The sequence below is a fragment of the Chelonia mydas genome, chromosome 10 (assembly GCF_015237465.2).
Source record: "Chelonia mydas isolate rCheMyd1 chromosome 10, rCheMyd1.pri.v2, whole genome shotgun sequence".
Lineage (NCBI taxonomy): Eukaryota > Metazoa > Chordata > Testudines > Cheloniidae > Chelonia > Chelonia mydas.
Genome location: NC_051250.2, coordinates 22,584,812 through 22,646,746, shown reverse-complemented (window position 1 = coordinate 22,646,746; position 61,935 = coordinate 22,584,812). Strand labels below are relative to the sequence as shown.

At 41.8% G+C, this 61,935-nt stretch overlaps 2 long non-coding RNA genes across 5 annotated transcripts; one reads left to right on the top strand and one right to left on the bottom strand.

Moving 5' to 3' along the window:
* Positions 1–6,014: 6,014 nt before the first annotated feature.
* LOC122461962 lies at positions 6,015–16,356 on the top strand. The gene is made up of 4 exons (XR_006284262.1): positions 6,015–7,899; positions 9,598–9,658; positions 14,243–14,313; positions 15,432–16,356. It is a non-coding gene; the product is annotated as an uncharacterized LOC122461962 (long non-coding RNA).
* Positions 12,343–60,976, bottom strand: LOC119567271. 4 transcript variants are annotated; one of them, XR_006284259.1, is made up of 6 exons: positions 60,631–60,976; positions 29,561–29,676; positions 28,919–29,040; positions 25,966–26,012; positions 25,391–25,472; positions 12,343–14,272 (listed from the first exon to the last, which is right to left on the bottom strand). It is a non-coding gene; the product is annotated as an uncharacterized LOC119567271 (long non-coding RNA). The 4 variants fall into 4 exon arrangements; XR_005227218.2 differs by lacking the exon at positions 29,561–29,676 and having other exon boundaries at positions 60,631–60,975; XR_006284260.1 differs by lacking the exons at positions 29,561–29,676; positions 60,631–60,976 and adding an exon at positions 41,267–41,656.
* Positions 60,977–61,935: the final 959 nt, after the last annotated feature.

The following is a 61,935-nucleotide window of genomic DNA, read 5'->3' as shown; positions in this document are numbered from 1 at the left end:
ATTGCATGCTCCTCATCTGGATAGTCCTGAACGAAAAAAAACTCTTGTGAACTTGGCATTCACATTCACATGTTCTCAGAGCTTTACAAAAATCTTCAGCATTCTTCAGTGATCAAGGAGAGACACAACGTCTTATCTCCCTACCAATGCTAGGCAACAGTAACAGACCACAGATGTTGCATTACATCAGTGTTTACAGTAGATAAAGCCTAAAATAGATATGTACATCTCAAATCTGCCACTTTCCTCTTTACACTACACTCGCATTTTCCCTGGTGCTCTACAAGTCTAGTTCCAGTAGAACTATCAGCCCTGAAGCTGTTAAACCTTCTCAGGGTTATTTTGAAGATGGGCAGCTCTGATACTACATTTTAAAAAGTTCTCATTTTTTATCAAATTGTTTATCCAGCAAAACAAAAAATTACTTGTATTAGCATTAAATCATAGGCCTTGCTAGTATCAAAACCCTGCTGGAAAATATATATGATACAGTTCATTCCCTAAGTTTTTCAGATTAATAAAATTGTAATTTAAAATTAGTCACAGTTGCAAAGTGTTGCTGTCAGAGTCTCTACATGTTGTTGGACAGAGCTTTATGGATGCTGGGGAACTTTAAAATTCGCTTCCTGATCCTAGACTTTGCTCCACAATACTATGAGCTGGGTGAATAATTTAAAAATGCTCTGTGAATGTTCACTTGAAATATTAAATTAATTCACTGTAGTCGTGTCTATGCCCCATTGAATATTTGCACAAGGCGAACAGTCCAATTTACTAGCACAACATCCACAGAAAGGGAATTTCAAACCAAGCTTCAATATGTTGGAAATGCGTGCACATTCATTGAATTATGGAACAAATGCCATGAGACTCACCTGACCAATCACAATTAAGCAACATAGCTCAAATTTGGAGAAAGTGACAAATCCATTGAGAATTTTTGAATAAATACAAATATAAAGGAAATCACACACTGTGTGCAGAAACAGGCTAAATTCAGATCAGCTTATTGCAATTCTCTTCCTCAGGTCTTCCGTTAATATATTCCTTTTATGTTCTTGGTCCAATAACAGTGTGGCATGAGCTTTCTATCTACACCAAAATCTCTGGATAGTTGAAACAATAACACATCTTCCTACAAGTATTTATAATCAGGACCCTGTCTATTCATATTCCCTCCCCTCTCTCATCATACTGTGTAGTGGGAGAAGAAACTAGTCATTGAACAATATCAAAGGCTTGTAGAAAAAGTGAAATTTATGTGCACCACCATTTTATTCACTCAAGGGGAATTTTTACATTCAGGCTGGACATATACAGAAAGAACCCTATTCCATTAGTGGAATATTTTTTTACCTTACTGTCTTTCCAATTCAGCTTTCAGTAGTAGTTCACCATTTGAATGTACATTTGTAATGTCCAGTCTCCTGGAATGAATGTGAATTTAGGGATTTCTCCACAATCATTAACATCAGCATATTTATTTGTCTCTTGCATTCAAACTTCTGAGCAAATCAGAGGTTGTTTATAAACAGAGCTTCTAGTTAGTATTTCTAGTTAGTCATTGGACTGTCAAGATCTTGACAGCTTCACCATCAAGATCTTGACAGTCCAAAGACTAACTAGAAATATTTTTTGCTCCTAATTATTGCAAATATAGCATTCATTCCCATATTCAAGCACTGTCCTCAGTTGCACCTATTCAGTACCCATTGCTGGGGTTGCATACTTGTAACTGAGGGCAGAATTTGAACCAGCTTGCTCCCACAGAAATCAATGATAAAGTGGCCACTCACTTCGGTGGCAGCAGAACTGGGGCACTAGATTAGACTCCTCATCTTCACTATTCATGGGAGATGTGGGTGAGGAAGAGGCACTGCTAATGCTAGCTACCAATATTCCAGTGATGGCATTCCTACAGGAAGAGGAGGGTCTTAAGATTTCTTTTTCAGCTATCAAAGCTACCAGCTGCTTTATTGTGGAGGAAGCTGTGGACATCTCCGCTTCTTCCCCAGTTTCATTAATTTCAAATCTCAGCCATAACTTTGCTCAAGTAAAGAGAATAGGATTTAGCCAGTGCTAGCCCAGCTGGCTCATGACACCACCCACTGACTTTGTGCATTTTTCTGTAAGCAAGCTGTCAGAAAAATAAAGGGAAGGGTAAACACCTTTAAATCCCTCCTGGCCAGAGGAAAAACCCTTTCACCTATAAAGGGTTAAGAAGCTAAGATAACCTCGCTGGCACCTGACCAAAATGACCAATGCGGAGACAAGATACTTTCGAAGCTGGAAGGGTGGGGGGAAACAAAGGGTTCTCTCTCTCTGTGTGTTGTTTTTGCTGGGACCAGAGCAGGAATGCAGGTCAGAACTCCTGTAAAGGGTTAATAAGCAATCTAGTTAGATATGCGTTAGATTCTGTTTTGTTTAAATGACTGATAAATAAGTTGTGCTGAATGGAATGTATATTCCTGTTTTTTTGTCTTTTTGTAACTTAAGGTTTTGCCGAGAGGGATTCTCTATGTTTTGAATCTGATTACCCTGTAAAGTATTTACCATCCTGATTTTACAGAGGTGATTCTTTTACTTTTTCTTTAATTAAAATTCTTCTTTTAAGAACCTGATTGCTTTTTCATTGTTCTTAAGATCCAAGGGTCTGGGTCTGTGTTCACCTATGCAAATTGGTGAGGATTTTTATCAAGACTTCCCCAGGAAAGGGGGTGTAGGGCTTGGGGGGATTTTGCGGGGAAAGACGTTTCCAAGTGGGCTCTTTCCCTGTTATATATTTGTTAGACGCTTGGTAGTGGCAGCAATAAAGTCCAGGGACAAACGGTAAAATAGTTTGTACCTTGGGGAAGTTTTAACCTAAGCTGGTAAAAATAGGCTTAGGGGGGTTTTCATGCAGGTCCCCACATCTGTACCCTAGAGTTCAGAGTGCGGAAGGAACCTTGACACAAGCACTTGCAGGATCTGGCCCAAGTGTTCACTGTTGTGATGCTATAATGAAGTAGATTAGTGAGGAGCATGGTGCTGGAGTCAGCCTTCCTCACAAATCCCCCTCAAAGCTCTCCCACCACGTAACATGCTCCCCTAACACCTCTCTGTCTGGAGGAATTAAATTCCACTCTACCCTTCTCTCAATATTTTCTCACTGGCTGACTGCCATGCTCAAATTCTCAAGCTTCTTACCAACGCCTGCAGAAATTGATAGCATCCCTCTTCACATCTCCCTCTTTTCATTCCAGTTTAATTTTGACTAAATATTTTTAGTGCCTGTCAGAAAGAAAACTTGACTCAGACATTAAAACCACCAAAAAAGCAGTACAAGATGCTAATTTAATCCTAGATGTATAATCAAAATTTTTCAGATACAAATGCTATTAAACTGCAGCTGCTAATGTTGCCAGTTTCACATACTTTCAAAACTACTTGAGCAGTTCTGTAATGATTAAGCAGACAGCCAGGCACAGACCCATGATATATCCTTAACTACACTAATGAACAGTACATTTGCCTTCTGTCAACCTCTCCAGTGCAGGAGTTGCAAACTGAACCTTATACACTAGTGAGGACCTATGTAGCCCAGGGAGATTAAACCTAGGTGAGTGTTGGTTCTATTTGCAAGGCATCTCTCTCCTGAGTTCTCTGCGTTGGCTTTAAATTATAACCCAGAGTTTACAGGAATTTCACAGACAAAAGCTGTCCCAGGGATGAGCTGAATTAGCACATTCTCCAGGTATCCTGAGCACACACCCTAACCAAACAGCACCACCTGCCTTGAACAGCTGTACTTCTCTTCCAAGTAGACTTTTCATCACTAGGGGACTACCTCAGGCTGGCATACCCCAGTCAAATATCTTGATTTAACAGAACTCGGCTATTGGAACAAGACTCCTGCACATTCTATACCGGGGTCTCAAACACGTGGGTTATTTTATGCGGCCCACCAGCTCCCCGCGCCCCCCCCAGCATTTACCTAGAGCGGCTCCGGCAGGCCCCATTCCCAGCCAATGGGAGCTGCGGGGGGCGGTGCCTGGAAGCGCGGCCAGGGCAACACATAGACCCCTGTGCCCCCTCCCCCCTACACACAGAGGTTCCAGCCAGTTCCCGGAGCGGCGCAGGGGCGGGGCTAGCAGGAGGAGAGCTTGCCCTGCCCCTGGTGCGCGCCGGGCTGGAGCCCGCCCCCCGAATCCTTCCTGCACCCCAACCCCCTGCCGCACTCCACACCCCTCCTGCACACCGACACCCTGCCCTGAGCCCCCTGCTGCACCCCTCCTGCACCCCGACCCCCTGCCCTGAGCCCCCTGCCACACCCCAAACCCTCCTGCACCCCAACCACCTGCTGTACCCCACACCTCTTCTGCACCCCAACCCCCTGCCTGAGCCCCCTGCTGCACCCCTCCTGCACCCCAATTCCCTGCTCTGAGCCCCATGCTGCACCCTGCACCCCTCCTGCACCCCCTGGGGGCGGAATTGGGGTGGGGATTTTGGGGAAGGAGTTAGAATGGGGGCAGGGAAGAGGTGGGGCGAGGTGGGGCAGGGGCAGGGCCTCATGGAATGGGTGGGGTGGGGGTGGGGCCAGGGCAGCGGGTGGGTAGGGTGAGTGATGCAGCCCTCAGGCCAGTGTACTAATCCTCATGTGGCCCTCGTGGTCATTTGAATTTGAGACCCCGATGTAGAGTATCTGCATTCGCTTGATCTCAAAACTCAGTGATATTTATGAGGTACAAGTCCACTCAAACCCAATTAAAGATTCCCATTGCTGCAAACCAGAATAACCATGTTTGCATAGTTCTAATCACCATAGACTCCAGGTCTTGCTATGACCACCTAACAATTGCACATAGATGTTACTATATATAGTGATATTCACTTGAGGATCTCTAAATGCTTTATGCACTTAGGAACTTCCAAATACCACTGTGGATGTGCATATCACATTTTAAATATGAGGGACAGGGAGGTTGAGACTTGCTCATCATCAGGCATCCACACTCCAAGTCCTCAGTTCTAGCCAATAGGCCGGTTTTGTTCAATATCTTCATAAATGATCTGGAGGATGGTGTGGATTGCACTCTCAGCAAATTTGCAGATGATACTAAACTGGGAGGAGTGGTAGATATGCTGGAGGGCAGGGATAGGATACAGAGGGACCTAGACAAATTGGAGGATTCGGCCAAAAGAAACCTGATGCGGTTCAATAAGGATAAGTGCAGGGTCCTGCACTTAGGACGGAAGAACCCAATGCACAGCTACAGACTAGGGACCGAATGGCTAGGCAGCAGTTCTGCGGAAAAGGACCTAGGGGTTACAGTGGACGAGAAGCTGGATATGAGTCAGCAGTGTGCCCTTGTTGCCAAGAAGGCCAATGGCATTTTGGGATGTATAAGTAGGGGCATAGCGAGCAGATCGAGGGACGTGATCGTTCCCCTCTATTCGACATTGGTGAGGCCTCATCTGGAGTACTGTGTCCAGTTTTGGGCCCCACACTACAAGAAGGATGTGGATAAATTGGAGAGAGTCCAGCGAAGGGCAACAAAAATGATTAGGGGTCTGGAACACATGACTTATGAGGAGAGGCTGAGGGAACTGGGATTGTTTAGTCTGCAGAAGAGAAGAATGAGGGGGGATTTGATAGCTGCTTTCAACTACCTGAGAGGTGGTTCCAGAGAGGATGGTTCTAGACTATTCTCAGTGGTAGAAGAGGACAGGACAAGGAGTAATGGTCTCAAGTTGCAGTGGGGGAGGTTTAGGTTGGATATTAGGAAAAACTTTTTCACTAGGAGGGTGGTGAAACACTGGAATGCGTTACCTAGGGAGGTGGTAGAATCTCCTTCCTTGGAAGTTTTTAAGGTCAGGCTTGACAAAGCCTTGGCTGGGATGATTTGATTGGGGATTGGTCCTGCTTTGAGCAGGGGGTTGGACTAGATGACCTCCTGAGGTCCCTTCCAACCCTCATATTCTATGATTCTATGATTCTAGTGCCTACATGCCTTTAAAAGATAAACAACGGGGCAAACTCATTACATGTTAGAGCATTTTTGAAACAGCCCATACAGTTAGTGGCTCATGTTCTCAAAGATTTTCTGCAAAAGCAATCTAAATGAATTTACTCTTGTTCTTTAATATATCTTCCTGCAAAATGATTTTTCTACCGACTTAGGATATCTCACCATGCTGGTGAGGCAAGTTACACAAGTCTTTTTATGGAACCTGAAAAGTAATTAACTATTGCTCTGCTCTGAAACTGAGATTAAACAGCACTCCAACAGTAGACAGTGGTGCTGGAAATCAATTCCCTGTCTGACTAATTAGCAACAAGTCCACAGGCAGGGGCAGATTTCGAGTGAAGAAATGGGAATTAACTGTCTCTCTCTTACATTAATATGCAATGAACAGTGTCTGCTAGACAAATTGGCTGTACTACCACAGTTCATAGATTGTAGATGTCTTTTTTTTTTTTTTTTTTTTTTTACTTGACCAGGATCCTTGGAAAGGATTTGGAGTAGAAAATATTCAGTTTTATTAACTTCTAAAAGTTTGGGCAGAATTTTGCAGAGTTCCGCACCGAGAGGGAGACTCTTCCCTTTGTGAAATCTTCTGTGGGTGACATTCAGATAATCTTTTAAGAATTAGTCCCTCCCCCTCCAACCTAGCAGTTCTTTAATCAGTGACCCCGTCTTGCAATCTCTTCAATAAGATTAATGACAGTACATTGCTAGTCAACAGCATAGTTGACACAGAGGATTGTGTGCATACACAACATATATTTCCTGCTGATGGGGGGTCCTCTATGTCCAATGGATTTACAAAGGGACTTCCGAAAATTCCCTAAAACTTTCTTCTTAAGCCCCTCACATGAAGGCCCATGGACTTATAGCTGAACAATGTTTGTCTCTGACATGGATTCTGACAGCTTCTGTATAGAACTTGGGCCCAATGGTAAAGCCCTCCCACCCAGGAGTGAAGTCCCTTTGAAGATCACACTCTGGGCAATATTTCCACCCAAAAAGCTCTCCTCTTTTTTTTATTTTTTATTTTTTTGGAAAGCAGATCTTAAGAGGATACAGCCTTTCATTTTCATTTGACAGACTCTGCTGCCATGTTCAAGTTTAGACAGCTGGATCTGAAGTAGATGCTGTTTTCCTACTGTCTCTCTTGATGGGGACACTAATTTGTTGGCTTTAGGATTTAAACACTCCCCTCACATGTTTAGCTGGTTTCTATGCATGCCCACATCTTCTGTTCTATGTATTTCTAGGAAATATAGTAAACTGATTCAAAAGCAACAAAGGTCTTCAGATGAATTATTTTCTTTTTAAAGTAGTTTCTTCAGCCTGGATATGGTTAAAGTCCATAACTGCACACAACCCAGGATATCTGTATTACACTGTGTGATCTGCTGGGTTGATCATGAGCTTGGGTTAGAGATTTGGCTCTTATGCTTAGGCGGTGTGTGGCCTTGAGCAAATCACTCTACCCCTCTGGGTCTGAGTTTCTCCACCTGTAAATTGGGGTTAATACCTTGCAGGGAGGTGTTGGGAGGATTAAGGTCTGGGAAGTACTCTGAACATGTAAAGTGCAAGATAGGTAGTGTCTTTATTAAGTGTTGCCTGAGGCAGCCCTACACTTTGTCTCCACAACCTTCCTTGCTGTGCTGCAAAGTTTCATTTTCTTTGTTTACTATGGTTAATGCTCTCTGGAAACTCATTCCCCTTGCTGCACCACCTGATGCTTATATGCTTAAAACAGCACCCAAAGACCATTGAAATATCAGTTGTTCCCCGGAGCTTAGGAGTCTTTGCTTTGAACCAGTTAATCACTCAAGAGCCTCTGCATCTGATTGAACTTCAGGTTGGAGCAAAGGGGAAATCTGCTCTTCAGGGCAATATACAATCAGAGGTAAATCCTGCCTCTCTCTTGCAGAGGCATGACTGTGGCAGAAGGGATGTGTGTATGGGGACATGTCACAGGGTTATGCACCCTCTGGGTGTGGCAGAGCTCAGCTCTCCAAGGGCTCCCTGCTGTGCCAGCCACTAGGCTGCAGAGCTACTTCCCTGACACACTGCAGCTTAGGGAGAGGGAGGGAATCCTACATTTTCCTCCCTAGGGAGCACTCCAATACCCAATTCAGATGCTGCTGTTGGGCCCTGGGAAGAGCATTTTGCCTAATTCAGTTGGTTCTGTAGAGGTCTAGCTAGGAATGTTCTTTTCACTTGTACCACATTAAGTTCAGATCACAGCCTTATGTCTGTCTGATGGAAAGCAGTACATGGGAGCAGTTTTTAAATCTTGGACTTCAGATCAGATTCTGCTTCTCACTATATTCCATAGAATATTATGTCACACACGCTTATTGCAGGATTTATTTCTTTGAGCCCTGCAATAAGCATGTGTGACCTATTTTACCTCTAGGCAAGCTGCCTGAATTATCAGACAGATCATCTCTTGACTGCTACGTTCTACTTACATTTGAATCTACTGATTATTTGAAGACTGTTAAACAGAGTGTTGTGCATAGCAATAAATTAAAAGATAATGGAACATATTTTAGCATTGTTGAAATGAAATGGAAATACGATACAGATGAGATGGTGTAGTACTTTTTTGCCTAAGTATATTGTGCCAAGTGTACTGTCCTGTCAGTAGTGTGTGAAGACATGGACCTAAACACTGATTAAAAAACAAGCGTAGCTACAGGATTGAACATAGAATCAACCAACTCTGAAGGATGAGAATTCTAAACTGAGCCTGTAATGTAGTCAGAATTACTTTAAACCTCTACCAAAGTTAGAGACTTGGAAATTTGCTTTACCAGCAGAGACTCTTGGCAGAGAGAGTGCAGTGAACATATCCAGACCTTTTGGGTAGATATTTAAGGCTAGTTAGAAGGCCTAGTCCTGTTGCTCATTCACTTGAGCAGTCCTCCTGAACTCATCAGGACTGCTCAGATGTACCAAGGCTGCAGGCTCAACCCCAGAGTGTGCACTGCCAAGTGAACCTCTTGTTCAGTATTTTGGTTTGATTGATAAATTTCCAAACTTCAGAACATCTTGGTTTTTGATATTCGAGTAGCAGCTAGACACTACGTCCCCAATTTAGCAAAGCACTTAAGCTCATGCTTAAATTCCATTGGACTCAATGGGACTTAAGCATGTGCAAGAGTCACATGAGGGCCAAAGTCATCAAACCAACATGTCTAATGTTAGGATCCTAAAGTCTTAGGTTTTTTTTAAAAAAAGCTTCAAAGCACTAACTTTAGTGGGATCTGTGGTTCTTCAGCACTTCTAAAAAATAGACCAACTTTATTTAGGTGCTTTAAACTCTGGATTTAGAAGTCCAACCTACAGTACTTAAGATTGGAAGTTTTGGCCTAGATCTCTCTCAAATTTTTGTGAACAAAAATGCTGCTTACGCTTGTAGGAACAGTGTATATTCTTGGCTACGTATTGTAGATTTATACCACTTTACTGGCCACAGATTGTAGGGCATTTTATTTTTCATGTTATTTTTACACATTCCTACTTGCAAAGTGTTTTGAAGACATAAAGCTGATAAAGAACAAGGGGTTTTCGGATTTTTTGTTTTGTTTTTTTACAGAGCCCAGTGCAGAAGCCCCTAGGGGGAAACTCTCATTGACCTCGGTGGGAGTTTTGCACAAGTAAGAACTTCACAAGTTGGTCGTACATATATGTTGAGACTGGGTACTTGTGGCGCTCTAAATAACTGGCCTTAATTAGATTAGTCTAGACATGAGTCTAGTACCAAGCCCTATGCTCTGATATACCTAGACTTTACTGTGGTGTAAGCCATGGAGCCATAAAATCATGTTAGAAAGAGAGGAATCTAAGCAAGGAGGCAGTAGGACTAGCCTCCTCTAGGTCATGATATAGATTGAGTTCTCACCAGTTCAGTCTCAATCTTTGTAGAAAATGCAAGGAAGTGCACACAGCTGTTTTTCAGACTGAAGAGAGTATTAGACTTGTACTTGAAATGACGCCTTTGTCATCCCACTGGAAATGAGCTTCCCTGCACTTCCAGTCAATTTCAACCTGTGTCATGATCAGAGTGTGGCAGGCAAATAAGACAGGCACAAGAGGGAATAAAAAATAAAGAACATTGGGTAGAAGTACATTCTGCTACTGAAACCTGTTCAGATGTTTAATGGAAGTGGTCTTTTGCATGATTATAATTAATGCATAGACTGAGTATATAGAACAGAATTGGAAAATACTGGATTTTCAAGATGAAAATGATATTACTTGTTAATTACTCTACTTTCCCTGGGACCAAATTCTGCATTATGAAGCAGGAGCAAGTGCATATTGCTCCAGCAAAAACTGTCCAGACACAGTGGAAGGAGGGAAACAACTATCCCACATACCTAACCTTCGCAGCCTGCTGGGATTGCCGTTCTACAAAGTGTTGGGGGGAGGAAGTGGTACTACAGAGCAGTAACTTTACAGCCTTGTCTATATTAGGTTACAGGTCCTAATTTCCCTATCAGTGCAAACAGTTCTTATGTATTTTTCTGACCATTTAGTCTGGTCAGGGTTACAATAGGCTGAGTGCTATCTACTCTACAGCTTCTGTTATTACTACCACAGTTAAAGCTGTACTGCTAACAAGCTGTAGGTTCCACTGAGATGAGATATTCTGATTGAATGTGTTACACTCCCAAAAGCGCTGTTGAAGCTTTCTTCTTCCTACTCTTTGATTGAACACACCCATCCCCACCACCTTTAAATGATGATCAGTTTAGTGTTACTCTTAAATTGGCTTTGGAAAAGTGTCTGAAGACCCATAATCATTTAATGGAGTTTCAACCCTATTGTTTTCTCTTCATTAGTGAGTCACATAATTAATTCTTGAGGAAATCACATGAGCCCTAATGGGAGTTCATTATTCATATTTTGTAGCTTTTCACATACTAATTTCAGTAGGTTAACTTTGATACGGCAAATAGTGAATCTCGCTGGCGAACCTCTTGTAAGCTGAGTATCCCTTGTTGAAAAATGTGCTCATGTCATTAGACCATAAAATTGGGATATCATTTCTGGGACATAGTATGTTAGCAGCTATGAAAGATACGATGGATTAACTTCAGCTTCTTTGGTTCAGGAAGATGATAAACACTCTGTCCTGCACCAACATAGTCCACTGTACTCAAGGACAAGTCAATCCTGGGGCTGTCAGTTTGGGCAGCCAAGGGAATACATTTGATTATCATAGAATTGTAGAACTGGAAGGGACCTCAAGAGGTCTTCTAGTTCAGTCCCCTGCACTCAACCTGCACTAGACCATCCCTGACAGGTGTTTGTTTAACCGGCTCTTAAAAATCTCCAATTATGGAGATTCCACAACCTCCCTAGGCAATTTATTCTGGTGCTTCACCATCCTGACAGTTAGGAAGTTTTTTGTAATGTCCAACCAAAACCACCCTTTCCACAAATTAAGCCCATTGCTTCTTGTCCTATCCTCAGAGGTTAATTAGAACAATTTTTCTCCTTCCACCTTGTACTTGAAAACTGTTATGTCCCCCCTCAGTCTTCTCTTCTCCAGACTAAACAAACCCAATTTTTTCAACCTTCCCTCATAGGTCAAAGCGTTTTCTAGCCCTTTAATCATTTTTGTTGCTCTTCTCTGGACTCTTTCTAATTCGTCCACATCTTTCCTGAAACGTGGCGCCCACAACTGGACAAAATATTCCAGTTGTATCTTGCTTACAACACTCCAGCTAATACATCCCAGAATGGTGTTTGCTGTTTTTGCAACAGTATTACACTGTTGACTCTTATTTAGCTTGTGATCCATTATGACCCCCAGATCCCTTTCCACAGTACTCCTTCCTAGGCATTTTCCATTTTGTATGTATGCAACTGATTGTTCCTTAATTGTACCTGCCCACCTGGCTGCTGTGAATGGACTCAGCTGTTGGGTCCCTGGGTGTTATCCTCCTCCAGAGCCTGAACGTATCCCAGCCACTGCTACAGGCTTGGGATAGCTGGGCACTGTCTCAAGATACAGACCTTCAAACTAGCACCCTCTGAGAGCTGGAACCCATTATCCAACTGCCTAACACTCGTTTCAGTACTGGCTCTTCAGACTCCCCATAGCTTAAACACACCCTCTCACAGAACTCCACTGCAAGGCATGATCCTGCTGGGTTAGTGTTTAACTCTCTCAGGAGGCATGTGGTAAGTATAAAGCATCTAACACACACAGACACTTTGCACACTTTCTAATAGTATTGCTCTTTTACTTAGCATTGGGTGGTCCAAACTTTTTAGTGATATTGGCTCCATGCATAGTTTGGCTGCACCTTCATGGGCCACATACAGAAACAAAATGGCATCCTCCAGGCTTGGTTTCTGCCTGAAGGTGAATTCTTTTAAAAACGCTGAACAAAAGCAATGAAGCCATTTTTCAGTAGATGGTGAGTGAAAATGGCATTTATTATTAACAACTGTGCACCCTTATTTTGAATAGCTCTAGCACTGAAACATGGGGGTAGAAATTCAGCATTTGGCAGGGGGTCATTCTTCACTGGGGGAGTAAGTAGTGCCTGAACATTCTGGTAATGACTGGTTTTGCTTTTTCCAAGAACTTTGCCCACTGAAAAATTGGAAAAGCGGAAGATGAACTCCTTTGGAAACTTTCTCCAAAAAGAGTAGGATTAAGTGATTAAGATCTCACCCCAACAAACTATACAGTGTTCATTCCAGAAAAGCAGAATTGATCATAATCGGGCAGTCAAAAAACACAGCAAGCGAAAGTGGCTGTTTTTCATTTTGTCCCTAGCAATGAATCAGTTGTCACCTGACACAGCTTTATATAAATAAAAGCTTTCAGCTATTTCTACTGTCCACTATTGTTAAAATGACTTAAAGAAAGTTTGGGATTTATAATGGATGAAAGGGATATATAGGAGAGTTCACTGGGCTGTGTTGTAACATTGACTGGAAAGCAACTTTGAACAAATGACGTAAACATTCACGTCAGGTCCTCAGCATAGCCACATAACGGATAGTAAATGCCCTATTGACTATATTGTCACAACCTGCTGACATTAACATTTCATGTTTTTTACTATGCTTCCCACAAAGGTCATTTATAACATTACAGCAACAGCTGGGATAGAACCCAGATCTTGCACCAAAAGCATATATTCCTACCACTTGAGTTACAGGAGAATCATCATTAGCTGTTAGTAATACATGGTCTGACACCTGAGTGCTGAGTCCATGCAGTGGAGGGCTGTAAAACCAGTGCTCAAATCCTGCTGGAACACTCTGAGATGCTGTTCCGGCAACATTGGGTTTTTTTAAGCCAGAATGGCATCTTGCAGCCCGTCGAGTACTTGCGTTCCAGCACTTCTTGAAAGCTGCATTCAACCCCTTAGCAAAACACAAACTAGCCATTTCAACATAACAATATTTTTTCATTTGTAGTACATAACACCTTCCATCTAACAGTATCACAGTGAACTTACATTAATTAAGCTTCAAAAAGACTGTGTAAAATAAGCAAGTAGATGTGCAGATGACATTTGTGACAACTTATGTGTCTTCATTTGCATCCACTTTTATACCAATTTCTGCTTATGCTAGAACCAGTGTTAGGCCATGTCAGTTCATGTTAGATTAGTTTGGCAACCTATCACCTGCATAATCAGCCAAAAGGGGCACAAAATAAAGTGAAATTGGTGTGACATTCTGGTTAAGAAATGAACAAACATGGAGCATAATTCCTGAACTAGTCCTGAAGCCTGAACTAGTTAAGTGATAGTTATACCTTTTTCCTTTCACAAAACATGGATTAAAACAAACATGGGGATAAAATATTAATCTTGCATGTATTAAATTAATCAAATGACCCATCTCCCCTCTAGTCAAAGTTATACATTTATCTTATATTTCAGTTCCAGTCAGTGACTGGTCCTCACTTAGGAATCAAAATTCAGGGTACAAGCCACAGTTCAGCTAAATTTAGCAACTACATAACATTTTACCATAGACTTATCAACTGTTCACAATATATTGGGATGAATATGTCACTTACTTTTGTGCATCTTTGTTGAAGGAATGTAGAATATGGATGTTTATTCCAAGAATTACAAAGTTTCCTTCTTCTTTTGATATAAGAAAGTTGTCATTAATGCAATAATAGGAGTTATGAAAGAATGCTACCAGGTCTTTTTGTAACTGCACAAAAAGTTTGTTTGTTTTTCCAACATCTTCCTCAGGGCAACAGGTTAGCCAGAACCTTGCGTCACCTAGGATAAGAGGCACTGCAATCAAAGCTCTCTCTCATGGGGTAAAAATTTCAGTCATGTTAAACTGTTCCAAATTACATGTTATGATTTTATATTTGAATTGTTTACCACTGAAAGCTGTACTAAGGCAGGCCATTAGGATTTCAGATTGGTTTAAGATTAACAGTCAGAAAGTAAAGACATCAGCTATTATTAACCTAAGCAACTGGACTGAGGCTTTCATTTCATTCTGCATCTGAAAAAGAAAGCTTGAACTAGAACATTAATCAAATTCTTGGTATTAATGGAGTTAGAACATGACAGTCTCTGAGACAGACCGCAAAGTTTGCGGTGTTTAACTCCTGCTGTGAGATATGGTCTTACTTCAGAGCAGCATCAACGTGCTGCCATGTGTTCTCCCAGAAGGAGATTTTTCGGGAGTGGGGTGGGGAGTTTTTTGTTTGAGTTTACTCAGCTTCAAAAAAGGCAGTTTTTAAAAACCTGTGTTGAGCTAGATTTTCCACAGATTGGAACATAGATATTAAGAGTGATCTGCTGAACCATTTAGAATCTGCTAAAATGTACTAAATTCCACCTGATATTTCAAAGGTTTCCTTTCCCCAGAACACAAGACTCAAATGTCTCTTCCTCCTCCTCAATTTTTTTTTCCATGTTGACTCCCTATATTTGGCTGACGCCTGAAAAAACATAGAGGATATTGAGAAACTTGCTATAAACTCTGTTCCAGAAGATCAACAAGGAATCCCTGGTAAACTTAATCCTTTCATCCTATTCCAATGCAAAGGGATTAGATATCCTTTTCAAGTCATTTTCACAGTGGTCAGTATAAAAATGTTTCCCCAGCTCAAAGTTCTATGCTTTGTGATCCAACCCAATAATTGCGAATACAGACTAACACGGCTGCTACTCTGAAACCCAATAATTGTTTTGCATGAACAGGATATACTAGCTCACAAACCCAAGAGAGAGATACAAATCCAGATAGGCAAGTATGACAAGTTCTGTATGCAGTCAAACTTAAAGGCCTGATAAACATTGCAAAGCCTCCTTGAACTGAGTTTTCAAAGTCAGCCTAACCCATGAGTCACACCTATGTTCTCACAGCAAGTGGAGATTTTTTCTGTGTCAAACCTGCTATCACTCATACTTTTTCCTACAGATTACGAGAGCTCCATTACAGGCTCACCATCATCTGCATCAACAACCTCCACTACAACAGCATCAGCATCCATGACTATTCCAAGAATTTTGTGGACAACCAGGCAGTTAAAGTTATAAAGTAGCTTTGATGTCTGTGCCCGATTTCTCAGGTTTATTAGGGAAGCACACCAGCCACTAAATCCATCTTGATTACATTAAGGGATATCTTTCTCCTCAGAAGATTCTTGGTTCTTATCCAGTTCAGCACTAGAGCCACTAACCCTGCCTAGCAGCTAACTGAAGTTGATATGGGGAAGCACTGAACTGTTTTCAAATGGTCTGTTTATCATGGGTATTTTAAATACAAATGTAAAACTGATCACAGGATACTTATTCCATGTAGTTGTATTAAAGGTATATAAGTTGTATTAAAGGTATATAATTTTCTGAATAATGACTTTGTTAAACAAGCTTAAGAAGAGAACACTTGTACAGTATATGGAAAGCTATTTGCACTGGGTACAGCATTATTACAAACATTTCACTTGTTTTAAAAGTAGTAAGCACTTACACTACATTTCATGGGCCAGATTTTTCTGCTGGCATAACTCCATTGAAATCAACAGCTGCAAAGTGTTTGGCTATGTATGTTCAAGTTTGGCTATATATGTTATGGAGATTAACCCTCACCACCCGTTTGGGAGTTATGTTGAGCATTATCTCTATTATACAGCTGAAGTAACCACACAAATAGGTTTGATATTATTTGGTCAAACATGGCAGAGGACTCAGGAAATCAGAAACTATCCACTCCCAACCTGGCCTCTTAGCACTAAATTTTTGGGTGCTTAACCATTTGATCAGTATGTGTTTGCTCATCTTGAATTGAATTACTTATATTTTAACCCATGAAATAAGTGTCTAAATAAAACGTATTGAATGAGGGAGGACTAAGCATTTTAATGACTGTTAAGTTGATTTGACCATCCCATTTATCAGGTTGCTGGGCATTGGGGCTGGGCTGTTAACAGATTACATGCTTCATGCTTTTCATTTTGCAAGGTTCCCCAGTGCATCACACCATTAACTGTACACATTATAGAAATCAACTTCAGTAACAAATGGCAATTTGCACAGTTCAAGGTTTATATCCCTTAATGCAAATGACTACTGCAGATCTGTTCAGTACTGTAGTTGTCACCCAAAAGGAAAAAAAAGCTTTAGCTCTGTTTGGACTAAGCATGTTACACGTTGGTAGAGTTTTGTATAATTCATATGGAAGATCATCCTTCTGCAACATACCCATTTAATTTCTGCCAAACAAGGATATTATTCTTGGAAGTTTAGCCATTCCTCTGTTTCCATGCTTGATACGTTAAGGAACTGCTGTAAAGATTGGCAAACAATTCCCTAGTTCATGGGCTTTCTGGCTGCATGATCTGTCCTGTGCTGAGGAGGCAGCTATTGCTGTTCCTACAACTCTGAAATATCTCCTTCAGTATTTGTGGAAGTGCGGGGGGGGAGAATGTCGCACATGCATGGAGGGCAAAAAGCTTTCAGAGAGCCAACAACTTGGTGTCTGGAGCTCCAGCATATTTAGACGTTTTTATTTCCTGCATTTTGTAGTGTAACATGGCTTGTGCTGTAGTACAGAGAAGTGAAAAAAGAACTAGATGACAAATGAATGCTCTGTAGTTGTTGTGGTGTCGGTCCCAGGATATTAAAGGAACAAGGTGGGTGAGGTAATATCCTTTATCTTTTCAAGAAGAGCTCTTTGTGGCTCGAAAGCTTGTCTCTCTCACCAAGAGAAGTTGGTCCAATAAAAGATATTACCTTACCCACCTTGTCTCTCAAATAAATGCTTAAAGCACGAGAGAAGAGCAAAGGATCAAACTGGTAACTAGGCAGGTAACACTAAGTTGCATAGAGGGTGAAGTGCAAACAGGAGGAGAACATGTGCTTTAAGGTTAATACAGGGTTTGGGCAAGTTATGGTGGATTGTACTGAACTAGTTATTCAACTACAAGTAGTGCACAGAAAAGCATTTTATTGGAAAGTCAGATTTTTACCGTAGCTCTCTTAAGCTTTTTAAATGTATGCTAAGTGGCTCTATGCAATTCAGAACAGGGACATTAGAAAAGGATGGGAGAAAACTAGTTACAATTCAAAAGAAAAATGCTGTAGTCAGGCCAAGATATTAAGAGAAAACTATTTTAGGCAATAACATTGAAAGCAATTGTTTCCACCCAATTTGAAATCATGTTTTCTAAATGCAGCTAATGCCGAGCATACATATTTCCTTCAAAGGCAAACACTGAACACAGCTCAGCATGTTTATCTGCAAAACAGTCAAAAGCAGTGAATAACTAAGTGTCTTTGCCATCAGTACAAGATGGCTGAACTGTCACTGGTTAAACACAGCTGCTGCTTTACTATGGCTATAGTGAGAATTTAGAATATTTAGGTATTATTTGGGGGGAAAAGAATAGGAAACATCCATTGCACAATCTGATATTTACAATATCGGATTTGTTATCCCATCAGTGTGTATACACATGGACCCATTCAATTATAGGGGATACATATGCTCAACAGGAGAGTACTTATTAGTTAAAATATATTCAAGATAGCTGTGAAAAATGTTGGAGAGAGAATCTGCCAAGATGATCTGATCTGCTGCTGCATTCCAACAAGGGATTATCCATGCTAGCAATGCGATGCTGAAAAGCTGGTAATTCTAGGCTGGGAGAGCAAATGTTGTTCTGCTCAAGATGGAACAAGCACTTCCATCATTCTCTGTGAGAAAACATTGTATCTGTTTCCCAACACATTAAAGTTAAATGCCTCTCAAGGATCAAAATAAGACAACATTAGTTTTATTAAGATAAAGCCAAAGGGAGTTATGCTGGTTTATGCCAGGTGAGGATCTTGCTGATGGTTTAAATTTACCTGCTTTAAGATGATTCACATAGTAGAATCTGCCCTCTCCCAGAGGATGATGTAATGCTATTCCCATCTTGAAGCAACATAAAACCCAATATTCATTATCCCACCCGCAATTACCAGCCTGTCAACAATGCTTTGCTTGTGTTAACAATCCCTTATTTGAATGCAAGACAAGATCAGATCTTGTTTTTGTTAGAAAATTAGCCATCTTTCACAACTAGGTTGAATGTGCAACTTCAGTGGAACTACACAGAGGGTCTGGCCCCAAAAGTGCAAGGCTAGTTCTGCTTATAGACAAAAATTGGCATCAAAATACTTAGCAAAGCGTTTCATATATAGCAATTCATAATTAACAGGTAAGCATGGGAATCTACAGCTCTGACAAAATTGCCCGCTAAGATGAGTAAATATTGCAGTATTTGCGCTTTATGAATGAAAACCTAACTATCACAGCTCTAGTCAAAATCCTTGCTAATATCAGTCAGGTCATGACAGCAATGCACACCAAAATGATTTAATACCTACCCAACAAATGTTGTTTGAAATCTAAAACTAATTAAACATGGCTTTGCACACTGATTTGGGATGGTTAGATCTGAGATCATGGATCGCGTAATTTTCCCAGACTGTGACTGCTGCTCAGAACAGATGTACACTGGGGCAGTTCTGGATGCAGTGCTCTAGTAAAGCAGAATCTTATCCATATGTAAGGCAATATATTGTAATATTGGTTGCAGTCTGACTAGAGCTAAATCTAGGAGGGCCTCTATAATAAAAAAGCACCTATCTGTAAGTTTTGCATAATGTTTCAGACAGCTATACAAAGCATATGCCCACTGACCATCTTCAGGGTACTTTAAATATCTCAGGCTCATGGTTTGCAATTCAAAGTGCAATCTTGGAAGCATCTTGCAATGAACACCCTTGTTATGCTAGAAGCCCTTCAGGGGGTCTTATGTTCTGTAAACGTAACTGGTTAGAGAGTGAATCATACTTAAGGGCCTGTGTACACCTTTTAAAAAATCCAGACTTAATTTAATTTAAAATGAAATTTTAAGCTATGTTGACAGAATGAGAATGAAATGCAAATAGTTTTCTAAGTGATCCATGTCTTTGGTTATTTGGAACGTCTAGACAGAAGTTACATAGAACTAAGCCAGGGGTTCTCAAACCTCATTGCTCTACAACCTCCTTCTGACAACAAAAATTACTACACAACCCCGGGGGAGGGACCAAAGCCTGAGCCTGCCCAAGCCCAAAGGCTTCAGCCCCGGGCAGGGGGCCTGTAACCTGACCCCCACTCCCTAGGGCTGAACTCTTGGGCTTCAGCTTCAGCCCTTGGCTGTTGGGCTCGGGCATTTGCTTCAGCCCCAGGTCCCAGCAAGTCTAATGCGCACCCTGGCAACCCCATTAGAACAGGGTCGCGACCCACTTTGGGGTCCCGACCCACAGTTTGAGAATCGCTGCGCTAAGCATATAATAGTTTCAATTTTCCTTCAACATCTGGAAAAAATAGACCTCATAAATGAACCTTCAATAGGCTTAGCAGAACCTTTGTGACCTTTAGGGTATGTGTACACTACAGTGGCCACAGCAGCACAGCTATGGCTTTGCAGCTGACACTTCCTACATCAACAGAAGGGGTAGGTAATCCACCTCTCTCAGAGGCAGTAGCTAGGTTGATGGAAGAATTCTTTCATCAACCTACTGTGTCTACAATGGAGTTTTGGCTGACTTAATTATGTCATACAGAGCGCAAAATTTTTCACAGCCCTGAGCAATGTAGCTAGGTCAATCTAATTTTTAGGTATAGACCAGGCTTAGTTACAAAATTAGAAAGTTGCTTATAAGAGTTACTTTTCCTCAGTCACATCATATATTTCAACTAACAAGTTAAGGCATCATCCCTTAAGGTCCTGAACTGATTTGATAATAAATGGAACTCAAAATTGAAATTATTTTTATAGCAGGAAAACAAAACTGTGATAAACACCAGAAATGTATTCCAGTATTTTAGTTTAAAGGCTTATAGGCTCCTACATAACAGAATAAAAATGGATGGTAGATAATATATATAGATTCTAGGATCTTAACCTGCGAGGTGCTGCGCTTTCTTAATTCTATTTAATATCAGTGGGAGTTAAGGTGCTGTGCACCCTCACAGCATTGGGCCCTTATTTATCAAGATCCACTTAATATAAAATGTAAGCCCATTCTGTTAACTAGGATATTTTAAGCAGTGGGTGAGGAGGAGGAAGAGGAGAGTGAAAATAGGTTTATTATCGTGGTCTTTGAAAGGCTAAAGTGACACACAACAGCCCTGAAAACGTTCTGTATCTGAAATTGAGAAAATTAAAACTTTTGCTTCTTGGCACCTATAATTTAGGTAAGTGTTTCTAAGGAGAGCACCTGCTGCTTTTTTCTTTCCCCACAGTATTTTAAGATGTACATTAGTCTGGAAAATTGTGCAGTTCATAGCAAAGCCATATATCCTTTACACTCATAGAGGCCAGTTGGGATTTGGGCTGGGGAGTTCCATGGGGTTCATGAGAAGGGAAGAAAAGGCGGGTCTCTCTTTCCTGACACAGAGGGGCAACATATATGCAGTGGATTCTATGTTCTGTGTTACAGTGGAGGGCAACTGTACCTGTATTCCTGCTCTGTGGTCCACCAAGCGCACCCACTTAAAGCTTTTCCAGTTCCCAGTCATCATCTCTCTTGGGCAGAGATCTGCATCTCTCTTTCTCCTGACCTGAATTTTTCCAGGCTGCACAATTCCCTGCCTACACTGTGATATTTCCAACAAGACAGACTGCCTAAACAGGCCAGCATCTACACTTTGCTTCCTCTCCAGAGACTATTTCCAACGTAATTGTTACAAGTTGCCAAACAGCTTTTTCTAAGCAAGCACATTTATTCAAAGGGGAAAGCGTTACCAATGAAATATTAAAAACCATAAAAGAACCCACACGCATGCTAATGAACTTGCCAGAGGCCACACCAACTCCAGCCTTGGGCTCTGGTAGGTGTCAGACCTTCAAAACCCGCAACAGGGTTTTCCCCATGCTTACAAATTCATTACTGTCTCAGATTCAGAACCAGAACCCAGACTGGGCAGTTCCGCTGTTTTCTGATACATCTCAGTCCTTTGTTCTCATCTTTGGGCACAGGTAATCGAGGATAATGACCCACTCCTCAGGATATAGCTTCCAAAAGCTGGTTTTTGCATAACCAGAGGAGGGGAAATTTGCACCTCCCACTAGGAAATCCATTTAACACTTATTGTCTCAAAAATCCATTGTGGTCTGGCACATTTTCAATATAGTCCTTCAAACTCCCAGGCCTCAAATTACACACACATCCCCGAGAGGTTACATACCATCCCAGCCTACAATAATACATAAACTATTACCATAAGGTTTTTCCAAAGATACTGCAGGAAATTACCATATCTGCGACACACTGTACACGGACGTCATCAAGATGGCGAAAGTGGTCAGTCTGCCTACTCATAGACCCATTGGCAATACCTCACATCTACCCCCCACCTCTCCCCGCAGTTTAGGCAAGTGCTATTGCTAGTTCTGCTGATCAGAATGTGTAGGAGTTTAAATCTGGGGGAAGTGCTTGTCAGCTGTGGTACAGTATTTTAGATGCTGGGCTTATCACAAGTAAGGACTGTTCCCTGCCCAAATGTGTCAGACTACAGATTGTTCTTAGGTGTAGCTGCTCCCTACACAAGCAAATAAAATATTATATGGTGGGAAAACACCAAAATCTATTGGGACTATTTGCACAGGTAAGGATTACTTAGAGGTCTATGTGTTGGAGGATCAGGCTCCATCCTGCTAGGACCTGATCCAGATAGAATGAACCTTTATAACTGAAGGACTACAGAAGCTACAGAGGTTATGTTAAGTAACTCCTCTCTAGCAGCTGCAGAATTAGACTATCTGCCTAAAATTTTTATACAACTATTTGCACTCTGAATTAAAACTTGAACATGAAAATACTGGGGGAGGATGAAAGCCAATTAATTTACAAGATTTAATTCACAAGTCAGTAATTCAGGAATTGCACAGTTTTAGCTGGAAGATGGGATTATAAGTTTTCTTCTCCTATAAAACTGTTAACGGAATTTCAAAGCTGTGCTTGAATCCACACTAGTTATTATTGGTTAATCTCCAATAATGTATAAGTTTCCAAAGGCCTATGAATCACTGTAAGAGTGGGTTAATTAAAAATCTCTCTCCATTGATTTAAGTGTGTGCAGTGTACTGGTACAAAACAAGAAGTTTTCACTTACAGTCTGTGTGTGTGTGTGTGTGTGTGTGTGTGTGTGTGTGTGTGTGTGTGTGTGTGAGAGAGAGAAAGTGTGTGTGTGTGTGTGTGTGTGTGTGTGTGTGTGTGTGTGTGTGTGTGTGTGTATATATATACATTATATAAAATATAATAAATATGAATGTTACTGGTTTGATGGTCTGTTTGGTTGCACACCATCTATTTAACATTCTCTCTCTATATATGTTCTCTTATAAAGTCTCTCTTTGTGTGTGTGTGTGTATTTATATATATAAATGTTAAACAGATGGTGTGCAACCAAACAGACCATCGAACCAGTAACATTCATATTTCACATCAAAGCCAGTCCAGCAACCCTTACTCATGAGTAGTCAAGCAAAACAGGAAGTGACATGATTTTTTCCCTCCCCTGTTAAATCTTTTTAATATAATGGTTTAAAAACAAATTTAATGATGTAATCTACAGGGGAATAAACATTTTTAAATCCTAAATCCACTCCACTGAAATTCACACCTATAACCTTCACATACATATGACAGTTACCACCAGTGCAAGCAGGCCTGTAATAATGAAAAGATCAATATAATGCTTTTATGTTTTTATTTCCAGAGATTTGACCTACTTTAGGATTGCTCACAAATAACAGTCAAAAATGATTGTTGATGTCAGTGAGGTTTTGAATTTTCTCCCTTACAATAAATAACTTAGAGCAAACAGCAAGAAAAACAGCAATTTTACATCCAAAAGAGTATGCTCCAAAGGCTAAAGCAGAGCACTAAATCAGGACTCCTGAAGCCTATTCCTGACTCACATGACTTGCTAGGTGACCTTAGGCAAGTCACGTAACTCGGTTTACCCTATAACAGCATGCTCTTTTATAACTACTATAAAGCCAGCATTTCATTTTAAAGATAGATAGATAGATCGATAGAGCTAATATGTGCTATCCACATCAGGCAGCAGACAAAACATTATTTAGAAGTGTCTTTAGAAAAGCCAGTTTGTATTTGCTTTATAGTAGCTATGCAATTTGATTGACAAGTCAACAGCACCAGAATAATACTTTGCACTTAAACAGCACCTTTCATCTGAGAATTTCAAAATTATTTTAGTGTGATCTCAGACACCGTATTGTATATGCCTGGAAAGCACCATGCACATTTTTACACTGTAGAGATAAACACGTTAGTTAATGAAATCTCAAAACACCCCCATAGCGGGTGGGCTCAGGTCGGGAAACAGGGTTAAGTGACTTGCCTAGGGTCACATAGCGAGTCAGGCATAGGATCCAGGAGTCCTGCCAGCCTTTGGTGCACACTATGATGTATGTAATGTAGCTGTTTATTTGTTTGAAGTTATACACTGTAAAGGAACACATTCAAAATTTCATTGCATATCAAAAGCCATTTTTGACAGTTATTTGTGAACGATCCTAAATTAGGTCACATTTTCCTGGAATTAAAAAAAAAGGTCATTTGATTGGCTAGTGTGCAATAAAAGTACTTTTAAAACACACCACTCAAATGAAGAGAAGTGACCTAGTTTAGAATTTATTTTAGGCCCTAAGATAGGATTTGTGATGCTCTAGCAACGGAATGCTAAGGGCAGCTGTACTTCATCTCCGTTAATATTGCCGTGCCTGTTCAGCTGAACTCAAGCATTATACAGTCTCAAAAGGTCATGACTCACAGATCCAAAACCGAACTCTAGAGTGTAAAACTAAGAGGGTGGTGGAGGGAATCTGTTAGACCCAAAACATTTTCAGTCTAACTCACAGTGACATTTAGCCATATCACTATCACCAAGTGCATACACCGAAAGGAAAAATGGTATTGGGGTTGTGGCACTAGTCTGGGACTTAGATCCGGATTTAGTTCCTTGCTCCACCACAGACTTCCTCGCACAACCCTGGGCGGGTCACAGTGTCTGTTGTGCCTCAGTTCCCCATCAGTCAAACGTACTCCCTTAATGTTGTTTATATAGACAAAGCCCCAGGTTTTCCAAAATGGCTCTCTTCAGCACTAACTGACTTAGGAGACCAAGTCTCATTTTCAAAAGTCATTTAGACACTTAGGTGCCTAAGTCAACTAGACATTGCAATGTCAAGCAGAGCAATGCCTCAATACCTTAAAAAATCTTGACCAAAGCTCTTTGGGACAGGGGACAGTTCCTGCGAGTTTACACAGTGCCTAGCACAATGCGAGCCCTATCTCTCTTGGGACCTCTAGTTTTATTGCAATATAAGTATTGATGTTCATCTCCAACTTTTGAAAATGTATTACAACTCAACCACACTAAGATACACAACAGTTGTCCATTCCATTACATTCCTGGAAATGTCAACCCATACATTTTTAGCCCTTCCATTAATTATTACTACAATTAAGGTTTCTACATATGTAAAGGTTTAGACTGGGATTTTCTAAGGATTTTAAGGGAATTAGTGGCCCTAAACATGATTCAAAACACCCAGCCTTAGCTGCTATGGACAGAGTATTCTAAGAAGCCCTCTTAAATGAGGACAAATCCATCCATAGTGTAAAGTTGATGAATTAGTGAAGCTACACCAAGGATTAATTTTTTTTCTCATTTAACTGAATTCACAAGTAACCTTTTAAAAAGAGGATAGATGTGAAGTGTTGGATACTCCTGTTGGTTCACACAAAGCAATTACTGAACCACACAAAATTCAAAGCTTCTGTTTGATTTGGATAAGAACAGACACTTACTAGATTTCAAGTATTTCCTCCTTCTGGTGAGTGCAGAAATACAGGGATCATTGCTTCTTTTGGTAGTTTGTCCCTTCCATTTCTTCTCAGCAGGCACGTAGATGCCACCATGAAAACAGGAGAAAGTTAGCTGAAGTGTTAACCAGACTTTTGAACCTCCATACAACTTTCAACTCAGTTCTGGGCAAAGGTCTGAGGTAGGTTAAATTTTTTTTTCTAAACTAGCTCATCTAGCCCCAATCTTAAGAATACTTTCTATTCCTAAAGCAAATGCCAGCCTCAGAATGCCTTACACAATAGAGTAACACCTCACACCACCACTTTTTGAGATAGGAAAACTGTGGCACAAAGCAATATTGACTTGACAAAGGTCACAGGAATCAATGGGGAAACCAGGAATAGAGCCCAATGCTCGAGTCCCAACACCATCCTTCCCTCTCCAAGATTCTGCACCTTGTATAATTTCTGACACGAACCCTGCTGATAGCCACCTGTGAGTTGCAAAACTTCTTGCTTTTCCTTAGGCAAAGTAGCTGTACCTGAACTCCGATTTTTTTTTTAATACTAATTTTTACCTTTGCTTGAGCTTCAGGGGGAGAAAAATCCCTCAGAGTAGTGAAATCTACAAAGGAGAAATAAAAAAATTCAGATGTGAAGGCAACAATTACATGTGATAAGGACTATTTGAGGGTACTTCTTTTAAAAAGAGAAGGATAGAATAGTTTTGTGGAAAGGAGCATATTTTTTATTATTATTATTAATTTTCCATTCTACTTTTCACCAGAAACTTTGATCATGATAAATAAAATCCAGTAGGCTCAGCACAAAATAAGGCATCCAGGAATATAAAATCCAGAGGAAAAAATTTTAGCTTGAAAGAGAATTTTCTATTTGTTGCAGGATAGTGCTTGTTTTTTGTTAGAAGTAGCTTATTTTGATACTTGTAAAATCAATTGGCCTGCACTATTGTTTATAAACCTGATAGGTTTCTTCTTCCCTCTCCAGTCCATGGTGTGCACCACAGCACTTTAAGGCTAGATTGTGACTTTAGATAGATCCTCTGTGCTCCACTCTAGGAGCAGTGGCTAGGCAACATGATAAACACCTCTGTCGAAATTCTTTCTCCAGTATTTTCTTGCTCAGAGAAGAATGGAGTAGTTATTTGTTCCTGGTCCATTATCAGTGGCGAGTTACCACACACACACACGCTACTGTGACACTTTGCACCTCATTCACCATAGTGATATGATTATGCTAGGATTATGATGCATCTTGTACAACATATGTCATGTGAGGTGTCAATGGAAAAGTTTGGTTTGCTGAATCTGATTATCCTATTTGTATGCATGTATCATTTTTGTATCTGGAGTTATGAATATTAACTATGCGTCTGCATTTCAAATGTGCTCCTGGGTAACTCCCACAAGTTAATTTACATCCAGTCTAGCCAGCACATTGTGAATGGACTATTCAAGGTAATGGCCCATCAGCTAAAACAATGGGCCATGGGAACAGCTTATTCTCACCTAATGATCTTTCCTGTGAATGTTCTAGCCAAAATATGGGTAATGGCCCCTCCCATGACTCACTGAAGCAGGCAAGGGCATGTGATACTGGACTCCAACTTCTGCCTGTATTTTTTCACAAACTGTGCTGGGGACTTTGCTTGGAACAATGAAGTTTCCTCCACATGGAAGAAGCTGTAAAAGGGAGAAGTGACTTCACCACTTGGCTTCACTCCCCTTACAACTCAACACCTGGAAACACCTTAGGAACAAAGACTGAACTGGGGAAGGGGGTCCTAGGAGGGAAAGACAGAATCCGAGCCTGCGTATGGAAAATTGGTGGACTGTTTGTACCATCATGGTAAGACACTGTTTATTTCAAATTATGTCTAGTGTATAGTACTCCTGCTGGAATTCTATGCCAAAAAATCCAAAATTCTGCATCAAAAGAGCCAAAATTCTAAAAAAATCTGCATATTTTATTTGTCAAAATAATGCAATATAAATCACACCAGTTTCACTTATTTTGGTAATTTATTTAAACTACCATACAGAAAAAAATTCACAATAAATGTTCAGCATTTCTGAAACACATGAAAGTTAAGTTACAAATACTGGGTAACCAATACACTGCATTCCAGTAATAATCCTGGATTTTCATTTAAATTACATTACTTTTATTTTGGTGTTTGGTTTTCTGTAAAGTAGAATGTCGCTTTAAATTGCTCAGACTTTCACACATGAAAGTCATACAGTTTTGCTAGTCATTGTCCTGCATTTTTTTAAATGGATAAGTAAAAGAGATCCTGAGCTGTAACCCCATTGTGTCTGTCTGGCACAGGGAAAAATGTGAGACAGCACGTAGACCTTCCTAGTGAGGACTCCGTTACTGTCATTTACAATAAGGCTCCTTTACACCACTCTGGCAAGGTAAAGGGCCCTTAAATTGACTAAGAATGGGAACAATTAACTAACAATGGGAACATTAGCAGCCTGCCTGCTTAGTTGTTACGTTTCTGCTCTGCCTCAGGGACAGAGCCTGCTTCACACAGCCCTATGCCTCCAAGCCCGGGATGCAACAACAGCAAGTGAGCGGGACATAGTGAGTCTCTCTCACTTGTTCCCACACAGGCAGGCGCCCAGCCTCACCCCCTTAATGTCTCTCCATGCACACACACCCAGCCTCCCTCCTCCCCCCAGCGATCTGCTCTCTGCTGCTGGCTGCTCCCAGAAGACACGCCCGAGGTGATGGGGAAAAGGGGTGTGTTCCCCACAGATTTCTTTCCTCCCCCATTTTTCTGCAGGGAAGCCAAAAAATCTGTGGACGGTATGAATTCTGCACCCCCGCAGGGGCACAGAATTTCGCCAGGAGTAGTATAGAACTTAAATTGCAACTTGGTTTATTTGTCAGGTAATCAACTTTGATCTGTACACTATTACTTATAATCACTTAAAATCTTTCTGTAGTTAGTAAATTTGTTTTATATTTTTTTACTTAAAACAGTGTGCTGTTTGAAGTGCAAAGGGAAATCTGCTCAGGAACGGGGGCTGGTGCATTGTTCTCTCCACACTGAGGGAAGGGTGAACTGGAAAATAAATTTACCCTGGTCAGGCTTTTGACCAGGGCAAGATGATACAGGTCTGGGGTCCTAGGTGGGGAGCTGGGGTGGGGGGCTGGCTGAAGCCTCTTTATTGTTGGTTTATGAGTGATTGGCTAGTGAAAGCATTCATGTAACTGCAGCTGGGAGTGTCCCTGTTTGTGTATGGCCGTACCCGTGCAAGTCCTAGAGAGGACTGTAGCTTGTCATAGTCACACAGCTTGAGAGGGGGCCCAGAGGGCTCCGTAGTACCCCAGTTCCAGGTTGCACCCCAGGGAAGTCTGTCACAGCTACCCCTCACTATAGTGGATCAGCTGTGCTAGACAGTGAGTAGAAAGGATTGATTCAAAGCTCAGCCTATTCCCCACCCAACCATTTCTAGGTGGCTGGAAAGTAAGCCAACACACAGCTTGCAGCATACTTACACCTTCATGCCATGGGCCCGACATGTAAGTAGTCCAAGCAGAAATGCAAGTGGAGTCCCCTTCATCCCCCTTAGTTCTTCACATGAGCAATGTAGGCCAAGTTCCAGTCCAGCCTTTAATTCCTGTAACAAGACATATAATGTTTTCTGTCAGACTAATGACTAAAATTGATCAATGAGATTTAGGGAAATTTGTAGAGTTTCGACCACCCTCCAGTTCTAAGTTGTTTTCTCTGGACTGAGTTGCACACATAGATTTTGTTCTGTGCGAGCGATTTCATTTTTAAAATTGCTTGTAGTAATTAATTCATTGCTATTGTGGTTTCTAAAACTCCTCTATTCTAGATTTGTCTTCAGATTATTTGACTCTTTATTTAAGTCTTCCAGTTAAACCCTTCACACTGAAATCCCCTCTGTGCATATGTTTCCATTTCTCTCTGGTTTTTGGCTGGGTTTTTTTGGTCATGCCTCTTGCATACAGGCACATTTGAAGCTTCCCCTATGTGGTGGTCTAATTACTTGCTGGATCTTTCCTGGATTATTTCCTAATTTTTTCCTTAAATCTATTTCTTCCCCCTAGAGTTTATGGAATCATTCCACAATGAAGTTTTCCTGGCCTTGCTTGAAATACACTTCATTTTACCTGCTTTTTCTTCTCTCTCCAAAGGCCTCTCTACAGGCACTCCAGTATGCTTGTCCTTTCCACAACCTGGATGCCTGTCATTAAACTCTCCCCACATCCTGGGCCAAATTTAAAACCTGGTATAAGCAAATGCAACTTAATTAAACGGAGCTTATATCAGATCTCTGTTTGCATCCTCCCCCCCCCCCACACACACACACACACACACTAGAGTAATTTAAACTCTGTTCAAATATATCCTGTCCCACATGTTACAAATAAAGGCTCAATTGTTTAAAAACTCCTTTCTACTGAATACTTCCTCCACACCAGCTCAGCCATGTTTCCTGTCTTCTTGCTCACCACTTTCTCCTAACCTTAAATATTTTACCTGCAGTATTTGGGTGCAGTACCATCAAGGTCTTGCTCTTAAGCATCCCCCTTAATTCCTCAAAACTCATTTGTAGACCTACTCAATTTACACACAAAAGACACCCCACCATATTTTATTGTCAAAAGTGAGAAACTAACAGCCTGTAATCCATTACTCTCGCACGGCTCTGCCCATGGAGTTGAGCTCTGCTCTGAAACACCCTTTTGTGCGATTGCCAATAAGAGTCTCCTGGGCCCAGGTTTTACTGCTAAGTATGCTTAACTGTACAGAAATTTTGAAGCGTGGGCACTAACTGCTGAAAAACCTATTCATTGGTCCAAACTGCTTTTCCTTAGCAACAATGGAGAGCTCTTACAGCAACTTCTTTGGGGAAATTCATTGATGAACATTGATTAGTGGATAGACCAGCACTGCTGTCAGGAGATCTAAATGTCATTTCCTCCTTGACACTGAATCACTGTGACCTTGGGTAAGTCAAATTTCTGGGCCTCCCTGTTCCAATCTATAAAAGAGGAATACCACCCACCCGCATTGGCAGTTATGAATCACTTTGAGCAACTCAGCTCTTTCAAGTGCAAGGCACACTTCAACCCTGCCCTTGCTAATATAATACAACACCGTATGCACATGTGTTGAATAAAATCCCCTACAATTTCCCAATGGAAAGGAGAGGGAAGAAAGAATGAACCACATAGAATCATAGAATCTTAGGACTGGAAGGAACCTCAGGAGGTCTTCTAAACCAGCCCCCTGCACTCAAGGCAGGACAAAGTATTAACTAGACCATCCCTGACAGGTATTTGTCTAACCTGCTCTTAAAAACCTCCAATGATGGAGATTCCACAAACTCCATAGGCAATTTATTCCAGTGCTGCTAATGCTCAAAGCACTTCTGGATGATACTCAGATACCATGGTGATGAGGACTGTAAAAGAACCTGAACTGAAGAGATGAAAGGCAATATATCAGTTTTAAGCCTGAACCACCACCACCACCAAAGGAACAGTTCCCTGTAATGTTGCTGTTGTGATGTTCTATACTTGCACTCAATGTTCCTCAGGGGCAGAGGCCTAATACCTTTAAGCTTTGTAGGACACCATGCTGCTTTAAAAATAAATATTCATTCCTCTTAATGTGCTATTTCCTTTGGGGTCACCTCCTGGTATGGTATGTCCAATCCACACAAAATGCCAGACAGATTTGGTCTCCAGGAGCTCCAAGCTGCATGTACTAACATTTACAACATGTTGTGTCCATATCTCAGTAAAGTTGGTTGATTAATGGTAGTGCAGGCAGAGAGAAAAGACAAAAGAAATATAGGCTCTCTTTCATTCAATACATTTTACTTTCATGTAATATGCTCAAGGCCCTGTTTACAAACTAACAGCTAATGGAGGTCCACACTAAAGAACAGACTCTGTGGGATTTCTCTCTCAGCTGCATTTAGAAAGATCTGTGCACTAACAACTTCCCTACACTTACAAGCTTACAGCGATACAGCTGTGCTGCTGTAAGAGTGCTCATGTAGCTGCGTTATGCGGATAGGAGAGAGCTCTCCCGTTGACATAATAACACCAGGGCAACGAGCAGCGGTTGCTATGTCGGCGGGAGAATGTCTCCTGCCAACATAGCGTTGTGCACATGAGCACTTATGCCAGTAAAACTTATGTCGCTTGGGGTGTGTGTGTTTTTTTTCCACACCCCTGAGTGACAAAAGTTTTGCCAACATAAGTGCTAGTGTAGACATGGCCTAAAATGAATCTAGAGTTACATCCCTCTCCTTTCTCAAGCTTTTATTCTGAACTATGGATTACATTCAGATCTACGGTCATGAAGGATGTTGGGTTTGTTTGTTTTTTAATACTTTGGGTCTGATTTTTCCTCACTTCTACAGTTATGAATTCACTGGAGTTATTCCTGATTCACACGCGCGAGAGGAAAAGTCAGTCCCTTAGTCTTAAGTGAATTTACATGAGTTCCTTAGGACAAAGACTATGACGAAACTGTCTAGTAAAGACTGGTAAATTTCTCAGGCAGCCTATTGGTCTGGAAGACCCCAGAACTGACCCAGTCTCCAAATGGAAGTCTGTCTAATGCTGCAGGAACTTGTGTTCTGACTCTGAGGTTCCCATCCAAAAGGCAGAGAGAGGTGAATGATACTCTAATTTAAAACCTACTTTGGAGTAAATGAGGTTGAGAAAAGGCAGAGTGCTGTGGAATAAAATAGCAACAATTATATTCAAAACAGTACTCTGAAAGCTTTTGTCAAGTTGGGGAATATGAGCCTAATTGAGGATTGCACCCAAACCAACCATGGGACATATATGCCAGTGTCTACACAATGGATACTCCAGTTACACTCCACAGTTACACCCAAGCACTGGACTTTGTCAATACCTATGCTCCCATATATTCGAGCGTGTGGACACTGGAAGGCTTTTAATTCTCGTTTTACTAATAAGGCTCCCTTTCCAAGCACCAGAGTGCATTCTGAACTCCATTATTCTGTGGAGGGAGAGCAACACACTAGTAGCACATTGCCTTTCCCTAATCATCCTTTCTTGATGCTGACATTATGCACGTTCCCCTTAGTAGTGCCAATCCATCACTTGGTCAGTATTGTCCAATGCAGTGAACTCCTCAGAAACATATCACCTTAGTGATACCACCTGGTCTCCTGCAGGAAGAGCTCTATGTCTCTCTTAGCAGAGAAATATCTGCTACGCTGACCACTAAAAATATTCTGAAGGAAAAAAGAATAAACCTTTCCTGTTAAGAGGGCAATCTGAGAGGAGACTTCAGAAACTTCCTCACTAGGTTTTATCCTAACCTGTCTTGCAATTAACTTTTTTTTTAAAAACAGGAAATGAATTTTTAGCAGCATAAGATGGGTTATTTAAAACAGTGAGTTTTAATGTTTTCCCAAGTGGTCAGAAATAGACATTTTTCAAGTCTGGTCTTTTAAGATAAAGAAACAGGGAAAACTGAGCCCTGTTGTAAGACAGTGTAACTTCAGTAAAGTCAGTAGAAGTGCTCTGTTTTACTGCAGGGCTGACTGTAACCCACTGTCCTCATCCTATACGTTGTGGGAGATCTATGCAGAGAGCAGGAGCAGAATATCAGGGCTGACATCTGCCACAATGATGGGAAAAGTGCATTGCTATTTTTTACAAAAGACTAGAACATTGTAAAAAATAGCCTGTAAGTAGTTTAGCTTTGTGGAGGTGAAGACAGATTAGACATTTTTCATAACTGACTTAAAATAGTCTAGCATCAGTATTTTAATGGATAAGCAACTGACAAGTTTGTGCCTATAAAAAGAATTACTAAAAATAGACATCTGTCAGTAGGTTTGACGGTCTATCAATGTAAAGGGTATGAAGGATATAGCCAAGAAAATGTCTTCATAAACAGAACTCACCAATCTCATGTCATACAACAGTAAACAAGGGGCCCTCTCAATTTGATTTTCTCAAATTGATTTTCTTCCTTCCTTACAAATCAAAACATCTGCCGACATTGTCTAGCTTTTACTATATAACTTTGTTACTATATAAAGTTCTGCTGACCTACTCACAGGGATATACCCTGATATTATAGCTGACAGGCACTGAAACGTATAGTAATTCAAGTTATTCTTCTTCCAGAAGAATAAGTATTTGGTGGCAGTGTTGCCCCACCTGGATTTCTGGGAATGGATTTTTTTATTTTTTTTTGAAATATCCTGTGCCAAGGAGTGCACGGACCTGTAGGTCTGAGATTAATTCAGACTCTTTTTCCCTGACAACTCATTAAAACTGAAGCATACGCACATTTTCTTTACATCAGGCTTACAACTGTAAGTTTCTTGAACTGACAGTAACCACTGTCCATCCCAAATATCCAGGCGTATTGGGCTGGTTATGTCAACCACCAGCAATGAACCCTAGCTGAGAGGTGCCTACAGGGATGAAGAGAAACTGTCCTAAGCATGCTCAGGTTTTTATTCTGCACATAGGAGGAGGGAGCTGCTAATCCCTTGCGCTGGAGCAGAGGGCTTCCAGGAAGACAGACTAACCAGCAGAGTGCTGGCCGTGTGGGCAGGAGAGCACATAGGTATGCAGTTACACTGCCATTGCAATCCCAGATTTGGGGACCACGTTGTAAAGATCATTACAGTGATAACTGAAGGTAAAACAAAGGTTTTACTGCTGTGCTAATGCACAGAACAGAGAGTTCATTTAAATATAAAAAGAGAATTCACCACTTACAATGCTGACAGAGACAGAACTGCTCTGTTCTGAGATAATGGCCCAAATTCATGCCCACTGCAACTCCATTGACTGCAATTTCAAAAATCAAATGGAGCTGCACTAGGATGAACTGGGCCAATCCCAATAGATTCACTAACTCAGACGCTGAAGTTTGGAGAAACCGACTGCCAACTCTCAGGGAAAGGAAAAGGACATTGGATCATTGGACAGTATTTTAGGACTACATCAAAACTCAGGAGGGAACCTCTTAAGGAGAGCTCTACCAGATGGACAGCAGCCAAGACCCACAAGGGTAAACTTATTCCCTAGGTATTGAGGGACTAATGTACTCCTCTCATATGTTTGCTCTGTATCTTTCTGCCCTTGCAGTCAAATAAAATGAAAAGCTAAAAATAAGCAACAGTTACCCAGTAAGAATTAAGGAAGCTAGACGGAGTTTCCAAAGATTATAGATTTGTACATGCCAATGGCAGAGAAGATAGAAAATACGGCCAAGGTTTTCTGAAGTGCCCTGTGACTTTGGATGCCCAACCTGAGATTAGTTTAAATGGTCTCATTTGCAGAAGGAGGCACTTTCTGAAAGTCTGCCCCTTTAAGGCAGCTCAGGTTTAGCACCCAAAAATCATTAGTCACTTTTGAAAAACCTGGAGCAAGAGTGGTTACTTAAAGTTTATTAAAGATTAAAAACCCAAAAGTCCAATTTTGCAGAGCAGTTTCTGAATTTTTGGTGCCTTTGTATTTCAGGAGCATTCATTTTTCAACTGATTAATGGTCAGTCTAATATTTAAATTATTTATGCTTCATTCTTCATAAAACTGGCAAATTGCCATTCCCTCCCACTCCAATTAATGACATTGCTGAATAGGCAAAGGCTGCATTGTATTCCTCAGCACAATCAACATACATGCTTAACATTCAAATCCTAAGCACAAAAGTTTACAGTAAATATAATTACTAACTGATCTTACGAAGGTTTCTCTTAACCCTATGATCCATGAGAAAACATATGCTCTACTAAACAGTAATTGGTTATCCCCAGATATGGATGGGAAAGGAAAGATGTTGCAGTTGGGGTTACACTAGCCTTTTATTCTGGGAGAAAGAATTTAAAATTTGGCTTAGACACAAATGTCTATACCAAATTTAATATTCTTTCTCCGAGAGTAAAAGGCTAGTGTAACCGCCACTGGTTTCCTGGTCTCACCCATTTCCTAGTTATTTGTTCACATCACACAATATGTTATAGCTAAATCTGCCAATTTGGCCAGGACATGCCCAGGCCTGGGCAGGAAGAATGATGCAGGTGCATATGCAAAGCCATCAGATAGTGTTTGCAATGTCCCCATCTGCTCTGTCTGGCTGTAGCCACAGCTATACATTATTTAACCTTCATGAACATTAAGACAAAGTCACGTTATTTTGTACGCTGTGCATGCAAAAAGATAGAAAAATGTTTTCAAAGAATACACTATAACCACAGCATTCTACTGGCAGAGTTAATAATCATGGTACAAGGTGGCAGAATTTTATTGACTGACCCATCCAGTTCAGTTAGCAGGTGTTAAGATCCCGCATAAAGCTGGTGAAGTTTCACTGACTATGACATCTGAAGCTTGGTTAATTACATCCTGGTAAATTATTACTACACCTTGCTGATAGACTAGTGGATAACTCCCTTTGAAAGTAATTGGGCTAGAGGAAAGTTTCTTTTAGTGGTGTCCATTAAAATTGTTCTCTTAGGTGATGGATTTGCTCTTACAACAGAATTTATCTTCCAAATCCAGTTCAACGTTTTATCTATTGAACCCAACTGCCTAGGAGCTGGACCTCCTGCTGGCCGCTTCCAGGGCACAGCACCGTCTGCGGTGCCAGGAGAGGCAGGAAGCTTGCCTTAGCACCCGCGCTGCGCTACTGAACAGGAGCTGCCAGAGGTAAACCCATGCCCCAATCCTGTGCCCCAATCTCCTGCCCCAGCCCTGACCCCCCCCAAACCCAGAGTCCCCTCCTGCTCCCCAGACCCTTCATCCCCAGCCCCATTCCAGAACCTGCACCCCCATCCCAGAGCCCTCACCCCCTGCATCCCAACCCCCTACCCCAGCCCAGAGCCCCTTCCCACATCCTGAACCCCTCATCCCCAGCTCCACCCCAGAGCCTGTGCCCCCAGCCCAGAGACCTCACCCCTTCCCACACCCCAACCCCCTGCCTCAACACACAGCTCCCTCCCACATTCCAAATCCCTCGGCCCCACCCCCAAGCCTGGAGCCCCCTCCTGCACCCCAATCCCTGAACCCCAGCCCCACCCCAGAGCCCTCACTCCCTTCCGCACCAGCCCAGTGAGAGTGAGTGAGGGTGGGGGAGAGCAAGCCACCAAGAGAGGGGGAATGTAGTGAGCAGGGGCGGGGCCTCAGGGAAGGGGCAGGGCTAGGGTGTTCGGTTTTGTGCAATTAGAAAGTTGGCAACCCTAGCTCCTCTCCACCCCCGTCACTGGCAGGCAGTCGCAGGGTGGAGAGGAGGCCTCAGCCACTGCGGCTCCAAGCCTCTGGGCCGGTGACTGTCTGCTTCAGGCTCCCTGAGGGCAGGGCCCACCACTCCCTGCCACTGTGCAGAAGTGATGGGCAGGGGAAGTCGGCAGCTCCTCCCCACCCCAGCATGGAAATGCCTCCTCTCCGCCAGAGGCACCACCAGCGCCAGGCGGGCAGGGCTGGGTGGGGTCCTGGGGGATGGAGCCGTGGCCACTCTGTGCTTCTGAGCTTCAGCTGTCCTGTCCCTTTAGCACAGTAGCTGGGAGTGGGAATCCCTGCTCTGTGCTGGCTCAGCAGGGCCAGTGAGTGTGGCTGGGGGGCAGAGCGTGGAGGAGTGGATCTTTGGGGGCTATGGGGGGGGGGATGCTGGGCTGTGAAGGGGTGGGGGACACTGGTCAGTAGGGGAGGTTTGTTTTGGGGTGCTAGGCAGTGTGGGGGTCTGTTGAGGGGGTGCAGGGTTGTGGGGGACATCTGTGTGTGTTAGGGTGCTGAGCAGTGGGGGGTCTGTGTGGGGTTCTCTGTAGTTGTGGTGGTGGGGCTGTGGGGAAGAGCACTGGGTAGTGGGGGAGATCTGTGTGTGGTGGGGCGCTAGCAGGGCATCTTCATGGGACACTGGGCAGGTGTGATGGTGTGCAGAACACTGTATTTGTGGGGAGGATCTGGGGGAGGTGCTGGGTATGGCAGGTCTGGGGAGCACTGGGCATAGGGAATCAGGGGGATGTTGGGTAGGGGGGCTCTGTGGTGTGGCACAGTTCCGCCCCCAAGGGGAAGGGGCACACTGGCAGCACAGGGTCGGATAGGCCACTGTGTGTCTGGCGACTGCCAGTTTGTAAACAGTGCCCTTGCACTGGGCTGGGTGCGGCGGGGCCGCCCTGCCATACCATGCCCCATTGCCCCTGGCCTGCTCCTCACTCCGGGGACTGACCTCCCTGTGCCATGCTCCATTGCCCCCATGAGGGCCCACAAATATCTTTGGCGCCAGGCCCACAAAAGGTTAATCCAGCCCTGAGCACTGTATTTGACCCTCTGCCTTCTCCAGGTGAACTACAAGGTGAGATTTGCTTCACCTGAGTTTAAAATGTTACACTGCAGTTGGTCATAGTACTGAAATCCTAAAAATCTTTCTGCCCTCAGGTTAACCCAACTGGAGCTGACTAAAAAGGATACAACATGTAGTGAAGGATCAAGAAAGTATAAAGGGTCCCAGGTCTGCTTATCAGAAAAGTGGGGTTTTTTTATTAGAAAATATTTTTTTCCTGTAAGTGCTGTTACTTCCAGGTGTGCTTCATACCTGAGTAAAACAGCATTGGCTAGAGGCACTCATTCAACTTAACATGGAAATTTAATGTAGTTCAGCCTTTTCTAGTGTATAAGAAAGAAGAAAGGTAAAGCTCAGAAATCAAGTTCCCACAAAAAGCAATAATTTGTTATTAATGTCAGTAAAACTGCTTACACTGCACTCCAGAAAGAGATTTGGCAGTGCTTCTATGTCGCGCAATGGACATTTCATTAAACAAAGGACATTTCATTACAGGAAAGACTATTTGTAAATGGCAAGAGTGGTGAGCTCCGCAACAGGACTGAAATTTCACAGACCTGGATCCAAAGAGACTCAGAGCCCATATCCACAGGGATAAGGTATGTCTCATAAGTGAAGCATATACAGGAGAAAAACCCTTCAAACTCTCAGAACTCAAAAGAACTAAGGAGAATTAACTTTGTCTTCTGTCACAGCTATGCCAGTTCCTAAGGTCCTTTCTAAATAGGGAATTCCTACAAGGTAAATAGATTTTCTATAAGGCACCGAGACTCGAAGTTGAAATTTAGTTCATGTTGGACAAAGGACACTAAGGCATCTGTAAGAAACTGCTGTGACATATAAACAGCTTTAGACTATGAGAAGTTATGTAGTGCTATTAGTACTCATATGATTAATAAATACCCATAATTACCTCAAGTCAAACGTACTTATTGAGAGGTTATTTATAGAGATGTGCTGCTGTTAACAGGACCTATGCTGCATGTACGCTGCCTCCATCTCTAGACAATAGTAAATGTGTATCACATAATTTTAAGCCACATCATGAGGCATGAAGTAGCACACTGCAAACCAAGGTACTTCCTAAGCTTTATCACTCACTTTGAATGGCTGCATTTTATCTTCTTTAAAAGAAACATTGCACTAAATATATTCCACATAGTTATGATCAGAGAGCTCTCTAGACATACATTTTATGTTCCTGGCACATGCATGTCATTAAGTTCCAGCCCCAGTCATATTTAAATAGACAACAGGTAGAACCTCTGTCTAATTTTCCAAAGCATCTAAACTTATAGAATCTTACTAAAACAGTCTAGCAATTCATTGCTATTTGCAGAAATAGCAGGGATGAAAACTAGGCCACAGTGAAGTCTGGATTTCACCTGAAGTGTGTGATGCTGCAGGATTTACTCTGCAAAAAGATGTGTCTTACAATAGTGTGCACACAAACCCAGTCAATTAAGCTGGTTTATACACATCCTCTACGCTTCCAGAGAAACCACACCATTTTTTTTTAAATCTATAACGCACTTGAACTTGGATGTACAAGGTTCATTTTAGCTAGACTGCCCCCACAATTATTCAGTGCATAGTTATTATCTAACTCTTACAAAGGCATCTCTCTCTTTTGTGTATATGCCCTTGCAATCTATCAGAATGCAAGTGTCCTTCTGAAACAATGTTAGCTTTTCGTTGCAAATTTTTTGCCTACAAGCAACCATGCTTTAAGAGAAAAATCAGAGAAGAAAGACTATGTATAACAAGGCAGCCAGGATTTTACTCCTACTTTAACTCAAACTATAGAGATTATGTATCTAATCTCACTGTAATCTGTATGTTCCTGATTAGCTTTTCTACCTTCTGACCAAATATAACATCAATCTCTCCTGTTTTTCCCATATCAGGTAACTGTAAAATATTTATCATAATCCCTGGAAAAAATCACTGTGACCATTTCTAATATATTGATGTAACCCATATTTAAGAATTTTAGTGATGACAGAAGGAATGGATGCTAATTTCAGATACCTGTGGCAATAAATATCTACACCCTATCTCGTTTTAGAGTAGCTAATTTTCTTATTCAATATCCTTAAAGGGAAAATGTATATTTATTCAGTGAAATGTAACCAAGGACCCTCAAATGCCATTAACAGTGTCTGTGCACTTTTTATTCTCAGGTGTCGCACCAAGCTCTGTAAGTGACATGGCTCCGTTGGCTGCTAACAAATATGAAAGATAAACATTAAGATTCTGCACTACCATCTCTTGTAAGGCCATGCACAGACAGGTGACATTATAACAGTATTGCCAAGCTAACCTTTGTCTTATCAAGAGTCTTATCGTCAGTCTCTGCTGGAAAAATCAAACCTTCAATTTCTGCTATTTAAATAAATCAGTTTTCTTTGGATCCTAATCAGACTGTCTTCAAACAGGATTGTCCCTTGATGCCCCTTGCTGGCATTGTTGAGTGTTTGAATAAGACAAAATCCATGAATTATGATCTTGTCAATGCAATCAAGCGGGCTCTGGCAGCAAGCAACAAGTGTTTTGTCTCAGATGTTATACTCAAACATCAGAACCATGCTCCATGACTTCACTAAAACCATCTGAAAAGTATAAGGTGGATTTAAAATCTGAAATGGAAATAACTAACAGCCTTAGAGCATGCAAATCATTGGATTAAAAAAATATGGGAAAATTGATGAGTCACCCAGACATCAAGGAGGATTCTTACAAAATAAAAGCTAGCATTTGCTACTTAGGTTAGGTGTTTTACTGAACCTATTTTACCACACACAAGATTATATAAAACGGCCTGCCTGGTTTTTATTTCCTATAGTGTTTATCGGAAATAAAAACTAGCAGGCAGCTTTTTCAACAAGAGGCACAAATTCAGAAGTGCTTAATTTGTGCCAGGGCTTGCTGGGGCTGAGCCCCCAGCATCTTGGCAGTTCATAACCCTGGCACCCCGTGGGCTTGCTGAGTCAGTTATGAAAGTAAAAAAAATTGATTGAGTCCTGGAACCTCTTTCATTATAAATTAAGCACTGGCCAAATTCTATTCTCGCCTAACATCAGGGAAAAAAATCTAAAGTAATTTGAGGGAAAAAATGGCCCATGGATCACCTTCTCCCCTATCAATCCTGGGTTGCTCCGGTCTGGTTTGGTCCCTTCATGGTGCTGTAATGTGAACAAGCTGACAATGTTATTTATATTCTGTAGAAACTTTAGAGCCCCAGTCAGATCAAGGCCCAGTTGTACTAAGCACTGTACAACAACAAAAAGACAGTCCACCTCCCCAAGACCTTACACTCTAAAATACACAAGAGGCAATAGGGGGATACAATCAATGGGAGGAGCACAAGTAAACAATGAGATAATATTGGTTAGCATGGCAGGTAGTGGTCTCAGCACCTCAGCTGCCTATCAGTTCTCAAAAGAGCTCTGTGTAACTTGAAAACTTGTCTCTTTAACCAACAGAAGTTGGTCCAATAAAAGATACTACCTCACCTACCTTGTCAAGGTTTTTTGTAGGCATCACAACTAAGAGTTTTAAAGACAAATTTGAAGGAGAATAGTGAGGTGAGCTCTTCCCACATGTGAAGAGTAGTATTGGAGAAAGCACAGTGGTGCTTGTTTGAAAGTATAACAAAAGATCAGAGAAGGCTGGTAGCATTGGCAGGTCAGATGTGGGAGTCGACACAGTGATAGCATGAGAGATGTCAGGTAGGATTAGACTGAAAAGGGCCTTGAAAGTGAAGAAAAAGAGTTTGTGTTTGATGCAATGCAAAAGGGGGAGCCAGTGGAGAGACACAATGAGAGAGGTGACATGGACAATGCAACAAGATGATAGCGAAGAAATTCCCTGGACTCCATGTTGTATTCCCAACCTCCATTTTGTGTCTCTGGCTTCCCTCCTCAATAAACAAGAGTCACTTCACCAACTGTAAGCTGCAAGTCACTTATCATTGGACAATGTAGGTCACATGACCAGAGCTGAGCGATTCCTGGATTAAGCATGCCCAGTAGAATAGAGAGTAAAATGAAGAATGGTCACAAAGTAAATTAAATCTGGAGCTTGGGCAGTAAGGTTGGATGAGGTAGTCATGGCTCTGAAGTAAACAAACACCAGTGAGCATGAGTAAAATAAGATAATGCTCAACAATGAGCACATGCAGTACAAAATTAGGTGAAAGGGTGTTGGCAGAAAGCTAAGTAGAGTTAAACAGTTAAACAGCTCCATCCTGGGCTAATTTGGAGCTGCTTTTTCTGGCAGCAGCAGACAAAAACCTAACAGCTAGGATAGTATAAAAGGCAGACAGTCAGCAGGCAGTTAGACAATTAGGAGCAAGAACAGCTGCTGGAAAGAAGTTAGAAGAGCAGCTGCTGAAGAAGAGAGAACAGACACAAAGCTGCAACAGTAGCAAAGCAGAAGAAACCATGAGTCCAAGCGGCAACAGTAATAATTAAGAAGGGAGCTGACTGAGAGTGAGCTGCAACAGTAGCAACAACAGTAAACAACACAGCGCTATCATAGTGTAAGCTTGCTAATTTTAACTCTAGTTTAGCATAAGTATAGTGTAGTATTAGTATGTGCGTGTGTTAATTGTATTTTACCTGTGTAAAACAAAGTATAATCTAAGAACTGCTGTCAGTGATCTATTGCACACTGGCCATCTGCAATAGAGCACATCACTTAGAATCATTTAACTTGTATGCTGTTGTAACTTGTAATAAGGGATTTGTGTCTGATTTCTATTTTTAGATTACAGTGTAGTAGGGATTATTAGTTACATCAATAAAAAGATACTTTGTTTTGGAAAGCATATTGCCTGTGTCAGTCACTTTATTGGAAGGTTATATCTGTGTCCTTCAAGTGTTTCCTTATGTGACACATGGCTAGAAAGGGTTAAACATCCAGCAAAATGAATAACCCACAGAAGACATGTGGGGAGATAATGTTTGTGTTTTTGCGTATTTACATATGTATGAGTAGGGTGGACAATGTAGTCAACGGTCCCTGTCTATACTGTATTCTGATGATTCAGAGGTCAAAAGAACATTCTATCATGTAAATGAATTGTAAACATGGGATATCTCAATATTCACCTCTCTTTGAAATGTATTGTGAATTGTGGAGGAATAAACAACCCAATTACATACCCAGAGTCCTTGATGTGCAGTGCTGGGGTGGATAGACAACACCACCAATACTCATAAAACCATGATCTCACTAGCACCATTTTCAGCACCAGTGAGATTAAAGCCAATGTGGGTCTGTCTATCAGCATTGTGATAACACCTTCATCTGCGGTATAGACCTACCCACAGACACAGTATGGGTGAGGATCTAGAGAAAGGTCAAAAAATGACAGGGATGTCCAGATTATATGCCTAACTGACAGGGAGGATGGTGATATTGCCCATGTTGATCTTAAACTGATGGCTGGGTATTCAGAAGGATCTGTCAGAAAGACAGGCCAAGATTTTAATTTGTACAGACAGGTCCAGAGTAGGCGAGTAGATCTGAAAGTCATCAGCACAGAGAAATAATTGAATTTGTGTTTACATAAGAGATGGCTGTAAAGGATTTATCACAAATAGATTGATCACTGGATCACCAGAATGCCCCTGTCATACCCCTTCCCCCCCAACCATATACTCTGTGCCAGATGGAAGGTGTCAACGAAGCACTACACCACGCACTCAGAAAGCCCCCTGCATGGGAAAGGTCCTCCACAGGTTAGCTAACCCACATTAAAGACAGCTTTGTACCAGTGGAGTGACAAGAAACTGCCCTAATGCAGGGGGAAGGATCTGACCCCCTAATCCATAAGTATCCCTGTTTATAGCTTAATGAAGTCTAATGGGACTTTTTTCCTCTCTTCTCTCCATTGTTTTATTTGTATGCAGTTTTAGCCTTTCCTCTTAGTTCTTTTTTCACATCTCTCTTGAGGGCCAAAATACCTACTTGTGTTCTGATATGGGTTGTATAACTTGAGCAACTTTTTTTCTTTCCTCTAGTAATAAGAAGAAAACATAAGTCTTGCAATTGCTTGGATTTTTTATTTCCATAATATGTCATTAAAAGAAAATTCAGATTTCCCTGAACTCTTTCTAGTCTCTTTAGGACATTTATGAGCCACAAGATTCACATAGCTTCTTAACCCTATAGCTAACAGAACATGATAAAGGCTTGCTAGTTCGTCTTGATACAGTATGATGGTAGCAAAGATGGATGGTTTGTAAAGATGGCATGGACTGTAATGAATGAGATTTGCAAATACATCAGTATTTTGAATTCTGTTTGTTTCACATACTGTATTCAACATCCACTCCTAAGAAGGTAAATCAGACCATTGAGGAAAACTATTAAGGTTCTTGTTTTTATGCATTGTCAGTAAAAGGAGATTACACCAAGATTATGAGCTCCGCAAGGCAGGGATCATGCTTTCTGCTTGGAAAAATGTGCTATTGAAATTAAAACCAACAAAAATAATATTTTCTCAAGTTGCTAAGAAAATTTCTTTGTTTTGTTCTGCTACTCCCTGTTATAGTAAGTATTTTAATTCAGCATCTCCTCTGTTATACACCTTACTGTATGCTACATTCTCCCAAAGCAGCTGCCTGTCTGCAGAAGCTGCATGTTTAATTTTGTCAAATCTTTTTATAAGATGTCATGAGTATGCAGTACAGTGCGCAATTATGACCTCATTAAGCTTCAAAAAGCTAGTAATTCATTTCAAACAACAGTTACTGCAATTGTTATCTTGACAGATGCTTCTTTGTTTTATTCTAGTCTAACCCTTTAATTGCGGATATAAAAAGATACCCAAGTTAATAATGCACCAATGACCTCAGTGGGGGAGGGAGAGAGAAAATCAGAATCAGTTTTCTTCCCTTTCATGGAACAGAGGTTAAAATTGGAATCTTGGCTAAACATTAGCTGAGTTGTGTATGTATTTTATTGGCAAATATTAGACTCTTTATATTGCCTCACGCCACTTCCCATCTTCCACCCCAATGTATAATAAACTAGAACTGACTACAGTATATAAAAGTAGTAACCATGCACATTCATTATCAAGCACAGGCAAAGCAGCTTAGAACCTTTACCTCCAAAAGCACAGGACATTTTTATTAAAGCTTCACAACAGGATGTCATCTGATTTTGAGATGCTGCTTAAGTGACCTATTTACCAATGTTAGTAAAACTGGGAATAGTAGCCACACCTGTCTGCACGGAGATTGCTAGGACAGGTGGTTTTATTCATTTATTTATTGTTCCACCAAACCGTCAGTATTGGGCTGTGGACTCTTCCTTTACTACCTTTAACCCCAAAAGCCAGTCCAGATGTACACAGACAACTGCAGTTTCCTTTAATGTACATACTGTCTCAGCTGTGGCCTCAGGACTTTCTGTCTGAGAGGACAGGAGAGCCGCTTCCACAATCAAGAGCACTCTTAACGGATTCAGAGTGAATGCGAGTCACCTTTATCTCTGGCTCTCAAGACCTTCATCTTAGACACTTGCTTGCATGGTCCCATAGATTTGCAGCTGGCAGCTGTCTTTTATTAGGCATTCTGTTAAAAGAAGCTGCACTTGCTGTAAAGCTCCACTTCATTTTTGGCATACTCAGCAAGATTCAGGACATGTGTCTGAATTAAAAGTGATGCTAATTCAACTAATCGAAGAATGACACAGCCAGAGAAATTAATACAGACGAGTGCCAAGTATAAAAAAAACCCACCACAGACTAACTGAACAAGCAGCACAAAGGCTGTATTTTAGGGAGACGGACAAGGAGGGGAAAGCTGATTTCAATAGGGATGTAATGATACTGAGGCAGTGAGATAAGAAAAGAGAGGCTGCCTTTGAAATAACAGGATAAAAGAAGGTGCCAAGAATCCAGATCACATTCTCCCATTAAGATCAAAGCCATGCAAGATCAGTGGCAAAGGAGATACAGAATTTGTAAATCCCCATTCGATTTTTCTGTTGTTGTTGCCACACACATATATGTATGCACACACCCCTCCCTGTTTATCTTGCTCTTAGTTTGGTCAATGCAGATGAGGAGGAATGAGTCAGAGTCATTTGCTGAAATCAGCACCCTGTGTGTCATGCTGCAATTGAACAGACAACATAAAAGTTGCTTGCAGCAAGAAATAGAACAGAATTAAGCTGCCAAATAAGGATTTAATTTTTCTTAAAGCAGAAGCCTTTCTTCAAGCAGCTAGAGAGCAATTATTCATTTTCAGAATAAAGGAGAACTCACACCTGAACGCTCACTGAAAGAAAAGTGTACCCAGGACACTGTCTAGAAGCTGTGATCAGTTTTAGATACTAGGCACCTGTTTTCTAGGAAAAGATTGATTTTATTTATTCATAGGGACATGAGATGCCCTGAAAGTATTAGACACAGCACAAAACCGCAACTACACTTTCAAGAGATTAAGCTCCTTTGTGGGCCAGATCATCTCAACCACTTATAGGAGATATTTAATCAATAGTGCACCCTAAAGTGCTTTCTATAATCATTGTGGGAGATGGAGATGGTTAAACTTATGTTTTGAAGATTTGACTCTCAAACGGAGCCACATTCATCTGTGGTGCAATCCCACGGACTCAATGGAATTACACCAGAAATGCATTGGGACCACTGTTTTAATTCATTTTCCTATAATACTCATCTGAACAAAACTAAAGGAGAGCAACAGAATCAACCTAGTTCTAACTGGTTCTCTGTCATATATAGAGTAGATCTATTATTTGTAAAAGATGCATTGTTACACACAGACTTCTTTGCTGGTAATATCTGATAGATTTAATGTGAACAAGTAAAATCCAGCAAGCCAAACCTAGAGACAAGTTAGAACAGATTATGGGAGTGTGTCCAATTGCTCGTATACACATAATGCAGGGAACACCTATGTGCACAAACATGAAGCAAGACTTTAAATTTTTGCATTGTGTTTTAGTCATGGGCTAGTGAACACAACACTGACAGTAAGATTTTAATGGCCTTTGGATTTCTTATTAGGAATAGTGAGATGGATAGGCAAGCTAAAGGAAAGGTACCTTTTTGTCCAAAAAACCAAAATTGTACTTGTTAGTCATCCTGCAGATCCCTCTATTAAGAAAGAATGCTAGCTGCCCCGGGTTTAGTAGTGATGAGTCATTATTAATGGATGTCATTATTTCTAAAGGAACAGAGAGGCATTATTTTTTCTTGCAGGAGTAGGGCTGCAGAGAGGTTTTCAGGGGGGCCTTGACTAAGTTTGAAACTGAGGCCCTCCACCTTCAAAAATAAAATAACCGTGGAGACAAAACAGTTTAAAAGGGGAGAGTATGGTGAGGGTGGAGTCAGAGAGGACTCAGGCCTGTGGAGGCACTGCCCTTCTTGCAAGGATGAGGAGGCTGGGAAACCGATGGGGGGTCAGAGAAGACCCAGGGCTGTGGGGTCATTGCGCTTCCCGCAGGAATCAGGGGCTTAGGGCAAACTGCCACTTTGCCTTGCCCGACCCTGGGCGATCCTGCTCATCAGTGAGAAAAGAATGAAATAAATCTTTAACAAGGTGCATAATAGATGAGAGAAGCAACAGTATAAACTAACCCTGGATGCTTCACTGCCGAATGAAAGTGACTGGAATATTAGACAAGGATCAATTCATGCAAAATACTACTGAGCTACTGATAATTAAGTGAATTAACTCTAAGGTCTTTACAAGACATCTAATACCACAAACTACAAATGGATCTGTACAAAAGTTTTGGGTATTTTGTTTGTTGGTTTGGTTTTTTTAGTGAAAAAATCTGTGGAAGCTTTACTTTTCAGACCATATCAGAGTGGTTCCAATAACATTTTGAATATTTTATACATTTCTATCCAAAAAAGATTCCTTAACCTAAAAAGAAAAGGAGTACTTGTGGCACCTTAGAGACTAACCAATTTATTTGAGCATGAGCTTTCGTGAGCTACAGCTCACTTCATCGGATGCAGCTTCCACAGTATGCATCCGATGAAGTGAGCTGTAGCTCACGAAAGCTCATGCTCAAATAAATTGGTTAGTCTCTAAGGTGCCACAAGTACTCCTTTTCTTTTTGCGAATACAGACTAACATGGCTGTTACTCTGAAACTTAACCTAAAAAACATCAAGTCCTTCAGTATGAACCAGACAGAACCTGCGAAGGCAGCCATATTGCACTAGTAATTGCTTTTAAAAAAAAATCACAAAGAGCACTATATTAAGAGCTTATTGCTGCTAACAGAATAAACAACAAATGGGCTTGTCAGATAGATAATTAGAATAGAATGCAGCTCAGCCTCCATCAGGTTTGCTAGTCCCAGAGCAAATTCTGTCACAAAAAAAAAATGAAAGTGAAATTCAGAAACAGAGTCCAGAATTGTCTTAAGAATGCTTTAAACCATTCACTTACAAGTAGGTGGAATTTTCAACATGATTTCCTTTATTTCCTTGTACAAGAAGCCTTCATGAACAGTATCTCCAATCTTTTGATAATGAACCGGGTTCATTAAAAACAACGAGAACACTAAGTGTCAAATCCCATTCTCTGGACTCAGATGCATATTCTCATTGACTTTGGTGTAACTATTCCTGTGAGCAAGGCAAAGCATCACTGGATCTTAGCTCACTCACAGTACAAAGGTATCACTGGATCTTAGCTCACTCACAGTACAAAGGTATCACTGGATCTTAGCTCACTCACAGTACAAAGGTATCTCCCTCATTCTGTCCTCGACTAGCAGTTGATCTTTTGTGACCAATGAGCGCTAGCAATGGCAGCTTTCCCACTGGAAAGGGGATAATTCCAGTTTTCCAACAGAACACACCACTTGATTCTAGCCCTAGAAAACCCCAGTGTATCAGACATTACACCATTACGTATGGAAACCTACTATACTTCACAGATTGCTAAACTTTAGTTATAATCTCTGCTCCTGTGAGGCCTCTACACAGGGCTGGATTAACCTTTTGTGGGCCCAGCACCAAACATATTTGTGGGCCCTCTTGGGTCAATGGAGCATGGCACGGAGAGGTCAGTCCCACCCCAGAGTCAGGGGCCATCCAGGGGCAATGGGGCATGGCATGGTAGGGGTGGCCCCACTCTGCCCAGCCCAGTGCGAGGGCACTATTTACAAACCAGTTGTTACCAGACATACAGTGGCCTGCCTGGCCCTGTCCTGCCAGCATGTCCCTTCCCCTCATGGGCAGGCCCATGCCATGCCACACAGGCCCCCCGGATCCACTATGCCCAGAGCCTCCCCCAACCTCCTTGCACAAATGCACAGCACCCTGCACAACACCACCCCTGCCCAGCACTCCTATGCCCATCACCCCCCACAGAATCCCCACTCCCTAGTGCCTCAACACACATATCTTCCCTGCCCCTTCACAGCCCAGCACCCCCCCAGGTCCTGCAGAGACGTACTCCCCTGCACCCTGCCTCCCGGCCACATTCACCAGCCCTGCTGGGAGATGACTGTGTCTGCCGGGCTGAGACGGCAGCACAGCCAGGGCTGGTCCCGGGGCAGGGAATTGCTCCAGCCCCTCGGCAGTGGCGTGATCAGCCAGGCCAGGGCCTGCCCCAGCCGGGTTCCCTCAAAAGGCATTTGCCTGGAGGGGCCCAGCCAAGCCTCCCACACTGCTTCCCCTCATCTGTCCTCCCCAGCTGGCTGAGACTGGCCAGGCTTCTGCACCAATCCCAGGCGACTCAGTTCAGGGAGACAGGCAGGACCCCACAGGTGGTGGGAAGCAGAGACTGCCCAGAGCTGGAGGTGCACTGGGGTCTGGCCAGGGGGCAGAGACGAGCAGGGGGTGGGGCCAGGGGGCAGAGAGGAGCCCTCAGCCAGCCAGCAGGCAGGCCGAGAGGAGCAAGCAGTGGGCATAGGGAGCCAGCAGGGTTTCAGGGCGCAGTGCAAGTGGAGCAGGCCAGGGTCCTTTCTGAGCATGGGCTCGACTTCATGGAGCCACTGGCACCATTGTAAACGTGGTATTGCCTGTACACTTGGATTCCGTACTAAGCAGCCTGGAATTTCAGAAGTAAAGATACAAACACAAGCAGTATCAATTGCCAGATTTCTGAAACAGTGACTGGTGTTTTTACTCCTGCCATTTTTGGAGGCAAATTTTAAACCCAGTTTTGCATCCATCATGGCAAATAAGTTCTCATTTCTTGATCTGTGGGAGCATCATCAGATATAGAGACATAAAAATGGCACAAGACGCATCCATAAATACTTGTGCCCATGAAAATGCAATCACAAAATAGGAGACCCAGGAAAGAGAAGGCAGACAATTGGAAAGTAAAATATTAAAAAGCCATTTGAAAAATCAATTTTAGAAATATTTTTAATTAAATGTTGCATATACAGAATACATGACCATGAGAGATGAAGATTTATTGGTGCACTTCGGATCACCTGAAGAAATCAACCATGTCTTCTCCACTTGTGAATAATGCAACCATGTCAAAAGTTTATAGCCACATCACTCCATCACATAGCCTATCTTGGTTTTATACATGCACACACAAATCCGGACGTGTCATTTCAAAGGTGCTTTTCCGTACATTTATAGGGAGTGAGAATGGTTATGCTGTATAGTTGGACAAAACTTTGGTAACAAGAGGACATGTCTTCCTCTGTGTTGATAGAGTGCACAGCACAACAGGGCTCTGATCCTGATTAAGACCTTTGAGCAATATTGTAATAAAATAACTCATAATTAGTATACACTATCCTTGATGGTGTTTGCAGGAATAGATCCTAAAGTTTTGACTTATTTCCATTCAGTGTATTTAACTCTTAGGATGAACAGCCCCATCATCAAAAATTAATGATTTGAATACTTTATAAATCTCACTGGGGGCCATAATGTTATAGTTAGCTGTGTATTAAACTATAAGTGGTTCCACTCTTTGTATTCAGGATACTGTAGTAATAACTGACCTAGATCATTGCATGTGTTTTCATAAAACAAAGTTAAAATCATGCTAGGCTAGTCACGTAGAACACCATATCTAATACCTACACGCTTGTGTAAGTTAACAATTCCAGCCCGTACTGAGCTGCACATCCACCTCAGGAAGAAAAGCCAAGTGTCAGCAAAACACAGAGCAAAATTCCTCTTGAAACAGAAGAAACTGCAGTTGGCTAGACTGCAAACCATTGCATTTTGCATTGCCACATTAGTCATTTCTTTCTTCTGCAAAGCAGAATCTGTTCTTATCCCAAACAAGCAGTGCCAGAGTCACCTTCACCTTTGAGAGCATTTTATGTTCTGTAAGGCAAACTATTCTTGCTGCAACAGAAATTTGTTCTCATATGATGATTTTAAAAATGGCACATCTTGAATAGGGTGACCAGATGACAAAACAAAATATTGGGACACATGGGGGGCCGCCACAGCCTCACTCATTTCCCCTCCCCCCACCAGGGCTGGCTCTAGGTTTTTTGCCACCCCAAGTGCGGGGGGGGGAAGCTGGAGTGCCACCGAAGCAAAATATCGGGACAAACGGCGTCCCGACCGTACATCAGTCAAGATGCGGGACAAACAACTAAATATCAGGACATCTGGTCACCCTAATCTTGAGCCTATAGCACCATGCTGGTGGGTCATTTAAGAGGATTCTTTCCTACCTTATCACAATATACATACTGTAATTCAATTACACTTTGGGGGACCCCCTCCCCATGCCGATGTGGGTGATTTTATTGCTCATGAAAAGTGTCACAAGGCTGAGAGCCCCAGAGACTAAGTGCCTCTGTTTAGCCAGAGAACAAGCACAGTATTTCAAGTGGCAGTACAACCTTCCCTTAACAAACCATCTCTAGTTCACTCTTCATCATTCAGTCTTTGGTAACTCCAAGACTCACAGCAAGGATGAGAGTTTTATTGTACAAATACATGAGTAAAAATGATAAACCCATATTAAAAGTATCATTGCTGGCAGGCTCAGGAGTGCCAAGAACTAGAATGTAGCTTTGGGCCTAGACTAGAGTTGTTAAACTGGAGAAGATGGGGATTAATATGAGAATTGAAAGGTGGGTAAGAAACTGGTTAAATGGGAGACTACAACAGGTCATAATGAAAGGTGAATTGTCAGACTGGAGGGAGGTTACTAATGGAGTTCCTCAAGGATTGGGCTAGAGCAGTGGTTCCCAAACTTGTTCCACCGCTTGTGCAGGGAAAGCCCCTGGCGGGCCCAGCCGGTTTGTTTACCTGCCACGTCCGCAAGTTCAGCCGGTTGCTGCTCCCAGTGGCCGCGGTTCGCTGCTTCAGGCCAGTGGGAGCACCTGGAAGCGGCGCGGGGCAAGGGATGTACTGGCCGCCACTTCCGTCCGGGCCCCCCAGGGGCTTTCCCTGCACAAGCGGTGGAACAAGTTTGGGAACCACTGGTCTAGAGACCAATCTTATTTAATATTTTCATTAATGACCATAGTATAAAAGTATGAGAGTGCTAATAAAATTTGCGGCTGACACAAAGTTGAGAGGTATTTTCAATACAAAGGAGGACTGGAATATCATACCAGAAGATTTGGATGACCTTGAAAATTGGAGCAATAGAAATGGGATGAAATTTAATAGTGCAAAGTGCAAGGTCATGCACTTAGGGACAATCAACAAGCATTTTTGCTATAAACTGGGTACCAAAGTAACAATCTGCAGTAACTCATGAGACCTTCATATTGCAGAGGCCCCAGGTGAAACCACTTACATCTAGATTGCTATTTAAAATGAAGAGGATAACTAAGTTGCTTACCACATTGTTACCACAAAGGAATGTTGCAAGCATTGGGCCAACTACAGATCAGAACATGCATTTAGTCTGTGATGAAATACAAGATTAAGTCTCTGAAGCAGTTCTGCTAAAGTCATAAACAGAGAGAACTATGAACAAAAGCAGGGTGAGTTTATTGAAACGTATTTGAAGTCAGAAGTTTGGGGGAGTAAGGCAACATATGGATTTGGCCATTTCACCTCCTTTTCACCCCAGAATATTGGTATAAAAATACTCCTGTTAACAGTCACATTTCCAAATAATCTTTCCTCTCTCTTCATCTGATACGGGAATAAAGCAGGTAGAAGTTGACAATAGGGGACACACAGAGCCCCTGGTATGAGAGAGAGGATGGGGGAGTTGCAAGGAGTCACTGAAGTAGAGGGGGTGAAAGGGGTTATATCTGAAGTCAGGGTTGGCGGGGGTGGTAAAGGGGAAAAAAGAGGAATGTAAGGGGCCCTTGGTATATGCAATGCACTTGACCAACAGAAACAAGGTGTATGTCCCTCTATTTAATTAATATTTGAAATAAAGGGTAACACTCAGAATCAGTTTCTATTTTTAAAATATTTTCCTTCAAACATTTTCCATCTTCCAATAGCAAGACTGTTTTACAAAATATTTCACATACTCTGGCAGTCACCATTTCATTGAATAAGGAGGAGGAACAGAGAAGTCACATCCTTGGCAATCTGGCAGCATGATGCTGTAGCATCATTCAGCATTCTATTATAAACTATCCAAATGCCAAGGTTTCCCATCAGAAAGTTCTCCTCAGAGTATCTCAGGGTGCCTGCCTGCAGCCCTCAGATACAAGGAACAGAGAAAGGATAGAAAAGAAAGGGAAGTGTGTAACAGGAGACTGGGATGGAAAATGAATAGACAGTAAGAAGAAAAAGAGAACAACAGTTTGTATAGTTTGTTTGTTGCAGTTTGTATAGTGCTTTCCCTCTCCAGAGTGCTTTATCTGTGTTGACTAAACAATCCTCACAATAACCCTGTGCGGTAGGCAAGTATTACCTGCACAGGTAAAAGGGTAAATGTTTTACACTGCATATAACACACTGAAAGAATCCTTTTTGTTCTAGTGAAATATGTTGAGATTCTGAGCTTCTAATGCTTGCAGAGTTTAACTGAGTCTCGTGTACCCTCTCAGCTCTCAGCCATTCTCATGCACAGGAATAAAAATTTAGCTACTTTTGGGAAGGCACTTTTCGTGCCCCCTGCAGCAAGAGGAGCTGGCTCCCCACCGCCACTGTCCGCCAGAGGAGCTGGCTATCCCTCCCCCCGTGGCCCTGGGGCAGGTGGAGTTTGCTTGCCCTGACCCAGAGCTGGAGGAGCTTGCTGTCCCCGCCCTGGAGGAGTTCTGTACCTCCTTTGTGGGGGCCATGCCCCTCTTTGCCCCCGCCCCCTTGCACATGGCCCTGAGTACAGGGCTGTCTCCAGCTGGGGAATCTGCAAACCACCTGTGGCTCCTGAGAAACAATCTATATTGCATAAACCTGTTTGAAGGGCAGTTAATAACTAGCCATTTTAGACTTCAGCCTCACAACTAGTCTACTACCTGGCTTTATTTCTGGCCACATAGAAGTGCTTTATGCAATAGATAGTTCCTCCTTCCTTAGAGACAACTGACAAGCAGGCTATGTTACTGTGAGATGATGGATGGAGTGACAGGTGCAGTCAGCAAGATCCTTTCCTCAAAGGTTAGTGTTTGTTACAAGGAAGTAAAATAATCAGAAAGCAACCATAAAACCTACTGAACCCCCTAGATGTACAGCCCTAGCCTACCAAAGGGTATCCTCCACTTTCTGCCTTCTAAGCAACCCTTTTTTCCCCCCGCTGACACCTTACCACAGTTAGGCCAAGCTGCAATTAACCCTCTACTACCCAGGGACTGAGTAGTGCACTTCGAGTTACCTCACTGTACGGTCAATCTGCAGTAGAGATGAGAAATCTGAGTTGGTTTTTGAAGAAGAGTGCAAACTACAGCTGACATTTATCGATTATCCTATTGCTCTGCTGCTTTCTTCATCTGAAACAGATCCACTCTTTTCAGACCAAGCTCTTGCCACAGAGCTCTTTTTAAACCTGTCGTTTTGTTCCTGTAGCAGATATTACACTGTGACAGTAAGCCACAATGACTGCTTATCGCTGCACAGCAGAACATCTCCCTGCATCACACCACTCTCTGAAAAGAACACACATACTTACCAGAATCTTTGTAAGTCTAAGCAATTTGAATTATTTTGGTCCTCAAACAATAGCCTAAGCCAGGGGTCAGCAGCCTTTGGCTTGCGGCCCATCAGGGTAATCCGCTGGCAGGCCAGGATGGTTTGTTTACATGCAGTGTCTGCAGATTTGGCTAATGGCAGCTCCCACTGGCCGCGGTTCGCTGTTCCAGGCCAATGCGGGCTGCGGGAAGCAGCAGCCAGCACATCCCTCAACCCATGCCGCTTCCCAGAACCCCCATCAGCCTGGAACGGCGAACTGCGGCCGGTGGGAGCTGCGATCAGCCGAACCTGAGGATGCTGCAGGTAAACAAACCATCCCAGCCCTTCAATGGATCTCCTGGATGGGCCACGTGCCAAAGGATGCCGATCCCTGGCCTAAGCACTTAAAAGAAGCCCACCTGTAAACTAAACAGAATCCCAAGAGGCATGTGCCTGATGCCATACCTTCACCCATACTGCAGATCAGCACTTCTTTCTTATCTCAGATATTACTAGATGAACATGAATGAGAGACTGAAAGAGTATTGCAGAACCAGACCAAGTTGAAGAGGTGTCAGTGAGGGACACTGGAGCCAGCTCATGTCTTTCATGTCTTAAAGGCTTGGGAAAGTGGGTCTGACAGTTTGGGGAATATGTTTGTGTAGCCTCTGACTGAATTCCATTTCTGTTTTGTGGACACCATGTTGTATTTTAACCTCCATTTTGAATGTAACCCTTAGTATGGCTTTGAGCATTAGTTTTGCAGCAGGGACTTGACTATGGGCTTGTTGACACTTAAACGCGACAGCGGCACACCTGCGCCACTGTAGCACTTCCCTGTAGATACCTCCTACACCAGTGGGAGGAACTCTCACTATTCTTTCAGGTGGGCTACTGGCTCTTGGTATAGTCCACACATGACACCCGTTAGCGAATTATTATGCATATATCTGGCCCTGCAGATCCTTGTAAAACTCACCTGCTGGGCTCTCTTCCAGTTAGCAGGAAGAGGTCCCTGGGACATAGTGTTATCCTCGAGCATAGCCCCAGTCAGAAAACTGCCTCTAGAAAGCCTGACACCTATTCAACAGCAATTTGTTTGCATAAGCTTTCACTCACTTCAGCAGATGCATGTAGTGGAAAATACAGTGGGGAGATTTATATACACAGAGAACATGAAACAATGGGTGTTACCATACACACTGTAACAAGAGTGATCAGGTAAGGTGAATTATTACCAGCCGGGGGCGGGGGGTGGTAAACTTCTGTAGTGATAATCAAGGTGGGCCATTTCCAGCAGTTGACAAGAACATGTGAGGAACAGTGGGGGAAGTGGAGGGAAATAAACATGGGGAAATAGTTTTACTTTGTGTAATGACACATCCACTCCCAGTCTTTATTCAAGCCTAAGTTAATTGTATCCAGTTTGCAAATTAATTCCAATTCAGCAGTCTCTCATTGGAGTCTGTTTTTGAAGTTTTTTGTTGAAGAATTGCCACTTTTAGATCTGTAATAGAGTGACCAAAGAGACTGAAGTGTTCTCCAACTGGTTTTTGAATGTTATAATTCTTGACGTCTGATTTGTGTCCATTTATTCTTGTACGTAGAGACTGTCCAGTTTGGCCAATTTACATGGCAGAGGGGCATTGCTGGCACATGATGGCATATATCACACTGGTAGATGTGCAGGTGAACAAGCCTCTGATAGTGTGGCTGATGTGATTAGGCCCTATGATGGTGTCCCCTGAATAGATATGTGGACACAGTTGGCAACGGGCTTTGTTGCAAGGATAGGTTCCTGGGTTAGTCGTTTTGTTGTGTGGTTGCTGGTGAGTATTTGCTTCAGGTTGGGGGCTGTCTGTAAGCAAGGACTGGCCTGTCTCCCAAGATCTGTGAGAGTGATGGGTCGTCCTTCAGGATAGGTTGTAGATCCTTGATGATGCATTGGAGAGGTTTTAGTTGGGGGCTGAAGGTGATGGCTAGTGGTGTTCTGTTATTCTCTTTGTTGGCCTTGTCCTGTAGTAGGTAACTTCTGGATACTCTTCTGGCTCTGTCAATTTGTTTCTTCACTTCAGCAGGTGGGTATTGTAGTTGTAAGAATGCTTGATAGAGATCTTGTAGGTGTTTGTCTCTGTCTGAGGGGTTGGAGCAAATGCGGTTGTATCGTAGAGCTTGGCTGTAAACAATGGCTCGTGTGGTGTGGTCTGGATGAAAGCTGGAGGCATGTAGGTAGGCATAGCGGTCAGTAGATTTCCGGTATAGGGTGGTGTTTATGTGACCATCGCTTACTGCTGAATTTGAATTAATTTGCAAACTGGATACAATTAACTTAGGCTTGAATAAAGACTGGGAGTGGATGTGTCATTACACAAAGTAAAACGATTTCTCCATGTTTATTTCCCCCCCGCCTCCCCCACTGTTCCTCACACATTCTTCTCAACTGCTGGAAATAGCCCACCTTGATTATCACTACAAAAGTTTCCCTCCCCGCCCTGCCCCGCTCTCCTGCTGGTAACAGCTCACCTTACCTGATCATTCTTTTTACAGTGTGTATGGTAACACCCATTGTTTCATGTTCTCTGTGTATAGAAATCTCCCCACTGTATTTTCCACTGAATGCATCCACTGAAGTGAGCTGTAGCTCACGAAAGCTTATGCTCAAATAAATTTGTTCGTCTCTAAGGTGCCACAAGTCCTCCTTTTCTTTTTGTGGATACAGACTAACAGGGCTGCTACTCTGAAACCTGAAAATAAGTGAATAATCTAATTGGCTCGTCCTACTCTTTTGAAGTTCAGAAGCAATTAGCTCCTTGCCCAAACTTTCATCTCTGGTTAAAAACCTGCTAAGCTCCCATCTACATTGGTAAAGTGTGTTAGCACTACAATTTTTAAACAACTTACATAGTGGTGATATGGCTTAAATATTCACTGGCCAGTTTAGGCCAGGAATAACTCTTTATAAATCATGTTTACCTTTATAAATACAAATAAGCATTAACTATTGTAAGCAGAGTGTTTGTGGCTATTATAAAAAAAATACTACAGTATTCTGTAATAAAGGCAAAGACCTTGTTCTAGACTGCATTGTGTTCATGCTTTGAAACAGCTATGCTTGGTTTATACTGGTCAGGCAAACCAACTTAAAATCATGTTAGCAAGCTGTCTGTCATTTTGTCTAACTTATTCATACATCAAAATTATTTATTTGCCAAATATCTGAATAACTCTTAGTCTGTAAGTTGTTCATGAACAGATGAGTGTGAGCATTCAGTTTTCAGAATTCAAGCTGTTTTGTCTGGGCACGTACGTTAGATAGTATGTGTCTGTTTCTTGAATGGATGAAAATAACAGACTCAGGTTTCTGCTATGAATCACATTTACCGCTTCAAAATTCAGTTCCAGCCATAGGTGCTGGCTTGAAGTGATTTCCATCATATACAGGTTTACAGTTTGGTTCAGTGGCTCTCAGCACCGCCCCCCCCCCCCCCACACACACACATATTATTCCAGCACCCCTGGTTCCAGATATGATTCTATAACATTTTCTAAGTTAGTTGTTTCTGCAAACTCTTGTGCCAATGAAATGGCTCGCTAGATGTCTGTGGAAAGGGAACACAAGTATGACATTACTTAGATGATATATTGTTCGGGCAGAGATTGTCATTTTTTTCCTTGTTTGTACAGAACCTAGTCCTGGACCATGGCTGGGGCTCCTTATGCACTACCATGGTACAAACAAAACACCAACAAGGTTAAAACAAGTATGCTCACAAAATTCAGAAGAACATTCATGGAAACTCCTTGGTAGTGTTTTCCCCACTGTTACTACCACATCTCTAAACTAAGCATATCAATTATGTTCACTAAAGAAGTCTAGCTTCCTGGTAAAAGGTCAGAGTAAATGTAAGTGAAAGAGGAACCTTGCCATTCTTTTCATTTCATTTGCAAATGCTCCACTGGCTGCCTGTCTACATTTTACTGACTAAGGCCTTTGGTTAAATTTTCAATGCACAGCTAAATTAGCTCTGCACAAGTGTGCGGCTTGGCTTTCCATAACTGAGATTGACTTGGTCAAATCAAAGACAATTTTCCTCTGGGGTAACATTTTATAAAGTGCTAAATGCCTAAGTCACTTAGGCACACTTGAACATTTTCCCCACACCTACTCAAAGGTGCTTAGTAGGAGGTATTTCCCCCATCAATTTTCAGCTTCCCAGTGCCAGCCATTTAAGATATAGAACTGCTCATTGAACAGTTGCAAGACTACAATGTGTGAAGTGTTTTTTTTCCTAGTATCATTTGCAATGAACAGCTGAACTGTCTTTGCTCAAGCTTTCCAAAAATAGTTCACCTTCAGGCAAATACCAAGCTTGGAAGATTAAGACTGAAAGGATTTGGGAAAGTTATGGGTAATTGAACAAAAGGCAAACATTTAGTCAATGTTCACTATAGAAGACAGACACTACTTCCATTTGCTATCAAAGAAATCAGCTAAATGAATGCATTTCCTATTCACTAAACTGACTCAATTGAAAACTGACTCAAAAAAGGAAGAAACTGAAGATTAAATTATCACTAGTCTAAAATATGGTCATAAAACAATGGAGACAGTGTTAAAGGGACAGATTAAAATATTTCAGCTGTGAAAAAAGGCTAGGTGTACTGAACTTGTACAAAAAACAATTTTAACTACTGCATTCTTTTACCTATTGTCTACTATAGTGAAGTATCTTTGCAGAGATTCTGCAAAGAGGAAATTTTAATGTCATGTAAGTACATCTGCTAGGGTGACTGGTCATGTCAGACAGAATATCTATGTTATTTACAAAAGATTCCTTGTAACTGCTCTAATCAGTGTTCTACACAAGTGTTTCTCAAACTTATTTGATCGTGCCCACCTTATTTGTGTCTGTAGTCGTTTACGCGCACCCTTCCTGCCACACAAGTACCTATGCCGATTAAAACAAATCAACATGCAACTCTCACTAAATATTAAAAACAGTAAGGCATTGATTCAAACAGAGTCATTTAAATATATAGTAATGTAAATTTTAAGTGAGATACTGCTTACTGGCATCACACTGTTGTTACTACTTGTGTAATAGGTGTTTTTTGGAGCAGAGCAACACAAATTGCACGAATAAGCCAATGTCAAAACTTGTGGTCAATGCTTACAATTAAATGTGCATTCCACATCATAGCAAACCGCTTAACATACAGAAGGTAACGACTTTGTATAATGCTAGGCAAGCTTAACAGAAATCCATCAAAATGCACAGCGCCATCTGAAGACCTGATATGTCCGGAGGAATCAGCATTGCTACTTACTTGTTGCTGGGGTAAAATGTGCACAGTAAGTTTTGTGGGTGGTGGTTTTGGTTTGTTTGTTTTCTTTTGGGGGCAGGCAGGGGTTCCTAGAGTGTCTTATGGTGCCCCAGAATGCATTATGGGCCCCCCGGGCAGGAGGTGTGTACCCCCAGTTTGAGAACCTCTATTCTACAGCATGTTTGTTCAGACAAAAACTTCAACATTTCCTTCAGTTTATGCCCTTGAAAAAAACATTTTAAAGCATATCTCACCAGCATTTGTAATTTGACACTCTGCCTTGTAAACACGTTTTTCTAGTAGTTCTACCACATCACTGCTTTGAACTTGCTGACTCAAACTGTATTAATTTCAAAAATGCTTATTTGAAAAGAGCAGGAGGATAGACATGAAGGGCCCAAAGTCATTTTTAAAATGCCTTATACGGTTAATTTTTTGGTCAGATCTTTCACTGCAACATCAGGATCTCATACATAATAAAATACACACGAACACTATTATATTTGCATATTGCCTTTATAAAGCTCTCTCACCTTAGACTTGTGGACCCCAGATCATCGTGGCATCAAACATAGGGTATGTTATACAGTTTATAAGTTTTGCATAAACAACAAATTCTGCCAATACAGGTCCAATTGTTTGAAGTTTTTCTGTTATAGGATAGATGTTTGGTAGATTATTATCAAGGCAAATAGCTGGCAACACTCTGTAGGAAGATATTTAAGTTTTGATTCAATTCTACTATTTGCTATTGACAAAATGAGCGCACTGTAAAGATCCACACAAAGTACAGGCTATGTCTTTACCAATCTCATTCCTGAACCTTTCCAATTTTTGCCTTATAGAGCTGAGACTTTTAGTTGTGCTGCATCAGATGGTAGATTTATTACAGGGTTAAATGTCCCAGTAAATTTGTTGCACTTGACAAACTACATGAGTCATCTTTAGCAGGGGAAAAACTAGCACACCAACTGTATCTAGATAGATACAATAGGTCACAGCTGGTTGTGTTGGTTAGCAACACAAATTACAGAACACATACAGCTGGAATAGGTTTCAGAGTAGCAGCCGTGTTAGTCTGTATCGGCAAAAAGAACAGGAGTACTTGTGGCACCTTAGAGACTAACAAATTTATTAGAGCATAAGCTTTCATGGGCTACAGCCCATTTCATTGGATGCATAGAATGGAACATATAGTAAGAAGATATGTTTGTATGACATATATATATATATATATATACAGAGAATTTGGAAGTTGCCATACAAACTGTAAGAGGCTAATTAAATAAGATGAGCTATTATCAGCAGGAGAAAAAAAACTTTTGTAGTGATAATCAAGATGGCTCATTTAGACAGTTGACAAGAAGGTGTGAGGATACTTAACGTAGGGAAATAGATTCAAAATGTGTAATGACCCAGCCGCTCCCAGTCTCTATTCAAACCCAAGTTAACGGTATCTAGTTTGCATATTAATTCAAGCTCAGCAGTTTCTCCTTGGAGTCTGTTTTTGAAGCTTGTCTGTTGCAAAACTGCCACCCTTAAATCTTTCACTGAGTGGCCAATTTTGCAACAGAAATCTTCAAAAACAGACTGCAAGGAGAAACTGCTGAGCTTGAATTAATATGCAAACTAGATACCGTTAACTTGGGTTTGAATAGAGACTGGGAGCGGCTGGGTCATTACACATATTGAATCTATTTCCCTACGTTAAGTAACCTCACACCTTCTTGTCAAGTGTCTAAATGGGCCATCTTGATAATCACTACAAAAGTTTTTTTCTCCTGCTGGTAATAGCTCATCTTAATTAATTAGCCTCTTATAGTTTGTATGGCAACTGT